Here is a 67930-nt window from a genome sequence, read left to right as displayed (position 1 = left end):
GTTTAGATTTTTTCAAGGTTGTGTCTGGTGTCAGATCTTCATATTTCATATCGTTAGCCTAATAGCATAATTGCGTAAGTCATTTTTTGGCCTAATTGTTATATCTGCCTAACTTTACCAATGTACTTGCTAAAAAATGGGTTTTTTCTTGTTTTCTGAAAATGTTCAAATATGACTTAGGCAACTATGCTATGAGGCTAACATACAATAATACAATACAACATACAACAATATGTCTTCTGTGGCGTATCATTGAATAAAAGAGTGCAGATCCAGAAAACAGTACAATTAGCCCTCTGTTTACACTCTCCTGCTCAAACCGAGTTTCAACGTGTTTGGATGGGACCACAAGCAGAAGGCAAAAGCCAACACCTGGCCAGGGCTGTTGTCACTTACCTGGATTTGCTGTCAGACCAGGTATCAGAGCCCTCTGTGACATCACAAGAGGCTGCGCGGGAAGGTGGCTCTGAATAAAGCCTTGTATTGTTCCAGAGGTTTAATAAATGAACTATGTTTATGATGTCATTCATGGAGGTCACTGCCCAGTAACCCCGAGTAAGCCTCCATCAAAAGTAGGAAAAGCCCCTTTGGCGAGGAGGGCTTGTGGCCGACAGGACAGAATAACATTCCAATGTTATGATTTTTAGATCCCAAACACGGAAAAATATGAGATCTGAACTCGAGGCAATATTTCTACACTGCAGGGCTCAAGGCAGAAGAAGCTGATAAACTCCACAGAAACAGCTCATGATCTCATCACTCATCACTTGACCACTGTCTTATTCACCATGCCCAGAAATGATGGGATCTGAAGTCATACAGCTGCGCTCTGATTGGACGGTGCTCAAAAATGAGAGGAAAAAAAAAAAAAGGGAGTGATGGGGGGAGAGTCAGTACAGGAAATGTGTTTCACATAGGAAACAGGTGTTTTCATTTTGAGATCTCTGTGTTTTGTGTGAGAAAGCGAAGTCATGCGGCCTCGCCCGACTTCACCAATTCTCCTAAAGTCGTAATTTTAAAAAAATGAAAAAGAAGAAGAAGAAAAAAAAACGCTGTTAATTATAGACTTCACCAGCCGGTGCTGCTGCTGTTTTGATCTGTTTTCAGTGGATGAGCACGTAGGCAGATGCCCCGCCGTCACTACCTGTTGAATTCTTCATGACGGCGGTAACGCAATGCTGTCCCGTCGTCACGAGTTTGGCCTTCGGCTCCGGTGGAAAGTCACGGCCGTGTAGGTTTTCACAGCGCTGCACCTCCGTAGCCAATGGGAATCCCTCTGAGGTGGCCTGAATCAAACATCCAGTGATCTGTTGCTGCTTTTCTGCCACGGCTGTCACGTCATCAAAACACCGTCCTTCTAGGAAGGTGGTGTCACACTTGTGTGTTTGTTTTTTGTTTTTTTTAAAGATTTGCAGGTACATTTTTGTTTTCGATCTAAACATTTTCGTAAAAGCAGTTTGACTGCGATGGACAATGTTTGCCTGTCACGTAGCAAGGAATGAGTTGCGTGGGACTTTGTGAAACGTGGCTCGTGACAATTTCAATGACCGCTTATGTCTGTGACTTTCTTGGTAATTCTATTTTGTTACTACTGTTGCTTATTTATTGTTTGTTTGCAGAGTGGCAACATCTTGTTTGCCTTAACTTCTGCTACGTCTCAGGTCCTTCCATCTCCTGGTGGCCGGCTGCAGTACTGTCACCAATTGTCAATGTCCCTTAGAAGTGATTTCTGGTCGGAAACGGACCAAGAATTTTAACTCAATTATTCACAATATTTTGCTGTTTTAGGCACTTCACAGTATTTTAATTCAAAACATTCAAATGTATATTACAAGATAAAATGGAATATTGGATGAGTATTGGACTGACGTTTACGGCCTTCTGCTCATTTTTAATGTGCTCAATAGAATGTTTTCAATCTTAAAAAGCAAAACGCATCAATCCTTTCAATCCAATGTCACCTTTAAATATCCTCCCACTCTTATTCTCACTCTCCAAAAATTTACCTGATCACACACGGGGATGTTTTAGATGTAACACACGTTATCACAGTGTTGACTTTCTGTTCGAGCTAGAAAGCAGCGGAGAACCTCTTCACCTTCTTTAACTTCCAGGACCGAAAATACAATCAGTCCCTTTGGTGTTTTGCTGTATTTACTCCCGCAAGACAGGATAAACATCCGCCGACTGTTACCCGATCCTATGATGTACTCATTCTTAGATTAAGTATTTATAACATGAAGGTGACATGCTCGGCTATTTAATGCACAAACTAATCATGTTAGCCCCATTGTCTTCCGAAGCTCGCCCGAGGGGGGCACGGCGTGGACTCGGTGTGCTGCCCTGAGAAAACAGACACGCCCGTGTGCGATGACGCGCCGACCGACTGAAACAAAAGAAAACAGTCTGCAGCTGCAGGGAGCCTCCAACCTATAGGCTGGATTCAGGCTCAGACCCGAGGCCGTGAGAAGTCACACTGGCCTGGACAGACAGAACGGATGCTGGCTGGGTGAAACAGGTTTTTTTTCTTCGTGTTTCTGCGTCGGGGAGGTGCAATTTTATAGGTGCAATTGGTGTTCCTGCAACTAGGATGGAAAATTGAACTCGCTCATTGAGGGAATTCACCTGTTGGGGGTGTTTTTGATTTTCTATTTCTGATGAATAAGCTTTTTTTTTTTCTGGTAGAAAGAAGCTGCTTCCTCAAAATGCTGTGTCAGTGCAGGACTCTTTTTGGGTGGCCAGGTTTGGTTGTGCCAAACCACTGGGGGACTACCAATGCAACAGGGGGACTACTAATGCAAATTAGCTTTACGCTAGAATTGAGTGCATTTACATTTTTTTGTGAAAATGTCAATGAATGTACGTTGTCCCTCTTAATCAAATAAAGTAATCCAATCTAATTTAAAACTGTGCACTGCTGTTTTGCACTTAGAGGAAGTGGCAGCAACACCGGCTTCGTTTTGGCAAATAACTGAACAAATCTGACGTCACATATATTTGTTTGACTGTTGAGGTGTCACTCCGTCACAAATCAAAAGCACATATTCCAAATTTTTAGTGCTTGATTTTAACATAAAAAGTGGACAAACTGAATTTTGTTAAATCATTGCGGCAAAAAAGACGAGTTGGCTGGATGTAAATGAAAAGTTTCCCTCCTAATTTCTTGTGTTTGTTGCACAATGGCAGAGCCAAGAAGAAGAAGGAGAAGGAGAAGAGGCCACAGATTGCCGTTAAGGTGCCACAGTGGGAATGTTGGCGGCGGCTGCGGGCTGCAGTTCATGCCGCCCAGACTCCTCTCTGGAAGGTGGAGATGCTTCTTCAAAGGGAGGATTAGCCGCACCAGGAACTGTCCTTTGACACGAGGCCAAGAACGAGTCATGGGACTCGGCAGAGAACATCGGGGCAGCAATAACAGCCAGTCCTGGGCCAAGTGCCTGGGCCTGTGTGTGGTTAGTTTCATCCCTCCTGCACACAGTGCCGGGGTGAGTGTTGCCATGCGTGACAAGGCGATGAATGTCAGAAAAGTCACAATCAATCATCACATGGCTGCATGTGAAAATGCTGAGTTTATGTTTTCAAAGAAGTCCTCCGTTCCCACTTGTGCTACTGTATGAGTGAAGTCGCCCGCGGTGGGGTGGCGCTCTTCGCGCTGGGCCAAATGCACCATAAGGCGCTGATTGGAGCACCAGTGCAGAACTGGTGTGTATCACTTGGGGATTGTTGCTTATAAACCAGGTGAAAATCACCAAAGCGGTTTTCCTTCATGCTGCTGTCTGCATTTTGTATGTTGTTGTATGACGTTTTTCCCAGTTAATATTACAAATACCATCAATGACGTTCAGCAAATTATTAATACATTTATTTAAAATTTCAAAAGAACATATATATTTTTTACTTTGTTATTTTCTACAAAGCATCAGGTTTAGTGGGAAGTTGGGCTAAACATGCTGTTTTCTGGTGTTTAAGGTATTTTTCATTATTATTTTCTGGATAATTAATCTCATGAGGCGGCTCCACTAAATATCTGAAAATGTGTTTATCATGGTTCCTCTCCATTTGTTGCACTAACTGTTAAGAAGCAAACTAAGTAATACAACTCCTAAACATTTCACTTTGTTTGCGGCTAACTAAACTTATTTTATAAGTTTATTATATTTTTAACTCTGTTTTCCATATTTTGAGCCTTAATCTATTCAACATTGATTTCTATTCACATAAAAGGTGCAAAATGATGTAGAAAGTGTAATAAAGTGGGCTAGTGTGATCGTAAATATAGGCATCTTCTCATGACTAATTGTGCAGAATTCAATTTCTTTGAAACAAAAAGATCTTCCGTTTCATTTTGCCCCCAGGTATCTTTCTCACTGCTCATTCCACTCACGTGCTGGCTTTACTAGCGACACGCACTCAACACGCTCATCCCATGTTTCACTGAAGGAGGCAGTGTGTGTGCTGGCAACTTTACAGCATTACTTCAGTGTGATAATAAATACGCTGGAAGACTGAAATAATTACTGGAACTGTTTCCGCTGCCAGTTGCCGGCTTGTCAAGAGGACTTGTGCTTACAGTAATCCCACGGTCATTTGAAACAGATTTAAGTGTGCTAAGGTCACACTGGCAGCATAATAATAACTTTGAAAGGCAATCCAAGTTTAAGTCCAGCTAATTCACCTCCGTTGTCATCCCACCGCACGGGAGATAATCTCGGTTAGGAGGTCGCTGAGGCTGAACCGGTTGAACTTCACTGGCAACGTACGGCTTCAGGACACGAGAGAGACGGTGAACATCAGATGTTTCTGTCAAGGCGTTGAATTCTGACTTGAAGGGTTTTGACGGCAGCTAAGAATGCAGGGCATGCGTTTCGCCGAGGATTAGCCCGGGGAAAATATTCCCCAAATCTCACATGCAAGTAATATGTTTGAGCCACCATCTCTCTCATCGCTCCCCCACCTCTCAGGGGCCCATAATCTGGCTCAGTGCATTGAGAAGATTCATCCTTTTTCCAGCAAAGTTCAAAGTGTGAGCTCCAGTTCACGCATGGGAAAAAAGTGGTATGTCAAGATACATTTTATATTCTCATGGGGCAAAAAGTCCATCAACGTTTGGGTAATTCATGCATTGATTATTTTATCATTAAAGTCTCCACCACTCAGAAATGAGGAAATTCGTCCTACAGACCTCCTACAATTCCTACAGACATTTCCGACGACAAACCCTTTGTGATGTCACTACGCTCTCCTGGAAGACAAGCTTGTTTCTGATCCCTTCCATACATGTGGAAGGTCCCGTCCCCTCTGAAAAAATGATCAGTTTAAATAGGAAGCTAAAACCCAGAGTTCCAGGCTGTAAACAGAGGGCTAAACATGCTGTTTTCTCGACATCAACACAGTCCTCTGCACGGAATTAAACATGCCAAGGCCTCCAAAAATTGCTTTGATAAAGTACCTTTAAGAGTCTAGACCTGCAACTTGCCACACAGCTGTTATGGGTCAGCAAGACGAAGCTGACATCCCTCTTGCCACCCCCGACCCCCTCCTAAGCCCCGGTTCCATCCATCCTCCGCCAATTCCCTCAGATGGAAGCGATAGGCTCGATCGGCACAGCGGCTGCCAAGATAATGGCTACAGACGAGTTACAGAAAAACCCTTGACAGAGAAAACACAGGGCCGCTGTTCAAATCGCCGTGGCGCTTGTGCCGACTCGGCCATTGAGGCCGCTAATCTGCTGTGTACATCTGCAGCTTGGCCCTGTCTGGCCGCTGTCTGGCCTCCGTGCACTCGGACAAAGGCGACGGACACCTTGCCCACTGACAAAAGGGCCGGGCCCTAATGGGAGCGGACAAGGCTTGCTGATGGAGCCTTTTTGAGCAATTGAACTTGGTGAATTAATCTTAGGGGAGCTAATGAAACACAAGGGACGGTTCAGTTTGACTCCTGACAGCCAGAGTGTCCTGTTCCTGCCAGTCACCCTCAGGACTGAAGCGGTGCTCTGACCCGCAATGACCCCGCTGAATGGGGGCTTCTGCGAAGACCCTCGGTGGCGCTGACGTCGCGGGGCCAACATAAGAGTTGTAGCTGAGGTGCCTTTCCATTGTCGCTGTGGAATTCAGTTTTGGGTGGGGGTACGGGTTGGGGGCGGGGGCGCTTTGAAGGAATAAGTCGTCTGATCGGCGCCATCCATTTGTTTTGTTTATGTCCCGGAACTTTGAGCACAGGCCTCTAGTGTGTCTCCGGAGCCAAGAGTTTGGGATGGAAGACCTGCTGTGTCTCCTTTGAAACTTTGAGGAAGGAGACTGGACTCCTCTATGTTTTTTTTTTTTTTTTTTTTTTAGAGAGCCCTCGGGAATGTGTATGGGAAAACCTGTGTGGGCCACTGGAATCTCCTCAAAGGGAAGGAGTACAGCATGAGCGCGGAACCGGTCTTTGTGATCACAAATGCCACGGAAAAAGTGTTTATTGTTCACAGCCTGACGCGTTTTTTTGTTCTTCTGGTCCTGTGATTCACCTACACGGTCGCAGGCTCACGACCCTGTGTAACCAGTGCGCCAAAATGCCCACACAGGTTCATGACACTATGTTTTGTTGTCCACTACGCACGGCAGATTTATTGTGCGCAGTGACTCGTATGAGAGTTGTGGAAAGATTTGAGTTTTTTTTTTTTTCCTTCGGCAGTCAAAGTGAATCATTTTCATGGAGATTTTGCTTCAAACTAACAGCACTTGAGGTTTTATTTTGTGTGTGTGAGTATGTGTGTGTGTCGTGTGTGTTCCCCATGAGACAGAAGGTAATAAAGGGAACAACTCCAACTAACTTAACACAAAAAACTGTTCATTTGAAAGCAATTTGTTTGATATTTGTTTAAAAAAAAAAAAAAAAAAAACATTACACTGAACCTCTCAATAATCTTTGTTTCGACACACTAGTTAAAGTTCCCTAATCTTCCCCCCTTTTCCAAATAAATCATGCCTTTGCCCATGAGGAAGTACCTAAGTAGACAGCGTTGCCTTCTCCGCAGTTTGTCCCTCGGCAGGTGTTGTAGTTTGGCCGTTGCCAAGGTAATGGTCTCTACGACGCTCAGGGCTGTCCCGTTCATTAGCATGCTAGCAGATAGTTAGCGTGGCGCTGACGTGCTTAACAGATGATGGACGACAATTAATGACAATCTAAAACAAACATGCTCACTCTCGAGCGGCACGGATGCAAAAGTCACCGCTACACCCGCCTAAGATTCGGGCCAATTATCCGTCAACGTTGTTTTTTTGTTGGTCCCGTCTCCCTTCCGTCACAATTCTGAGTTTACAGGCAGAAACGTGACTTTTTTCTTCAGTGGGATTCCAAGATTAAACCCCGTCAATGTTGATGGGGCTCACTGCTTGGAGAAAGTTTTGAAGTGGCTGCTGAAGGTGGCAACGTTTTAATTTTTTAGCAACTGCACCTGTGTGTCACAGGAGAAAGTTTGTTTGTTTTTTTTCCTTGATGGAGCATCCACAGGTATGACACACCTAAATATGTCTTAATTCAACATATCACATTGGTTTTGTTCCACTGTTATGTCACACGTCCGCACAACCAGTGTTTCTCTTTTTCCAGGATGTTTCTTTTGGCTTAGCTTTTGTCAAATAAAAACACAAAACTGACTGGAAACAAACTGTATAGATCTCCAGACAACAATTTATATGTTTAACCATCTGTCTACAACCGCATACCTTATATTACTATAATTTTACTTTTACACTAGAAAACATTAGTTAAAGTAACAAAAAATGTATAGAACACATCCAATGTACCAATTACTCAGCCTTGGTTCTAGTCGTCATCAGTGAATTGTTCTTTAAGTCATCCTCTGCAGTGTCCACCTGCTAACCCTGAATCACCAAACCTCTCTGACACAGGATTTCGAGGGCATGCCTCGGTCTCTGCTCAGCTACTTTACGGCCTCCAAAAGCAGAGCAGCCGCGTGTGAAAGGCTCCTCCTGGACAAACCGGAAGGTGTGGAAGGCAACACACTGTCCAATAATGCACGCACCACCACGGGATTGTCTCTTGAGATAATGGATCATTCAAATGTCCTATCAGATGATGTTGTGACGCCGTATGGAGATGACTTGGCGAACTGGCCCTTTACATGTGACGCTGACGTGATGAAATTGGACGAGCGGCTGAATGTCTTGTGTAAGCATCCTAACGCACTGCGAGTCCAATCTGACGCAGTTTACTGTCTGATGGAGGTCACGTCTGAGACAAAAATCTTGGAAAACAACACTTTCACTGACACCCGCCTCCTTCCTGCAGCGACACAGGGGCCCTATTGACTACGAATGTGCCAGTGTGGGAACAATAAGATGACAAAAAAAGAAAAAAGATTTTGCTAGCTTTATTTGATGGATATCTCACAGTTTTATAATACTTTTCCAATGAAAGGCTAAAGAGCACTAGAAAGAAATCAATTTATATTTAATTATTTTTAAAAACCCTCTGAAACCTTCTCACTTTAAGTTATTGAATATAAATGAAACAGCTTTTGCCATTATGGAAATTGGTGCTTAAAAGTTTCTTCCCTGCTCCTTTTTAAATGGTTCAGTGCAATAGCTTCTGCAATGAAACAACTATCCACCAGAGGACACTGTTGCACTCTATAGACAAACATAGTTATTAGAATATTCATGAATATTTTTAATATTTACTAAACTTTAATTTTTATATATTTTGTAGCTTTTTTGGCATCAGATTATTGATGAAACTTTTCTCTTAGTTTTATAATACTTTAACTGAAATATTATGCATTATTCTACAGAGGCAAGCAATAGATGCTGATCCTGAAATGTATTTTTTAATCTGTTTTTTTTTTTTTTTTTTTAACTCTTGCTTCAAATGAAGCCGGAAGACAAAAATGCATCAATGGTGAGAATGGTTTGCCGTCTGATGTGAGGACAACCGAGGCGTCCACGACTGAAGACGCTGAGCAAGAGAAAGACCCACTGAGGAAGAACATGAGGACAGACGATGAGAGGAGACGGCTTGAGGCTGACCTTCAGAATGAGTTGAAGAAATTAATGGAGACGGAGATGGTGAGTGCGCCCTCTATAGTCACTTCATGCAGTTGTTACTGACTACTGTGACACGTGTGTGCGTGATTTAATACAATACTGTTAGTATTTTAACATTGTGGTTCTTATTTACTCATTTGACCACATCAGCGTCATCAGAAAGAGGTTGAGATGATGGAGAAGAGAGCTCAGGAAAAACTGGAGCAGGAGTTCCAGTTTCAGAAGGTGAGCTCCCAATGAAATTCATCACTTGGCCTGACAGCGTGCTGTAAGAACTGTCTCCACTGTCCAGGAGCTGATCAGCAGCCTGCAGAGGCGAGTGGAGGAGGAGAGGAGGAAAAATGAAGAGGAGCAGAGGAGAATAAGGGATGAGCAGGAGAGGAGGAGGAAGGAGGAAGTGGAAATGAGGAAGAGAGCGGAAAGAAGGCGACTAGAGGAGGAGGTGAGGAGGAAGGAGCAGATGAGGAGACAGGAGGAGAGCAGGAGAGAGGAGGAGAGAAGGATGAGAGAGATGGAATGCAAAAGAGCAGAGGAGGAGCGGGCGGAGGAGACGAGGAAGATGGAGAGGAAGAGGGAAGAGGAGCGAGTATGGACGGATTGGAAAAAGAAAAGGCAGAAGGATGAGATGAGAAGGAAGGAAAGTGCAGCTGCGAGTAGGAGGGAGGAAGAGGAGTTCAGGAAAAGAAAAGAGAGTGGTGTAAAAAGTGAAAATATGCATGTAAAAGTGTGTGAAGAAATGATGAAGCATGAGAGAAAGAAGGAAAAACAAAATAAAGTAAAATCAGACAAGCGAAAGCCCCAGGGACAAAACGACTCGGAAGAGAGAGAGGAGAAAGAAGAAAGGGGTAAGGAGAGGAGAGGAAACACAGAGGACATGGAGGAGAATAGAATAAAGGATGGACAGGATTTGAGGAGGAATGAAGAAGAGTTGGTCATGATGGAAGCAGCAAGAGGAAGAAAAGAGGAAGAGACACCAAGAAAGGTAGAAAAAGACAGAATAACCAAAAAGGTGGGACTAGCAGAGGAAGAGGAGAAGGATGGAGGTAAAAGCAGCAGCCAACAGGGAGAGCAGCAGCTCCTGGAGGAAAGAAACAAAAGAAGGAGCACAGAAGAAGAAACTAACATGTTGATAAGAATGGAGGAGGGAAAGCAAAGTGGGGTGAATGTGATGGATGAGAAAAAAGAAGAGACAGAAATGATTGAGGAAGAAGCTGGAGAAAACAAAAGAGAAGACGAGATGGAAAAGGAGGAAAACGAACCAGGAAGGACGGCCAGGATGGAAGTGGACAGGATGGAGACAGAGACAACAGAGGTGGAAAGAGGGAAAAATGATGATGTTGAGATTTTAGATGAGAAGATGCAAACAGGGGTAAAATGCAAACAGGGAAAAATAAAAGGAGCTGTGGAAGTGATGGAAATGGAAGAAAGGGTGGAGGAAGCGGCGGATGTAGCAGAGATAAGTCAGGAAATAGTGAAGAAAAACACAGAGGTGGTGGATGAGAGAGAAGATGAAGGGATGATTAAGAAAGAACCAAATGACGGAGAAGGGGAGGAGGAGCAGACAAGTGAAAAGGAAGAACACAAAGCAGAGAAGGGGGAAGAAAAGAGGAGAAAAAAGGATGAAGAGGACAGACACAGGCAAGAAAAGGAGGACATTGAGAAAGCAACAAGAGAAAGAATCCAGGAGGATGCATACAGGAGTGAAGAAATGGAGAGAAAAAGAGAGGAAGAGAGAAAAATGAAATATATTGAGCTTGAAAAAGAAGGGCAGGAGGAGAAAGAGGAAATGAGGAGAGAAGAAGCACAGGAAATGAATACAGAAGAGGAACAAAGACAATCAGACTTGGAAAACTTGAGACTTGAAGATGAGATGAGAATAGCGGAGGAAGAAAATGAAAAGAGGAAAAAGGAAGCTGATGGACGGATGGAAGAAGAAGAGGAGGCAAGTAGACACGAAGTGGAGAGAGACCAGGTGGTTCTTCAAGGAGGACCCTTTGAAGAGGGGAAGATGGAGGATAAGAGGAAAAACGACAAGTTCAGTGAAGAAGCTGAACCCGACTGGAGGAACATAAAAGAGAAGAGTGATGAAAGAGAGGATGAAGAGGCATCTGAGGAAAACAAAAAGGAAGAGGGGAAGGAAAGACTGGGGGATGAAGAGGACAAGAGGAAGAGAGAGGAAGGGGAAGTCGAGATAAGAATGGAGGAAGAAATGAGGAGGGGGGATGAGAAGAGAAAGGATAAAATGATGAAGGAGGAAGAGATGAGGAAGGATGAAATGATGAGGAGGGAGGAAAAGAAGATAAAGGAAGAGAAGGAGGAAGAGACGAGGAAGGAAGAAATGATGAGGGAGGAAGAGAACGAGAAGGAAGAAATGAGGAGGGAGGAAGAGAAGATAAAGGAAGAGAAGAAGGAGGAAGAAATGATGAGAAGGGAGGAAGAGAAGCGGACGGAAGAAATGATGAGGAGGGAGGAAGAGAACGAGAAGGAAGAAATGTGGAGGCAGGAAGAGAAGATAAAGAAAGAGAAGGAGGAAGAAAAGAGGAAGGAAGAAATGATGAGGAAGGAAGAGAAGAGGAAGGAAGAAATGATGAGGAGGGAAGCAAGAAGGAAGGAAGAATTGAGAAAGGAAGAGATGTGGAAGAAGGAAGAGATGAGGAGGAAGGAAGAGCTGAGGAGAAGGGACGAAATTAAAAAAAAAGAGGAAGAGGAAGAGAGGAGGAGGAAAGAGAAGAAGGATGAGGAGAGAAGGAAGCTGGAAGTAGAAAACAAGAGGCTGGAAGATCAGATGAGGGTGATGCAAGAAGAAACCTGGAGGATGGAGAGAGAACTCCAGAGGCTGAAACAGGAAGAGGACGTGAGGAGGAGAAGAGAGACAGAGAGAGAGAAGAGCCCTCTGGGAAAGGTGCTGGAAGAGCCCAGGACGGTGGGCGAGCGAGGAAATGAAGAGACAAAACGTGACAAGAATAATGAAAAGAGGCAAAACGTCGAGAGGGGTGAGAGAGAGGAAAGCGAGGAGGAAGAGGAGAGCAAAACCAGGGAGGGAGACGAGGTGACTAAGAGGGAGAAGAAGGAGCTGGAGAGGCAGGAGGATGAAAGCAGAAGAGATGACTGCCGACCGCCGGAAGAGGACGAGAAGACAGGAGACGAGAGGAAGACGGAGAGCAGAGAAAACGTGAAGACGAGACATGAGGGTGGGAAACTCAGGAAGTCGAGTGAAGAGGAGAGAATGAAGGAGTGCAGAGAAATAAACACAGAGCACCAGACAGAGGAAGAAGAGAAAAGCTCAGTGGTGATGAGCAGTAATGAGGACGGTAATGAGAAAGCATCAGCGCTGAAAGGTTGCGGATTAAATCAGAACACAGAGGATTCGGATGGGAAAATCATTCAGACTCCAAACTCCAGCGCCACCTGGAGTTCGTCCCACCCCGATGCAGAACCCAGTGAGTCTCCAATCAGGCCGGTGCAGTTCCGACTCCTCCATCACCACCCGGGCAGGAGCTACCACCGGCCGCCAGGAGGCGCTTCCAGCGTGAGCTGCGGCCTGCCAGTCTGGCTGCCGGAGCGCAGCGAGCAGAAGCGGCTGTGCTGGATGCGGGACTGCGTCCCCTGGTCCAAACTGGCCCTGCACAGCAAGAGGAAGCAGGGCCAGGGCGGCGCCGTGCAGGGCCGCAGGGGGCCGAGGGCCGCCGCCGCTGCAGCCGCTCTGCCGCCTCTTTGCCCAGACACCCTGCTGCACTTCACCGGCTGGTCGTCACTGAGCGAGGTGAGCACACTCAACATGCACTCTCACAGAGTGGCCACCAGGGGGCGAAGCTGGCCAACAAAGCCAGAGTTGGATCTATCTATCTATCTATCTATCTCTGTCTGTCTGTCTGTCTTAAATAAAACACAAAAACAAGAGGAGAAAGCAAGAGAAAGTTGCAACAGTCCATGGTAGTAAAAGTATGAAAGAAAACAGATATCAAGTGAAAGAGTGAGTTCCCCTGCAGTGTTGTTGGGATTACTCCATAAAAGTTGTCCAACTACTGATTACTACTTTAAAAAGTAATCTAATTACTGCTTCAATTACTTTGTTTCACAAGTAATTCCTAATTACTTTAGTTAAAAAAAGATAAAGTAACAGTTGAGAACATCTTGTTTCCTGCACATAACGTACAGCGAACCACAATGTTCTTTGATTCAGACGAGATGAACTCAAAATGATGTTTGTATTTCCTGCTACAAACGCTTTTGCCGTTTTGTCTTTTGTCGCCGCCATGCTTGTTTTGGTGCGTCGCCGCATATCAATGACGTTGCATGCACAACTGCGTCAAGCAATCTGCACGTCATTGTTTTCGGTTGTTTTTCTAAATTGCAGACATTTTTGAAGACAGTAAAATATTTTTAGCTTGCAAAATATTTCAGAAAAGTAATTGAATTGTTACTTGATAAAGTGATTGTGATATAATTGCCAGTTTTGCCACGTAACCTTACTCTAAACGTAGTTTAATTACTGTTATTGGATTACTTAGTAATAGATGACTCGCCAACACTGACACACTAACTAGATGGAGTGATGTCCAAATCCAGCCGTCTCTTTCACGTATCCCCTCTGGCAGCAAACCTATGAAGAAAGAAAAGCATGCGTAAGTTGAGATGGAAGCACAGCTTTTGCCCTCTCATGCAAATTAAAATGAAAAATGGCGGTATTTCCTGCTGGATGAGAACAAATCCAAACTTGTGTAAGGAACGTCTGCTAAGAGCATGAGGTGTGTGTGTGACGTCACGTGGACGTGCTTCCCTCTGCTCCAGATGACCTCAGTGACCCTGGAGGACCTGCCCGGCTGCAGCCTGTCCACGCTGGCTGAGTGCGCTCAGCTCCGCTTCCTCAGCCTGCGGCGCTGCGGCCTCACAGCCCTGGAGAGCATCAACCAGCTGCAGCAGCTCGCCTACGTCGACGTGCAGGTGGACGGTGAAGTCATGTAGTTCATGGAGACGTGAAATTATTTAAAAAAAGATACATTTAGATACATAGTAGAAAGTGCATATGTATTTAGTTTTTTTGTTACACTGAGTCACAAGGTAACTCTTGTGTTTTTTCTTTTTATCAATAATGTGCATCTCATTTGTCCCGTTCAAGGAAAACGAGATCTCTTTTGTCGACTGTGAGAACATGCAGAGCTTGCGAGTTCTCAAGCTGAGCCGCAACAAGCTGACGTGCATCCACGGCCTGGCGGGGGCGGAGAATTTGGACGTTCTTGAGCTGTCTCACAACTCCATCACCCGCATTGGTGAGACCAGAACCAACGCATGGAAACGTGTCACATGACACATTAGTTTTTTTTTGTTTTTTTAATATATATTTCTGTATGTATATGCTTTTTTGTTACTATTGGGATCTCTCACAAACAGCCTAAGATTGCCTGAATTTCTGCGAGTCTTTATATCTCCACCAGAGGGCAGCCACTCTCCATTTTCCAGCCCTGACTTTCCTCTGCATTGGAAGGGTTATTTTTATAGTTACAAGTTCACACTGAAGCAAGAACAATTAAAAAAAAAAATGCATTGGTCATTGTAGAATTTGCACACATTAAAGGTCTGTTACATCAGTGATGTATATCCGTATCCTGACCTTTATGACCTTTCAACTGTATCTCAACCCCCCTCCGCCCCCACCTCCAGCTGGCCTGCAGTCGGCGAGGAAGCTGCAGCGGCTGGCGGTGGACCACAACGAGCTGATCAGCACCGGGGGGCTGCGGGACGTCTACACTCTGCTGCACCTGAGCTGCTCGCACAACCACCTGAGCAGCGTGGAGGGCGTGGAGAGCAGCGCCCTGCTGGCCACGCTGGACCTGCGGGCCAACAGCCTGATGGAGGTGACGACGGCACCCCCTGCAGCCTTAGCGCAGCCCGTAATGACCCGAGACGCGTTCATTCATTCATTCACTCATGAGTCGTTACATCAGTAAGTAGGAAACAGTGGGTGGGGGGTAAAGGTTTTGTTTTGATCGTGCGACAGCTCGACACCTCGCGCTGTAAACACAGCAGGACTAGAACGACCGACGTTGATGGACGGGGTGATTAAGGCGCCGCTGGAGCAGCAGCAGCAGCAGCAGCAGCAGCAGCAGCAGTTCAGTCACGTGACCTCTCAGTGTTGGCCCCTCACTCACAGCCCGGCCTTCCCTTCCTCCCCCCCAGCCGCCCCGGCTGGACAACCAGGTCCTCCTCCGAGAGCTGCGGCTGGACGACAACAGCATCTCCAGCCTGGACGGCCTGGCCGCCTGTTGGCTCCCCCTGCTGGAGCATCTGTCCGTGGCCCAGAACAGGTGACAACGGTGCTGCCAGCGAAAGCGTTTTGTCACTGAAACATGACCGTTTCGGTGTGATATCCAATCCAAGGTCTTTATTTAGCGACAAAAAAAAAAGAAAAAGAGCACAGTTAGCCCTCTGTTTGTAGCCTTCAGCTACAAAGCTGCTTTGTTGAGAGGACATAAGCAATGCAGACTTAGAGGGAGGAACCAACACCTGACTGGAGGTGTGGTCACGAATCTGTACTGAGTTATCGGCGCCCTTTGTGACATCATAAAGTGAAGATTGAGCCCTACAAAATGAAAGAATGGACTTTTTTAATGAATTGGTAATGATTGCAATCTGATGATCGTGTGGTCTGTGTGTCCCAGAATCACCCAGCTGCCTCCCATGAGTGATTTTGTGTCCCTGGCGAACCTGGACCTTCAGTTCAACTGCGTGTCAGGTAACAGTTTGTCTTGACTGAACTGTTTGTCATGCCTCTTTTTTTTCTTTCTTTGTTGTTCATGTTTTCATTTTCTTGGCCCCCGGCAGAGATCCAGAATGTGTGCGAGAGTCTGCAGGGCTGCCACCTACTTCAGGAGGTTCACCTGATGGGGAACCCCCTCCAGCAGGACACCAACTGGAGGTAGAGAGCTGATGGGTCTCCCGGGTGGAGGCCAGATTCTAAATTCTATGAGATTGTCCTTCAAGGTTTCCGCCACATTGTTCCGTCTTGTTGACAGTGTTTATGATCGACTCAAACAGCAGAAGTCTGGTTATCTGCTCAGGGTCGTCCAAACATTCCAGCAGGACTGAGGCCTTCCGCCCCACTTCCTGGGATTAGCACTCTGATCCGCTGCCAATATTAGATTACAGCAGCGTGACACTGACATAGGTGCGTGTGTGCGTGTGCGTGTGTGTGTGTGTGTGTGTGTGTGTGTGTGTGTGTGTGTGTGTGTGTGTGTGTGTGTGTGTGTGTCCAGTACGAGTCCTTTCAATTGATGAAATAATTGCTACAAGAGAAAATTCAATGACCTTTCCTGTGTCAATTTGCTACCGCATGTCCCATGATGCTCGACTGCTGTCACTTTAGTGGCTGAGAGTTTTTGTTCTCAGTGTTTGATCATTAAGTTAGTTGTCTTTTCACTCAACAACCACTCTCTTCAGAGCTTAACATATACTAATGATATACGGTATATTAGTATATCATTTTATGTTTTGTTTTTTTATTTATATTGGATACAAAAATGTTCAGTTTATCGAAAAAAGTGCTCATGTTTCTGGGGGAGGTTAAGACGTTTTGCTTTTGCGCTCTGATATTCAGGGAAGTTTAAAAATTGCTTTTATATTTATGGTTTAAATGTTTGGTCTAACATTGTTTTGTTGCCAGTTTCACACGCAAAACGGAGGTTTTATTTTGTGATTTTGACTATAATGAGTTAAATTTAGCCACTCCAAAGCCGCCTTGCCTCAACTTTACCTCACCTCCAGCGCCCAGACTGGCATTAACCCTCCGAGCTTCCACCCTCAAGCCCCCCTGGCCCTTTGATCCACAGCCAGCGATAACACTGGCTAAATTAAAGCACCAAGAGGAAGAGGCGTGGAGTTGCAACCCCCCCACCTCCCTCCCCCCCGACATGCTAGCAGTGCCCGAATCCCGCAGAACCCGAGAAAGCGCCGCGCTAGGCTAATCTCCAACGCTTTAGCGGCAGGAAGTCTTCACTGAGTGGAACACAGACATGCAGCCGCTGGAGGAGCCGGCGGCTGATCGTTCAAGGGTGAGCCAGGTGCTGAGCATCAGCAGTGGAAAGGGAGGAGTTCTTCTGAAACAGGGAGGCAGGGATGGTTGCGTGTTGTGCAGAGGAGAGTGTTGAGAAAAGCAGCACAACTCAATTAACAAATAAGAATTTGTCTCCATAAACATCTCTGAGAGGAAGCCACTGACTCTTTACGGGCCTGTTTCTTTTCCTACTTTCTTTATACTTCTTCTTCTTCTGCTTCTCCCCCTTACGAGTGCGTCTTAGTGGCGTCCATCCCCGAATTGAATTACTCTCCCCACCTCAATGAGCTCATGCAGCCATCAAAAGGTCGCTTTTTTGCACTGCTCTTACAGACGAGGGGCGGTGGGGTTGGGGGAGGGGTTCAGACAGCGACAGCCCCGAAGGCCTGGAATCCAATCCCGCACTGTGTGGGAGAGACGGAGCGGGCCACATCAAAACCGCATCCCTCTGACAGTCCACAGATCCCGTCGGCTGCGGTTGTGTTCCCGTCTCGGGGTGGCAGCGGGCCGGTTCCACTCAGGGCCGTGCGTGCCGTTCGGCTGGGCTGCAGCTAGCCGCATGTGCTCGGCGCTAGCTCCACGTCGCGAAAAGGCCTGGTGGAGGAACAGCTACACTCTATAAGCTGCACCAGTTGTAGTCTTGCCTTATAATAATAATAGTAACTCATTATTCATTCACACCACAGTCACACTGGTGGTGGTAAGCTACATGTAGCCACGGCTGTCCGCCAAACGGCCCCTTCGACCACCACCCAACATCCACTCACATTCATAGGAGGCGATGTGGGTTAAGTGTCTTGCCAAGGATACAACGACAGACTGGGATGGCGCGGGATTTGAACTGCCAACCTTTCTGTCATTGGACAACCCGCTCTACCTCTTGAGCAACAGTCGCCCCTATGGACGTTTAAGTTTGGACGGAATTGTTGTGTGAAGAGAGAAAAAAAAAAAAAATCCAGCAGATTTACCCTTTAAAGCCCTTGGCCACTAAAATTCAAAAACATATAATTAAAACAATTAAAAAAAAAAAGTATTTCTTTTCTTTTGCTGGATTCTCTCTCTCGCAGGACCCGACCCTGGTGCGCTGCCTTGGTGCATCTTTACCAACTTTATTCTGAGCGGCTCTATGTTTAAAAGACGAGACGTCTGCCTTCTATCAAGTGTAATTCAATCGGATTGCACTCTGCTTGTGGTGGCAACGCCGAGCCAAGAAGAAGAAGAAAAAAAATCAATTCAAAGAAGTCGACGGCGACGTCTCTTTCCAGAAAAGCGTGAACCCCCCTCCCCCCCCTCCCCCCACCCGTTTTCGGGAGAGAATCTGCAGGCCCCCTGTTGGAGGGACGTCCCTCCGCCGGTCGAGACTCCTCCCCTTTGCTTCAGCTGAGGATCTCGACGCCTCTCATCGATGCCTGGATCTGCTTTGGCGGCCGTGTGATGATTTAAACTCGATTAATCCAAGCGCTGACAGCCGAGGCTTTATGGCGACGACTCACCTGTTTGCGTTTTCTGCAAACTTGTGTTTCGCATCGCTTCTTTGGCAGCGGCTCCGCCCTGCCTAGCGCCATCTAGCTCCATCACAGTGGATAGATGGCAGGCATCCTCCAAATACGGGCGACTCGAAACTCAGAACAACTGGGTTTGATCGGGAGTCTCGATTTGAACACTCCCTTGAATCCCCCCCCCCCCCCAAACTACAGAACTACTGACTGTGAAGCAGGTTGAGAAATATTAACAATGATGCAGTAAAGTAAAAGTTGCACCCTCTGTTGATCTAAAGCACACAGATTCTTAATTATCCTCTATTTCTGTGACGGTTTGAGAGGATGTTTGTGATGCTCGGCATCCAAATCCCCCCCCCCCCCCCCCTCCCGTTGAAACCCACTTTGAAGGCTTGCATGTTTTTTTCTTTCTCTCCTACTCTTTCCTAAACCTATTTTTTATTTGCTGCTCCCCAGCGTCCGGTTGGGTTTCAGGCTGCACATTTTCCCACTGAACACGCAGCACATTTGGCCTTGGCTGGCGGCGGCCGTCGCCGCTCTGTTTCCCTGGCAGATAGTTGGGATTCCTCGGCTTCGTACATCCTTCGCCTCAGGCAGCGCGGAGAAACTTCAGCCGACTCGCAGCCAGTCGGGGCTCCCCGGCGCTGCACCAGTGACGCCGCTAAACATATGAGACCCCCTCTCAACCCCCCCCCCCCCCCGAGAGCATCCAAAAGATTCTATTAACCTACCAACAAATGAATTTAGGATGAAGTTAACTTTTTTTTTTCTGTGAAGGGAGACCACAGAACTGTTTTCTCTGAAGTGTTTCTACTTCAAAGGTCAATGTATAGTTATGGAAAGCAGAATGTTGGTTTGTCATGTGATATTTATATTATATATATATTTTTTTTTTTCATTTGCTTCTACACAGATGCATACATCACCAAAACAATCCCTAATACATCTGATAAGGAACAAAATATATATAGAACAAAAAAAGAGGAGTTGCTCAAGAGTAGCAGGAAGCTGCAACATGTGCAGACCTGCAGTCTTTGTGTCACTGTGAAATGTTTTGCTGCAGTTTAGTGCCAATTCCCACACATCTCACATTCTCCTTTTATTCTTTTCATAATTTTTTTTTTTATTATGCTTTTTACTAAAGTTGGGCATGTAATTAATATCGATACCAGGAATAATATTTCTAAAAGTGGCAAAATATGATAACTGCTGTCTTGGTAGATGCTCTACAATGTACCACTAATCAGGTTATTCTGGTGCCGCTCCTCCCATCAGGTCCAGGCTACAGGGAGCAGCGCTCAACCTGAGGACCATCGACGATCAGAACGCACGCTCCTCTCCGTCGCCCCCTGCTGGTCGCCAGTTCAGCGTGGCCCCCGGCAGCTTCGCGGCCCTCTGCCAGGCTCAGCTTCATCAGACTCGCCAGCTGCAGCAGCGGCACAGCCGGAGGCTCAGGTAGGAGGCGGCGACTCGAGGTTCCACACGCTGAACTGTTGATAAGTGGAACAATTCATCTGAGAACTGCCGTCACAAAATATTTTTCTGGGTAGTTTCAATGACGACCTTTTCATTGATCTTTACACGTGTCACCCGCTGTCATTCCTTTTTTTTTTTCTTTTTTTTGTGTCAATTTGACTGGCATTCTCAAGGAGAAAAAAATATTGATATATTTTGTGCTTTTACTTTAGCGTCAAAACCATTTAATAGGCACAACTTGAAAACATTTTTAAAAATTTCTGATAGTCCCTCCAAAGATTTGATCCCAAAAATAAATCCAGACTTTACTGAATATTTGTTAGAGCGGCAATAAATGTAATTAATAGAAATACATAGTTATGGCAATAACATTATTTGTATTGTACTTTTTGCTCGAGGAATACTGTTCAAAATATGCCACAATATGGTCATAGATTTATTTTGTTTGATTCCAAATAAGTGGGAAATTTGAGTGTAGAAGCAAAGAAAATGGTAAACAGGTTTGCAGCATCAAAGTACTGCAAACCTGTTTTTCCCCCCCGTGTCTTTCCTCTGTTGCCTCTGTCTTGGGACGGGCTTGGAGCGGCCAGGAATGCCGGCCGTCCTGGTGTTATGTCTAATACGTGGGGCGCAGCGAGCCTAAAGACAACGTCCCGACTATTTTCACAAGTCCTTGGATGTCGGCGGGCGGCGGCGGCGGCGGCACTCCGACGCTGCTGCACTCGCCGGACCACCAGCACTCGGAGCACCGGTCAACTCTCTGCTTATCTTGGTGACCCCGTCCAAATTACGCTGCACAAGAGATGAAACGTGGCCGCCGCTCCCTGCCCGGGTCACGGCGGGGACTCCGGTGGCTCGGGGGGGTCTGCGGTGGCGACCATTCCCCCTCCGACCCCCACCCGGCATCACCTCGCTCTCCCTGGGTGCCCTCCAGCCCTCTGGCCCCTGGACAATGAGCCATTCTGGGGTCTTTGGAGGGCCCAGTGCAGCCATTTAACCCCTGGCCTGACCTCCTGTCTGAGGGGGGAGAGTGGGGGAGGGAGGTAGGGGGGTTCAGGGGAGGTGGGAGGAGCGGCACACGTCTGCTGACTGTATGGTGGCAGCCTGAGGAACGGCTTGGTAACCTTTACCTCTGTGATGAATATCTTTGATTTTGATTTAACTACAGGAAATTGTTTTTTCTACTTTTCTTTTTTATCCATTTTTTTTTTCTTTTTATCTTTCAGAAGTCAACTCTGATCATCCTGCCAACCACTGGTAGAAAGCAGATTTGATAATGAAAGAACTGCCTTATTGGTGCTTCGAAACCAAAGGCAAAACTGCATGCTGCAGATGAGAAGATAAAGCAGATAAACAGGAAGTGACTGTGAACCTAGCTAATGCTAGATGAGCTAGTGTAGATGCTGCAGGAGCAAAGTATCAGGAATCTGCTTTTCAGCATAATTTCTTTGCATGATCCCAATTTAGACGCCTGCTAAACACTGGAGGTGTTTGGAAGGGGCTGGGTGATATCAGTTCCCTTTGTGACATCACAGAGGACTGACATCCAGAATTGCTGGTCCTAGCAAGACACGAGGGGACAAGAGGAGGAAGTCTTTCATTTCTTCTGGTTCACTGACAGGACGTATTATTGCAGGGAAAATACTTCTAAAGTGAAGTTTGCATAATAAGGGAGCTTTGAAAAGAGATCAAAGCACCGGAGGCTTTTTCAACATGTTTTCTGTTTTAGTGGCTTTGGCAAGACTTTTAACACCACAGCGCTCAACCCCTCGCTTCAGGAGGCCTCGAGGCCAGCGGCGACAAATGTGATTGGTGCACTTTTTATTGTAACTGCGCGTCGGTTCCATCGGCCACCTTGCAGGTTTTGGCCTCGTCTTTCCAAACACTTCATGTGAGCTTTTTAACCACATGGGTACGTGAGGTAAAGCTAAACATTTTAGGGAACAATTACTTGCATTATCAGCGCTAAGAATAAAAAAAAAAAAAACTAAACTAAAGATCTCTGCCTTCCCTCAGATATAATGGAAGCAGACTGAACCCCACTTGTGGTGAGCAAAGCATCCATAAAAGAGTTTAAAAGAGTCTATAAAGTCACCCGCAGTGCAGTGTTTGCGTAATCTCGTCCAGATCTCTCCAGATGATAGTCAGAGCTTGCGGCCAGAACGAGGCAACCTCCTCTCCTTCTGTGCGCGATGAGAGCGGCGCCCGGGAAACATTTGGCAGCAAGCTGCTAACACCCAGCACGCGTCTCTTTGAGTTACTGCTTTCACCGCGGTGTCGGCGCGCGGCTGGCGACCCTGCGGTGAACCAGCAGGTACAGGGGCGAGGGGTCACGTGGGTCGGCGTCCCCCTCGAACCCCGTCCTGCTGGGGCGAAGAGCCCGGTCTTTGTGGGGAGAAGAGCCGCTCTACCTGAGGCTACAACCGCCGCAGCTGCCCGGAGAGTCTGACACCGCTAATAGATTCATTAAGTCGCCTTTGCTGCAGCTTTGTAGTCACTTTATCCCTCCATGAAAGATGCATTATACGGGATTGGTGCCACAAAGAGCGACATGAACACACGCAGTCATTCACCTTGGGTGAACTTAATCTGTACTTTGTTGTTTCTAATGTGTGAATTTTAAATTTTTAGATTTATTTTAGACAATATGGTGTTTTTCCTCCTTTTCATTCTTTATATTTTTGCTTAGGTTTGTTTTTTCTTCGTTTGTCCTTCCTTTACACAGATGATTGCAAATCTATGTAGAAGCGTAGCTACCATTCAGCACAAAAGGACTCAGATTCCCAATAATCGCGGCATGATTCCCCTAAATGTGTCTGATGGTTTGCTGGGATCACAGGCGCCAGATGGTGGGATGCAGCTAATCTCCAATTTTTACAAATCTCCTTTGTGTTATTTATTGCGTTGTGTTGTGTGTGTTCTGGCAGTGACGCCTTCACTTCCATGGACGTCGTGAAGACCTGCTGCCAAAGCTTCTCCGAGGCTCTGCAGCTGGCCACGGACCAGAGATACGCCCACGAGTACGGCGACACGGCCGTGGCCCAGGAGCTCCAGACTCGGGGAGAGAATGCGCTCGGCCCGGCCATTGAAAAACTCATCGACTGCCAGGAGGTGTTTGCAGGGAGGGCGGCACCTCGCGCTCGGAGCAGGAACGGCGTCCGAGGCAGCGGGCGGGCGTCTGAGCCGAAGGCCGTCATCGCCGAGGAAGAGAAGGAGAGCCGCAGTCAGGACGCTCCTGGTGGAACTGACTTTGGCGACTCTCTGTTCTCAGCCAAGAAGAGGAAAAGTTTGTCCTCTGCTCTCAGAAGGACACCTGTGATTGACTATGAAGACCTCCAAGGGTAAGTCACCGGACGTCATGTCTTCACAGATTGGACAGTTTCCTCATATCAACCTGAACCCTCTGGGAAAGAGGCTGTTCCCACTGGGACAAAAATCCAGTCAACATTCAAAGATGATGATGAATGAAAGATGATTTACACTGTTGTGAAATCAAGTGCCAAAATGTGCTATCTAGCGCCACCTGGACACACTACAATGGCCATGGCAACGTTATTAACGCTAAATCATGTTGTTTTTTCCCGACCATCTGCACAGACCAGACAGTCGCATGTGGTTTTAATGTTTTTCTTCGGGCACAATCGTGGGAGTTCATGCGGTTTATTTGTAAACAGTGTCACAGACACACAAACAGACACACAAATCAACAGACATGATTTTTTTCCCCTCTTACATGGTGAGTAAGCGCCAGTAGAGGGCGTAGAGAGCGAGGTGCCGGCCATCCCTTCCTGCAAGGCATCCTGGGAAACATCGTACAACCCTTTGCTTGACGCATGGCCCTGGAGAATCCAGAGAGTCGGGGGCTGTTTCCTCCAGGCGCTTGTCCAATGGGAACCATGCAGGGGAGGGGCCAAGTGTTGACGTCTGCTCTTCCTCTCATGAGCCAGCGTCCAGTTCTGACTGTAGCTGCCGTTGTTTACGTTGTTTAGCAGCTTCCTGTTTTTTGAATTGACGGCTGCAGGTCCCGCCTCTTTGTCCCCGAGAGGCCGCTGATTGGTCCGCTCACACAGCGACCTGCTGAGAACACTGGCAGCTTTTGACGATTGATTGAATTTCTGCTGAATTCCCAGCGATTGGAAGCTTTTTATCTCTGACCAGTGTGGTCAGTTCGATGTGATCGGTGAGATCAGCTGACTCGTGTCCAATGAAAACCCTTCAGCTCTGCCTAATAGCGTTCGAGTGGACCCAGTTGGCTTCAAGCGAAAAACAAAATGGGAAAAAAAACCCATTTTATCGCCGCCCGCCGTTTTATTAGTTTCTGTTACAGGGCGTTTGTCATCATTGGAGGCTGCTCGGCGGGATTTACCGCCGCCGACGTCGAACGTCTTATTCATTTTAACGCGCGGCTCCGTCATTAACACCGGGCTATCTGTGAGAGGTTCTATATATCTCCGGCCTGATGGGTGACTCTGGACAGGCCCGCAACTCCCCGGAGGCCTGCTCTCCAGATGTCTGCTCGCAAATGAAGCTGAGCTCTGCAAGACAAATGTGCTGTGACATCATCCCTCTCTGTTATGTCTGTGTGTGTGTGTGTGTGTGTGTGTGTGTGTGTGTGTGTGTGTGTGTGTGTGTGTGTGTTATCTGGAGCAGCGCAGCATCGGTTGTTGTTCTGCAGCCGCGAAGAGAACGTGGCGGGAAAAGCGGGAACGTCGTGAGATCCCTCGCTGCAGAGAAAGGAGACCACGTGGATTCAGGGCCCGGGGAGCGCAGCGCACGAGAGCGAGCGGCCACCGTCATCCAGGTACCACCGTCCTCTCAGTGGAGGATGTTGTTCAAAGAGCTCCAGTGTTCAAACTGTTGTGATCCTGATCCCAAACCCCTCCGGAGCTCAGGAGTGTTCTTCGTCCTGCAACGTCCTGCTGAGAGCTCGTCTTTCAAAGGAAACCACTCCACAGGTCCTTACACACCGGGAAATAGGCGAAGCGACGCGAATAAGCGACGTGAAAATCCAAATTTTCACGCGACGTGAATATGCGTATAAAATTTGTGAAGTGAATAAAGTTTGGGGCTCTTTCTTTCACGCCGAAGGAGAAACAGTGGAGTCGACTACAGTACATCCTCAAGTGATGATGTCCTGGTGATGGTCGAAACTCAAGTGAAATTACTTTACAATGTCTGTTGGACAATTTCAAGAACTGCATCGTCAACTGGCTCCACGTTTGCAGAGGGAGAAAACAAATTACCAAAGTTTTAATGTGACCTTTTCACCACCGCAAAATTTAAAAAAATAACTAAGTCGCTCTTTCGCTCCATGAAAATTTGCTCCCGGTGTGTAAGGACTTCAGGACTAGGAAGATAGACAGTGTTTACAGCCATGAGCATCCAATGAAGAGCGAGCTAGCCAGCTCACGCTAGCCAGCTCACGCTAGCCAGCTCATGCTAGCCAGCTCACGATAACGTGCAACGAGAACAACAGATCAAAGCGACTGGACAGCAGGGTTGTTGTAAGAAGGTGCTTGACAGGCGACCAAAGCTGCACAGTGCCACACCTGGCCAGTAGAGGGCAGTGGTCTCAATGCAAACATAAAAATAGAATGGAACTAGAATGGCAGAGTTCCTGCCAAACACAAGGAACAAAGTTTTTGTGCACTGTTGAATAAGTCAGCTGGACTTCTTTATATCGCGACTTTCTTCTGCTGGACATTTCATCACATTTGCTGCGACTGAACAGATTACCAGCCTGTCACTCGGCCACTTCTTCACCTACAGTAATCCACACCTTGGTCAAGTTTAAAAACCATGCTCAACTCTGAACCTGTCGTGTATAATTAAGAATTATCCCCAAGTTTGGCTCAACGCTGGACCCTGCCTCGTTTTGCCCTCGTCCCCTTCGCCAACACCCACCCGGGGGGCTTCACGCGTGCCGCTGAGGCTAATTCGGCTAATCCTCAGCCTGCGCTACTCCGCTCTCTCTCGCCCTTCCTGCCTCCACACCGCACAAAGTGTTTGATGAGTCCTTCAGGGCCCTCCGAGGCTGGAGGTGGCGGCGAGAGAGGTGGTCGACAGCGCGATTAATCAGATTCCAGAGAAAGTGAAATTCTAGGATTCCCGCTCGGCTCGCCTCGTAGCGTGCCGCCTCTGCTCCCCCGCTCCTCCCGAACCGTCCCGCTGGGAATCGGAGGATTTAGAGGCACGCTGGAGTTCCATTTGTCTCCGAGCAGCCGGGGGAGTCACGCAGAGTTCAGAGCGGCAGAACGTTTGGCAATTAAAAAGCGGAGAGCTCGGCGTGTTTTACTCCCCTCCCCTCCCCCCCGGCCTCCCCCCCGGCCTCCCCCCCCCCCCCCGCCCTGCAGATGCGCAATATTTTTTGGGGCATTTTCTGACGCGATTGATGGCGGATGTTCCTCTCTGGGCACCTTTCAGGCTCGCTGGAGGGGCGTGTCCCTGCGCAGGAGGCTGGTGGCCGCCCTGGCCGCCGTCACGTGGCCCGACCTGGAGGAGGAGGAGGAGGAGGAGCTGCTGGAGGAGCTGGACACGGACGGCTTCACCTTCGATGAGGTGTGTGCACGCACGACTTCACGTGTGTTGTGCAAACAACACTTTGACATCCTTCACACCACACCTGCACTGCTGCAGGGATAAAATGCAAAAAAAATAACACGCAAACTCAAAAGCAGTCAAATGCTATGACTGTGTTATACAATGTTATATATTTTCCTAACAGGTCACTTCCTTGTTGTTTCACCTGTTGCTGCACAGGAAAATACAGATACAGCTTGTCGTCGTGCAAAATTCATCATTTGTCATTTGTGCCTCAAAGAAATTAAGCTCATTGCTTTCTTCGCTTGCTCAATTCTTCGTAAAACACACTTCTGGACCCTGGCATCATTAACGCATGTATATTTTTTCCCGCCCTGAAGGACGAGCTGGAGAGACAGTGGATGCTGCCCGTGGCCGAGGACTCGTCTCCCGGACGCAGCCCGACGTCGGAGCAGGGCGGCTCCCTGAAGGTGAAAACTTTAAAAAAACAAACAAAAAAAAACCACAAACCTGCTTCCAAGTGAGTGGAAGTGGCAGCAGCAGAACGCTGTTGCGACTCTCGGCCGGCCCGTCAGCGGAAGACTGATCACCTCGGCCTCCTCCTCCCTTGACTTGCTGGCCTCCGCAGGATTCGTCTCCCTCTCCCCTGATTGATCTTTGAATTTATTCCCTGGAAAAACACCAGTGTTTCCTGCAGGGCCGTGGGGCACTCGGCGCAGGCAGATGTCGTTTTTCAGTTGGTCCCCGTCTTTCCTTTGCATTTTCCCCCCCCCCGTGCTTATCCTTTCACTTACCTCTGCTTGGATCTTTTCTTTGGAGCGCGCCGCCGAGCGCCGCCGTACATCACGGCCCGGCCGCCGCGAGGCTCCGGCTGAAGCTCCGCAGCTGCTGTCGCGGCTCGCTGCAGCCGACGTTGACGCCCCCGCCGCCGCCTCCTCACATCAAGATGAACAATTTAGTGCTTCCACGGCGAGGAGAAGCGGGACCTGGAGAGTCATGAAGCTGTTACTTTGACTTACATATGAGCATTCCAGCAGCGTGGTAACTCACCGCGGCCACTATCCTCCAAAGAAAACAGCGCGCTGGACCTTTTTTTTTTTTTTGTTCTCCCCGCATGCCGTATTTCACTTGCCTACTTGAAGCCGAAGCCTGTGTGTTTGCGTACAGACTCTTCCCCCCCCCCACCCCCACCATCAAGCATCACAGCCGTTAAAGCCTTAAACCATGAGTGTTCAGACTTTGAGGATGAAGCTCTCGCTTCACCAGCTTGTCTCGTGCACCCCCAGGCCGGCCGCACCTCCCCCGAGCAGCAGCAGCAGCAGAGGTTCTTGCCACCGCCTCCCTGGAGCTCCAAGCAGGCCTGGATGAATGCAGGAGAGTCGGACTCGGCCGAGCAGACAGACCCCCTGCTGATCTCCCACAGGTTGGATTTTAGTGGCGTAAACTCTCTGCGTTTACACAACAGCGGATTTCTCCGGCGAAATCTTTTCTTTCAGTTCTTGGATGTCTGAAGGTCTCTGATTACACTGATTTTTTCCATCCTGGATTCCATAGTTACTGCCTTGCACTCTAGTTCTCCAGAAGACAGCACGTTTAACCCTCTGTTTGCAGCCTCCTGCTGAAAACTGACGCTTTGCTGGAGCTTCCATGTGCTTGGAAAGGAGATAGAAGCAAGAATGGGGTCTCAGTGGGCGGAGTCAAAACCTTCCAGAGGCGAGGTTGCCCCCTTTGTGACATCACAAAAGGCTGATTTACAGACCCGTCACCGGGCAGAGACACACATTGTAAGCACATTTTGCACAGCGTGGCTGCAGGAACAGCGGCTAGCGTTGCTAAAAAGCGATAATTTCACGCACCGGCCGTCGAGTTACACAGGTGGAATTTCTTTGTCGACACAGAGTGTCATTCACTGCGAGTTTGCACTCATTCTGCAGTGACAACTGTCTCCACACACACACACACACACACACACACACACAGACACACAGACACACAGACACACAGACACACACTGCCTTGCTGTTGCTCTCGGCCTTTGCCGCTAATCTCTTCCTGTCCTCCAGGAGTAAATCTCCGGCCTCGGCGTCGGTGATGAGCGGCTTCTCCAAACATTCGGAAAGGATTCTGGAGGAATGGTAAATCAATGTGTCATCGTGCGAAGCCGACCTCCGCCTGCGTGTTTTCTGTTTAGTTGTTGTTGTTTTTTTTCTCTTCCCCCTCTCTCTCTCTTCTACTTTTCCTTGTTTTGCGAGACTGTGTCCGTGTTGTCCGCAGGGGTTTTACTCAGAGACACACAGCTCTGCTGATGCTCAAGAGGGCCAGGAAGATGAAGTCCAAGAAGCAACAGAAGAAGAAGAAAGGTGAGTCGCAATCATTGGACAGTGTAGGAATAATGTGAACAGCCATTTGGATGAAAACAGCTTCTGCGTCCTGTAAATTACCAACCAACCGCTGCAGAAAGAGCCGTGGAAACACAAATCGTTCCAAAAAAGGAGGGGGGGGGGCACAGTTTTCTCGTTCCTGTCGCTCTTCATTTGATCCAAAACTCCAGCAGCGGCGGCGGCGGCGAACCTTTCCACCTCGTGTACGTTAACGAGCCGTAACAGACGGCAGAAGCCAGAACCCGGCGCCTCTGATCGGAGCTCGTAGTGAAGCTTGCAGGAGGGGAAAGAAAAAAAAATCTGCTCACGGCAAGTGGCCCCGCAGTGATTTCCAGGAGGCTGCAGCCAGAGGTGACCTCAGCCTGCCACCGCTCCGACAGACGCTGCTCTCGTCACGTTTGCCGTCGACGGGCCGGACCGCCGCTCTTTGATCGTGGTCGCACGAACGCACGCGATTCCAGGAAAGGCCGGGCGGGTGAGGGCGGGTGAGGGCGGGTGAGGGCGGCGGTGTCACGGCGCGCAGCTCTGCGTCTGCGCTAACTACTCCTGGCATCCCGGCCAGCGTGGAGCCGCAGCGCTGCTCTTTAATACTTTCCCAATGTTCGGTTTCGCCTTTCTGCTTCTGCTTCTGTTTTTTTTTTTTTTTTTTTTCTGAGTGGCTCACCTTGTCCTGCCGTGACCCGCCGGTTTCTTGCTCTCCTCCCGCAGAGTTCGTCGCTCCCGCTCTCCCGGTGGAAAGCTGCGGCACTCAGCTGAGCCGCGTGAAAGCGCCTCGGAGGCAGAAGCAGTGCAACATGAATTACATCACAGGTAGGACTTCACGTCCCTCCAGTCTGGGAAATAACACTGTGGTCTCCAGCCAAGGTCCCGCTTCTCTGTGAAGGCCCAATGTGCAACATTAGCAGGGATCTACTGACCTTTTTTTCCCTTCTTTTTGTGCAAATAATAACATTTTTGTATTTTATTTTACACTTTTTATTTGAATTATTTTTTGCTAATTAGTCAACACTTGTACTTTAAAAGGATATGACCTGAATCTCAAGAGTGTGAATCTTCTGAGCATTTTGTCATTTTTACCCTGACATCACCGCAGAGAAAAAGAAAAGAAAAGAATGTAGGTCCAGTGGGAACAATGTAATACCATTTCTAACCACTAGTTGCTACAAGTTCTCACACAGTCGGTCTTTAAATTGCATGTGGCCCGAACAAAACTTTGTCTTACTTATGTATATGTATATGTATATGTATATGTACATACATATAACATATATGCATGCATATACATACATACATACATATATGTATGCATAGACTTATATATGTATGTACATTTATATATATGTATATGTATATATATATATATATATATATATATATATATATATACATGTATATATATATATAAATGTATATGTGTATATATATATATATATATATATATATATATGTATGTATGTATACACACACACACACATGATTTGAATACTTTCCTGCTCAGATTGGTTCCAGGCCGCTGGTATAAAGAAAGCTAATTAGCTTGATGGACAGAGGCCTGATTTGTCCCTGTGTGTGTGTGTGTGTGTGTGTGTGTGTGTGTGTGTGTGTGCCGTGGCTCGGTGGCCTGCCCCGGGGTGGCCACATGATTCGCCACTCTTGACGGCCGCCGGCGGACTTGAAAGGAAGAGCTGAGGAGGAGGACGGCGGTCAGGAGGAAGGAGGGGGCTGCGGGGGAGTAGAGTAGCTTTTATCACAACAGCGCCCCCTCTCCCCTATGCACCCCCCCACCCTCGCCCGTGCCCCTCCCCACTGGGGTCAAGGCCTCAGATCCAGAGAGTGGGACGACTCCGGTGACGACGACCCGGCAGTCTGAGCGGCGGCGGGTTGCAGCGTCGCTCGCTCGGGTCCAAGTCCAAAGTTGCCGTCAGCATTGAAAATTAGATTATTATTATTTTTTTTAAATGCATATTTTTTGTGCAGGGGAAAAAAAGACAAACAAATGGAACAAATTTGTTTTGCATCACTCTGGGGTGTGTTTGCAGCCCGGTTATCTCCTCTTGGGTGGACGGAGCGCCTTTGTAATTTGTTTGCAGGCGGTTGCGAAGGAGTTCCCTCCTTATTCATCGGGAAAATGATCCTGCGCAGAGCAGCGGCCACGATATAGAGGAATTCCTCTCAAATCTCTCTCAGCTGCTGCGAGATGACGGACAGCGTCGTTGTCAAAAGTTGTTTTTGTTTTGCGACTCAGCCAACTGGCTGGCGCACCGGCTGCAACTCTGACCAGATGGTTTTTAAGGAAACTATATGGAACTTTTTAACATATCTGGCAAACGCAGCCACAGGCCATTTAAACAAATAAACAAACCAGAAAAAGGTTGGAAATTCCTGACAGCGCGAGCGGCGACTCTGGAGCTGCAACCCACTGTTGCCTCATCCAGTCAAGACTGAAGACACAACATCTTTTCTTTAGTGCTGATCTTCTTTAACTGGAGAAATGAGATGAAAAGTTTAGCATCTTTGCTAATGTCCTTAGCTGCAGCTCGGCTCGTAATGGCTTCCTGTTTTTCTTTGTCTTCTGCTTCTGTTGCTTTCAGAGCAGTTTGAAGCGATGGCTTCCAAAACAAAGGGAGCCTCACTGACTCCAGTTGAAAACACTGTCAGTGGGAGGTCGGCAACATGGATGTGCCAGAATTCAGGATGGAACGTTTCACCATCCAGCTGCAAGCCGTAGAAATGCATTTGCAAAATCCCAAGACTGGGTTTTGTTTAAAGGCAGAAATATGTGTTCTTTTCTCTCTCTTTTTTTGTTGTTGTTTTTTTCTTTCTGAAAGGCGTCACGACTCCAGAACTGCTGTGGAGGGTCGTGGATAAGCGCTGAGCCAACAGGCAGTCCAGAGTCTTTCCTAAATGAGCCATTATATTGCAATAATATTTCTCCCCCTGTGTTTTTTCTACCGTCCTTATCTCGGCACTCTGCCTTGGTCTTTTGTTCATTCATCACACTGAGAGCGGCGCTGCGGAGCGGCCGGCGAACCCGGCGGGGTCACAGCTCGGAGCGTGGCCTCGTTCCCTTTCTCTCGGCGGGCTGCGCCGTCAGTTTTTCGATTCCCACTGAGAAGGATCCCGTGAAAGCGCGTAACCAAAACCAGCTCCAAGCCTGGAGGTTGGAACTCCTGCTGGCTGCTGCAGCAGCAAGGCAACGGTGCAAGGACAAGCCTGGTGGTGCTGCGATCGCCGGCCTGGTCTGTTTGCATGTGGGTGTTTTCTTTTTTGTTTTGTTTTTTGAAGATGCATTTTACCGGGTTTCTGGTTGAAGTAATTTCACTGTGACTGATGTAAACCAATCCTAGTCAGCCGTGAGACAGAGCAGAAGTTAACGGAACTGGTCCAACGGAGCGACAGCGCCGAGGGCTGACGGTGAAGTTGAGCTACTTCGGAACGTCATGCTGAAAAGCAAAGTTGATAAAATGTCGTATGATGTCCTCGCTGTGTGGCTAGAATAAAAAACAAACTCCTTTATTGGCTGGAGTTGCTGTTGCATTAGGAGGTCGAGTTGCACGGAAGACAGAATGAATGAGACCCAACAGCTCCACTTCTCTCCACTTGGCGGCCGTAAAAAGTGAAAAGCCTCCAGCCGAGGGGGTGGACGCCCCCAAACCCCCCCGCCCCCATGCCCGTCCCGCTCGCCCGGCCCTGACCTGTGCAATGGCGGCCCCCTCCTCCGGATCCAGCGCCAGTGCCCGGGGCCCGGGCGGCCCGGCCCGGCCCAGCCGGCGCTCCCCGGCAGCGGCTAACGTTTCAGCCTTTTGACTGGAGCTCCTTCTGGAGGTGATTAGGCCCCCAAACCCATGACAGATTCTTTCCAAGATATCCGACGCGGCGTGTTTATTTTATCCCGACTCTGTGCGTGGATGTGCTGGACATGAGTAACCCACTTGAAATGGGTATCGGCTTACATGCCCGGGGAGAGGAGAGAGATAGGAGAGGGAGAGAGGACGGACGGACGGACGGACGGACGGACGGACGGACGGACGGACGGACGGAGAGCCCCGGAGATATTCCTCCAGACGGCGACAGACACCCAAACACACTCGGCATCATCTGGGTCGGGTGTGTGTGCGTGTGTGCGTTTCGGCCTGTTGTTGTTGTCAAGTGTCTTGTGCGCTGCAGATGTTGAACCCTCGGAGCGTTTCTTCTTGTTTTTCCTCTCGCTTTCCGAAAACTCTTTCAACCCCCCAACACCCGTCCATCCAGAGCGGGATCGGCGCCCACCAAACATCCGTCCTCATGTAAGAGGGGGGTGACACGCGTGGCTGTGTGTTTTCAACCCCCTCCCCCTCCGCTTCACCTACAGAGCACTTAACTCGATTTCACACTTCGGCTCGTCCACAAAGTCCGCCTGAAACCCGACCGTCCTGTTTACCCTCTGTCGTTCAAACCGACTCAGGTTTTACCTCCCGTTCATGTGCGTTCGCTTACCTCGCTGCCCTCCAGCTCCTCTCCCGGACGCCGGTGGAAGCCCCGTCCGCTTCCTGTTAACCTCCAGAGTGGGAAAACACGGCCGGTCGGCAGCGAGCGAGCTAACGAGCTGCTGCTGGAAAACGTCGCCGTTGTTGTTGTTCGGCGCAAAGTGCAAATCCCTTGAAAAGCCCTCAAAAAAAAGAAAGAAATTAGCAACACCAAAGAAGGCGAGACTCGGCGCAGCTGCCTTGAAGTCGTGCGGAAAGAGTCTCCGGCAGATTTATTTCTGAGCGCCATGCAGCTTTTCCGTGAATTCCATGAAGTTGGACAGCAGTGAGGGTTAAAAAAAAAAGAAAAAAGAATGCTGTGTGACTGCTGCATCAGTTTTCAGGTCATGTTTGTGTTTTTGTGTTGATTGATTTGACATTTTCGAGAAAAAAAAAAGTCTAGTAGAGAAAAATAGCAGATGCACTGAAGCGCCCACAAGATCTTTGTGTGGTTTTGGTTTATTGAATTGGAAAACTTTATTCCCAGATTCGGTGAATCCTTTGCTCTAATCGCACGGATCCATTTTGGTAAAGGGTTTGACGTCTCGCCCTCACTGAAGTGGACCAATCAGATTTGTTACCGCGCAACATTATTTGGGTGCCCCCACTCTGTGGTTGGCTGCGTGGCATTCTGGTCAAATCTAAAGTGGATGAAATTGAAGCAATAAAACCCTTCAGCGGTGGTGGGAAAATTTGATATTCCTGCTTTTTCTTCTTTCTGTCTTTTCATCCTGGTGTTGTTTGGTTTTTTTCGTGCCATCACTTTCTCCTCCATTTGCTCTACTTGCCGTCTCTTCATCCCATACAGAAAGCTGATTGGCTGTTGTCTATTGGAGGCTGGCAAGATGGTTTAGTCTGATTTCAGAGTTGAAATCTGTTGCAGTGGATTCCTCAGCATCATAAACCTTCCTGAAGCGTCTACACGCTGCGGGATGCTATCAGAGGTCGCGCCGCGACTTTGTTTCCTGCTTCCACTTTTCCGCCTGCTGTAAAAATGTCCGAGGAGCCGATTGGAGGGTCGAACCGCGCCGGCTGATTTACCGTCGGCGGCCGTGGCTGCAGTTTCGCTCTGCGCCTCAGAGTTATCGCCACCATTAAACGTGCTCTATGACCTCCTCGGTCCCGCCCCTTCCTGTTCCTGCGGGTCGTATTGTGAAGTGAGGCGGCGGCGTCGTCGTTGGTCCGCTGCGCCTTCGACCCCTGATCAGACTCCCCAACTCCCCAACTTGCAGCTGGCTCGAGCCCCGCCCCCAACCACCCTACAAACTCTCTGATATTAGTCCTGAACTCTTGTTTCTCCTCTCGGTCGAGGCGAGAGCCCTTAATGTGCTTAAGAGGCTCTGGTAACAGGCGTGACTCCTGCAGGCCCCCCTCCTGACCTCCTGGGGGAGTCCTGCGGGGGAGTTCAGGGGGTGATGCGGGGGTGGGGTCTCCCTCAGACTTACAGGAGCAGCATCGTGCATGAGTTGATGGAGGTTTACTCCATGTTACTGCAGGCAACGTCCACCACAAATCCTCTCCGCGTTGATATCGTGTCAGAATTTTACAGGCTGTTAAAAACAAATGACACGCATAAAAAGTGTCAAACGGTCGTTGCGAAAGCCATAAAGTGTTTGCAAAGCTGTAAATATTTTTAAAATGTGTTTTCGTAAGGGTTCAGTCAAGAATTCAGTCAGTGTTTGCTTCTGCCAGGAATTAGGAAAATCCATCACTGCTCTTGGTAGCTTCGCTTTTGTGCAAAAAAAAAAAAGACACTCAGATCAGTTCTTTGCAAATAAATTGACCTTGAATTGAACAAAATTGCCGCCATGGGATTCTCACGCTTGAATCAGTTGTTTTTTTTGAGCTGAGAATCTTGGATACATGTTTTTTTTGTCACGCAAATCACAGAACGCTCAAGCGGAGGCAGCTCGTCTGTGACCGTGAGTGCAGTTCCCATCAAAATTCACCGCTTTGATGTGTGGAATTTGTTGCAAATTGGTTGTAGGTTGACACAACTGAGCAGAAGCTCAGTCATTTCAGTTGTGTTTCATCAACGCACTGATTTTTGTTTTTTGTTTTTGTTTTTACGTAAAATTTGGGGAGTTTTCTGGTTCCTTGCGAGTCCGAGGATCTGAACGTGGCTCAAACAAAGACGCGGGGGCTCGTGGGGGTCGTGTTGGACTGCGTGCGCTCTCGCCCCCTCTTGGCGCGTGCACGGCGCCCGCCCCGAGGGGAATCATCCATCACTCGACACTTTTAGTGGCTCCTCTCAATTAAAGCATGAAAGCTGTGATGGCTGTTGGTTTTCCCCCTCCGGTTCTCCTTTACAGCGCGGCCGGGCCGATGCAAACGAAAAAGCCCTGGACGGACGCGTCATTAGTTCCAGCGGCGGCCTGTCAGGACTCATTATCAGTTTACACCCGTCTGCTGCATTACTGTCAGCGGAGCGTAAATGTTTACCTTGAATTATGACCTTATTGTGTTTTTTTTTTTTTTTGTTTTTTTAGCATCGCCCTCTAAATCTGCAGCCTCCTCTTGCAGGAGAAAGAGAAAAATAAAGATCCACAGGCCACAACAATCAGTGCGAAACGGCAGCTTTCAACAGCTTGCAGCGGTGATTCCTCTGACTCATCCAAACAAATACGCCACCTTAAGCCTCGAACATAAACACTGAGCGATTTGACCGCTGAGCTCCGGGAGCTGCTGAACATCAGGGCAGAACAGGCCTCGGATCAGATCGGAGCCCCAGGCTGTTTATTTGCACCTTGTTCACACGGCAGCAGCAGCAGCAGCAGCAGCAGCAGCAGCGTTGATCACTGCTGCCACTCAGGAGGAGACGGGAGTGTGGGGTGGCGGTGGTGGGGGTGCTAGAAGGCGACAACGGCTTCAACAACTTAATGTTTTTTTGTTTGTGTGTTTGTGGTCCCGTGCGGAGAGCAGTGGGCGAGGCCGCGCTGGGCCTGCAGCAGGCGGAGGGGACGGAGCAGCGAGCCAAGCAGGAGCGAACTCGACAGTGGCTGCACAGCCAGGCGGCTCAGACCGACAGCGACTCAGAGAGGCAAGTCTACCGCCCGACTCATTTAATATATACTGTTAAGACACACACACACACACACACACACACACACTCTGTCTCTTTCTCTCTCTCTATGTGTATATGTTAGGGCTGTCAAAAGATTAATTATTTTAACTGCGATTAATCACAGAATATTCATACAACATTCAACTGCGATTAATCATGCTTTGAATTGCATGTGTAAAATTCTGTTATTTTGCATATCAAGGCAGTTTTAACCCCATAATAGGAAGTATTTCTTTCCAGAAATCGCTCAGAGGGGCCGAATACGGGTTAGCGAAAGGGACGAAAAGCCGGGTTCACGCCGGACCTACGCCACATCCCTCCTGTTCACACCAGACGCACATTTCTCCATTACAGTCAACAGGCGCTTCTGCTCAGCTGTTGTTTGCTTCTATTCAGAGCTGTTTTTTTTCATCAAGATCAATTTCACATCGTCCATCTTGACTTGATAACAACTCCTCTCTGCCCCTTTGTTTGTTTGTGTGTTTAGACACTCAAAACCCCACCCCCGACCCCATAACCAGCCCACTCTGTTGCTCTTTTTCACATGTGTGCAGGCGTGCGCGCGCGCGTGTGTGTGTATGTGTTTGTTTGTTTTCATCTCACTCGCACTCTTTTAGATACTGAAAAATACAACGTACAGAATTTGTCAATCATGGTATTTTATTTCGAAAATTGCTTTTATTTTGAAGACTTACCAGATTTCCGTGTTTCTTTGAGTGACTGGTGACATATATATATATATATATGTATATATATATATATATATATATATTATATGTATATTATATATGTGTGTATATATATATATATATATATATATATATATATATATATATATATATATATATATATATATATATATATATATAATATGTATTATATGTATATATATATGTATGTATGTATGCATGTTTGTGTCCATATTAGTGTATATTAGTATATTTTATGAATGTGTATATACTAAAAAAAAAAACTTTCAATTCAGGGTCAGATTAATTAGATTAATAAGATATTATTCTTTCCTGGTGTGGCCACATGTAAAGTGCTAACTAACTGCTGAGACACGAGAGTGACCTCACATCATCACACACACACACACACACACACACACACACACACACACACACACACACACACACAGACAGAGCTGATCGAACATAGCGTGTGTTTAGGTCTGCGACTGAGGTGCAGACAGGAAGCTGCTGGCTTGATTGGAACTCTAAGCGCTCCCACGGGCTCTGATGTTTTTGCCGTGTCCCCCTCCTCAGCGCGCCGTTCCTGCCCGAGATCGACTCCCAGATCCTGAACGGCGGCCCGGTGCAGCTGGTGGTGAGTCTTTCTGCGCCGGCGAGCTACAAATCAGGAGTTCCGAGTCCCTGACCGGGGCTGCAGCGGCTCGTACGTTGAGGTCGGCAGTATTTACATTCACCAGTCATGTCCCATTCAGCGCTGGAGGCTCCTTCCCGCTGGAGCCAGGGCTGATTTCTGTTTTTTCTGAGGCCTCGGGGGAGCTGGAGGCTTTCTGCTCCAGCTCCACGGTGACACTTTCAATCGCATCAGCCGGCTGCAGTTCCTCCATTTGACTTGCAGAACTGGCCGTGTCACTGGGCGGCAGCCTGCTGGGAGCCCTAATCGACGGCGACGCCCCGGAGCTCTTTGAAGTCAGAGGCCGCGGCTCCCGCTGCCATTACAGAGCAGTTTGAGTCACGACTGCTGGCACCGGGAGGCCTCGCCATCCTCCCTCCTCCTCCTCCCCCTCCTCCCCCTCCTTCGCTTGCACATGTCCAGAGTCCAGAGCTGCTGCTGCTGCTGCTGCTGCTGCTGCTGCTGCAGAGCCCCGGAATGTTTTCCAAATCTCTGCTTGCGTGAGAGCCGCCGCGTCGGGCCTCACCACCGTGTCTTTCTGTGTGTTCCTGTGCGTGCAGGCGGGCCGAGGCCACGCAGAGCGCCCTAATCAGGCCGGCGGATCGTCGTGGGCCAGCGGCAGCGGTGGAGCCGTCCCGCCTACAAAAAGAAACGCTCGGCCTCAAAGAGACTCGCCGGCTCGCACGAGTGAGTCTTCACAGGCGTTTTGTTCGTTCCTCTGGTCCCCCCCAAATCTGATTTGAGAGCGGTTTCTTAACGTTCCACCGCCCTGCACAAGGGAAATTAATTGTTTACGTCAGGGAATGTTTTCAGCGATGCTTCCCATTAGCATATATACCTGTGTTTGCATTTTTTTTTAATTCCCTTGAAGTATTCTTGCCTTGTTTTTTTTTTTAGTTCAAAGGAACAAAATTATTATTTTTTTGTTAACTGTTGTTTTCCTCACAGAGAACAACACATTAAAATAAAACTTAGAATAAAACATTTCCACTATTTCAAGCAAACCAGTTAAAAGCTCAGTGAATTGATAAGATGACATTAATCACAATGTTAATAATCCTGCATATATATATATATGTATGTATATATATATGTATATATATATAAATATATATATACATATGTGTGTGTACATATACATATATATATATACATACATACATATACATGTATATTATTATTTACTTCATATAAATAAATGTTAGCTTAAATGCCAAATGTAAATGCATCTCCATTGAAACATTAACAGAAAATTCATTTCAACGTGTAAATCCTAAAACAAAATATCTGCCCCAACTTCATCCGTTGTGTTCGCACCTGAACAAAAATACAGTATATATTCTAATTTTGTATGTATCTAGTACAGATTTTGTGTATGTTTGTACGTACCTGCATGTGCAGAGAGGTTTCTCAGGTCACATGATCCCAAAGCAGGGGGAGTTTGGGGGTGTCGGGAGGGGCAAAAGGTTGGTCCGAGGACAGAGCGCAGTCAATTTCTGCCCCTGACAGGAAACGAAGGGAAGAGGGGGGAAGAAAAAAAAAAAAAAGTCTTTCAGCAGGAAGAATGAGTGGCCTCTGTGTCAGGCCTGTCTGAGGCAGGACTCAGGAGGCAGCGTGACAAAGGTGCCACAGAGCAGATGACCACTTTAAACAGGCTCAGGAGTCCCGGAGAAGGGACGGCACTGTCCGCCGCTAACGAACACAAATTGGATTCCGATGATGATTCCGAAATGATATTCACGAGGTGCAGCAAGAGGAGGTGGTGGAGGAGGAGGCGGAGGTGAGGGAGGAGGGGGCAGCAGGAGCGGGGGCGTCCCCGTGCTCGACCCACTGGCGGCTGTGACCGTCGGGAGGAAAGAAGGAGTCTTTGTCCCGTCGGATGAAAACAGCACTTAGCGAAACTGTCCGGGGCCAAATTGAAATATGACTGTGTGTGTAAAGAAAGATCATCTCTTGACGGGGGGATTGAAAACACTCATGAACTTGGAAAGGGCTTCAGAAACTGTCAACTGTCAGGCCAGTTGGGTGAATCCAAGGGAGGAAATTCACGTGAACTGCAGTCATCCAACTGCAATCAGCCCCTCTGAACTCCCAGAAAACAAACTTAGCCTAAGCTTTAAATAACAAGTTTATCTCCTCCGCTTGCCTCATTCTTCAGAACACGTATGATAAAATAAATCATTCATTCTGGGAATCAGCCCTTTGTGATGTCATAACGTGCCGTAATACCTCTCACAGGTTAGTGACCTCATCGCCAGCAAGGTCTGAGACCCCCCTTCTTTTTGTCCCCCCATTCTAAACTTGTGGAAGGTTTGACAAATGGTCAGCTTTAGCAGAAGGCTGTAAACACAGGGCTAATAAGCTGTTTCATATAGAGCACTGGTGAGTTCTAGTGTAGTTCTCGTTACGAAGCGTCTTCTTCCCTTCTTGGGTGTCGGATGAAAAATATTAATGAATTGGGACAAGGTGGGACCTTTAAGGAAAGATAAAACCAGGGCTTTAGCAGGAAGCTGTAAACACAGGGCTAGAAATGAAGTTTTGTGGAATGTGTAGAAATTCTAGGCTAATAAATCACCCACAGATGCTACTCCTGGCTACCCGGAATGATGAGTAACGCTCTGGAAAGCAGTACTCTATGGCGCCTTCTTTTTTCAAACTTTGTTTATTGGGTTTTTCCAGAAGAGTGCATAGCATAAAGTAAAAAATTCAATTACATTGAATCAGACTATGTCGGGCACAGATGGAAGATTGGTGTACACGTGTTAAGATCTCTTCCCAGACCCCTTCTGAAACTGCCACCCCCAGATCCTCCTCCCAACAGGTCTTTATAGAGTTTGGTGATTCTAGATGTAAAAGGTTCATAATATAAGCGAAATGAAGCCTTTTAGAGTTGAGATAGGTGTGAAGAAGCCATCTAAAACTGTGGCATTTGCAGTGTTGCCGAGTAATCTATTACTAAGTAATCCACTACTGTAATTAAGTAATTAAACTACTTTTTTTTTTTAGTTACGGAGCAATGTAACAGGATTACTGTGGCAAAACTGGTAATTATATCATAATTACTTTATCAAGTAGTGATTACTTTTCTGGAATATTTTGCAAGCTAAAAATGTCTTACCATCCACAAAATGTCTGAAATTTAGAAAAACAGCCGAAAGCAATGATGTCGCAGATTGATGATGCAGCCATCATGCAACGTCATTGATATGCGACGACGCACCAAAACAAGCATGGTCACGGCAAAAGAAAAACCAGCGATTGTGTTTGACAACTGGAAATACAAACATTATTTTCAGTTCATCTCGTCTAAATGAAAGAATATTGTGCTTCGTTGTACATTATGTGCAGGAAACAACTGTCGACTTCTCAACTGTAATCTTTTTTTTTTTCTTAAAGTAATTAGTAATTGATTACTTATGAAACAATGCAGTTAAAGTAGTAATTAGATTACTTTTTTTTAAAGGAGTAATCAGTAATCAGTAGTTGGGCTACCTTTATGGAGGAATCCCAACAACACTGGACATCAGGTGCCCTGGGAAACATGGGGAATGTATTACGGGCAAAGAACCTAAAATAATCCACTTTGGGAATTGAGAATTTGTCCGAAAAGTTGTTGAAAGGAAGCAAAAGTAATGGCAATATAAAAGTCTTTAAACTTCCTAATGCCGAGATTAGAACATTTTGCAAAGGCATTGGCCACGAAAGGAGGCAGGAAAACACGATTGGCCACTAGAGGAGCGCTGGCTGAGAATGACTGTAATCCAAAATAAGGCCTAAACTGAACCCTGATCCTGAGGGAGGTTTTGGCCATCCTGTTCTTAGAATATGGACGAGTGGAGGAGTGAATGTACAAGTTGTTGGCTTCCATGATCCACCATGTGAGGGGAGGATCAAACGCCTCATATTGAAGCCACACACAGGACCTTTGGCATTTTTCTCAGCGATGGACAGAAGAAGCGTCTTCAAACTGGAACTTGTCAATCCCTCCAGTAGCCGAACACTCGTTCACACTCAATATGCCATTTTTAAGGACATTCATATTGATATGTGGACAACCTGCACCACGTGATGCGGCTCCACTGGGGTCCAGGACGGTGGAGCCGCATCTGAAAATGGCTACGAAAGAGACGTCGGAGACCAAAATAATCTTTCCGCGTTCAGCCCACGTCGACAGAGAGAGAATTCCAACTTTATCGATCAAACAGTTTGACACCCTCTCTTGTTCTAAAGGCGGCGATCCTACATCAAAGCCAGACTTCCATGCGGGGGAAGGTTCCCTCAAGCTCTGTAGCGCAGGAGCGACGACGCAGAGCGCCGCGCAGCCTTCTGATGCAACGCGATACTCGCCGCGTCTGCTGGCTCTCCTAATATTTCCAAGGCTCGCGCAGAGGAAACCACTTAAGCCCGCGGACCCCCTCCCCACAACTCCACCCCCCCCAAACTCCCCGACCATCCTCCCGATTTTCTCCGCCGTGCTGCTCTAATGGGTGCAAAAAAACGCTGGAAAACAATTTGTTTGGCTGGCGGTGGGCGTGGCCAGGCGGATCGTCTGACACGGCCGGACTTGTGCGTCACGTGCTTGGTGGTGGCTGGCTGGTTTTCATTTTGGGGACAGATGATCGGTCACTGGAACCTGGCCTGCAGGCTGCGAAAATAAACACTTGAAAACTGCTTTATTTTATTTTACTATTGCCGTTTTTACTCAGGCGACGAGGAGAGTGACTTGAAACCAAACCTTGGCTTGCTCACGATGGATAGTCTAGATTACAGCGTGCAGTAATGGCAGTGCAGAAACGGCTCTGCAGCAGCAGCAGCAGTGGGACCTGGCATGGCTCGGCTCGGCTCGGCTCGGCAGCCTCTCCTGCTGCTTGGCTCCCTGTGTGGGGTGACGGCGGCGGTGGCGGCAGGGCCGGCCGCTACACGTGGAAGACATCAGGCCGCCTTTGTTCTGCCTGTTTGAAAAGCTTTGCGCTGATCCCCCCAGGTGAAGTGGCAGGACCCCCACCCCCCTGTTCTCTCCAGGGGCCCCTGAAGCCCCCCCGCCCCCCAGCAGCTCTCCTGTTTGCTCAGATTTGTTTTCCTGCAGCCACGATGGAGAGGTTGTCATTCAAAGAATCATTCCACCATTCACACACTCACAAACGTCACCCTGCAGCTCTCAACCATTTACAATTTGCCCTCCAGTCTCACGCAGTGTCTGTTCATGTTTATGACTGTTGGTTTTTTTGTTTTTTTTTAAGTCATAGCTCATTTCCACTTTTTTTGGGGGGGGCATTTTGTATACAGGTGCCAAGTGTTGCGTCCATGGAGCTGACAAAGCACTTGCACCTGTATGATTGTTCTTCTAATTTATCATACAAGGAGAAAACCATTGAGTGACTAATAAGGTTTCAGTGTTCTTTAAAGAACAGTACAGGTTTTTAGAAAAAAAAAAAAAGCAAAAGACTAAAACCTTTAGAGCCTTTAGGTTAAAAAACAAAAACCCACGTCTTTAATTGTTAACAGGATGGCATTTTTTTTATTGTCTGGTTCACAAATAATAAGTGTTAAACTGTGTGTTCCGTGTACCCATAGAGCTATACATCTTTCATAACCTGTATGAGCTTCAATCTTTGAAACCGTAATACTGTTCAAAGGAAATAAAACTAACTCAGTTTGAAAATAATGATTTTCCATTAAACAGCTTTACACAAACAGTTTTTTTTCCCCTCTGCGTTGTCACTCAGGAGAAAACCTTCCGTCTCCGAAGCAAACCACGTCCTCCCCGTCCTCCAGGAGCGAGCGCATCTCCTTCCGGGACAAGCCGGTGCTGTGGAGCGGCGGCTGGGGAGGAGGCAAGAAGAGGGGAAAGGTCCACAAGTAGGAGAGCGGCGGCGGCGGTGGTGGTGGCGGTGGTGGCGGCCGCGGCTTCTTCCCTCTGGATCCCACCGTAGAGCTGCTCCGCGACGCGTCCGCCTTGAAAGAAAATCCCTGTGACCTGCCGCCGTGTCACAGCCGCTTCCCTCCATGACGAGACGCCTCTTTGATTTGAAGTGACGACACGTCTCCCCTGCAGCTGCTCAGCTGAAACCCAGCCCCGCACCAATCAAGTCAAGTCCCAAAACATCTCCAATCGGTCCCGCCGACGCCGAGGAGCACGGAGCAGCATCGCCGGCCTGCACGTTGATATCTGCTGCGAGGAGGCGGAGCTGCAGCGTGCACGAGGAAACGCAGCGACGTTCCCATCCTCCAATTCTTTTTGCTTGTTCCTGAAAGTGGATGGATGCACTTTTCTGCTCGGTATGTGGGGAGAAAAGAAAATCTGCCTTTCTATGATGTCACAAAGGGCCCAATAGCTCAACGCCGTCATAGCCGGATGCAGAAGATGAAAGTGACTGTTCGCACGTGGTGGAAAAATGGGAACCAATGGGACTGGACCAAAGCCTCAGCCAGGTGTTGGCCCTGACCTCTGTGACCTCTGTGACCTCTGTGACCTCGGCCTTGTTCTCGTTCTCTTCCAAACGTGTGCAAGGTCCAAGCCAGTTTCAGCAGGATGCCAAAGATCTGAAATTTCTTTCCGCGGCTGCCGCTCACGGAACTCCGTCTTGACTCTCGTCCACAAACATTGTCGCTGGAATTAGAGCTTTGTTATTTTTCTCCCCGCCCCTGATCACCGCGGCCTCGTCTGTGTATTTGAGTTTGGAACAGACGGCCGAGGCGTCGCCGGAGCTGCAGAAGCGTTTCTGAGGTTCCCTCGCCCGCGAGTGACGACCTCATTAAGGCCCAAAACAAACAAGCGGCGGCCGCGGAGCCGCCTCCAGTCAGCCCAGCGCAACTCCTGCCCTCTCTGGCTGCACCCGTCCGCAGGGGAGGAGGTGTTTGGACTGTGCACCGGCTAATGGAGGAGGGCGGCTGAAGTGGTGGTGGAGCTGGTCTGGAACTGGTGGAGGTGGTGGGTTGGAATTGATGGCGTATGGTGGAGATGCGGTGGTCCAGGACGCTCTGGGGGGGTTTGTTGTGAAACCTAAGAGCAGCGCGAGGGCTCTCTGCAGGACGCCGGGCCTTTATTGCACGCAGAGAGAGGAGAACCTTGCCACACACACACACACACACACGCAGCCCTTTCCTGCCTGGCCCAGCAACAGGCTTGACTGAGAGCCCAAACACTCGCTACTCTGTGACCGGGAGCATCGGATTAAACAAGCTGCTCCTTTGTTGGTACCAAGAATTTATTTTCTTGAGTGTTCGTTGTAAACCTGTTCTTCTGTTCTGTTCTTCTGCTTTCAAACCCCCGCAAATCTGTAGTTTGTAGCACAGATTTAAAAAAAAAAAAAAAAAACTGGTTTGCAAGATTTTCGAAAACACGATGCAAAAAATCTCAAGTGAGATGAATTCTGGAACTGAAAGGAGACAAATTGACCGCCTCTCCTCACAGTCCCATAAATTCACTCCTGCCTTTGACCCTTTTTTCCTTTTCCAGTGGAAGGGACAGTTTTCTTGCTGCAGCCACAGCGAAACTTTTACTCTCCTCCTCCTCCTCCTCCTCCTCTCTCCAGGTCCATCGACCCTCTTTAAAGCCGAGCTGGTTAACGATGCTGCAGCTCTCTGCCTCGACACCTTGTTTGGCTCCCCGCCCGTGATCAGACTGACGTTCACGGCTCCTGAAGCTGTGCTGTAAAGTCGTCATCCAGCAGGCCAAGTCGGCTCTGTTTACCTTTTGGATTACGGCTAAATTTAATGTAAACCAAGACGTGCAGCATTGCGCTGCTGCCCTGCTGCAGTCAGAGCTCCACTGCACGTTCAGGCAGGGTGAGGAAGGTCCCGGTCAGAGCGGCTCGGCGCTAGCTGGGCTCCAGTCAGCTGGGTGATGGTTTGGCCCGTTTCGCTGTCTCTCAACAAAAGTTGTAAAGGCTTAGAAGGAGTTCATATTTGGTTCCTGAAACTGCTGGTGCTGTTTCATTAAATCCACTTCATTCATCAGAGGAATAAAGACGTTTTTATAACAAGACAGTTTGGGCCTTGAAATAAAGAATTTGCAAAATTCTGCTTCTTTGTTCATCAACATGTCAAGATGCTTATTGCAGTAATTGTGGTGTTTGTGTCCGTGCAATTATTATTATTATTATTATTATTATCAAGTTAATAAATATTTAAATGTAAATAAAATATTTTATTTTTCAGTGAAATTCTGTACAATAAATTACAAAAAAAACAGTAAATAATAAATCGTACAGCTGGACTGTTAAAAAGCAACAAAAACGTTTTTTCTTTGCACCACAACATGCACGGGAAAAATGCTGGCATGAATGTGCATTTGCTGAATGATTATGATAATTTAATAGGTTTGAAATAGTCATACAATTAGAAACAAAATAATACATGTTTAGATACCTAAATATATATATAACTCGCATGAGCAGAAATGATTTAGCTCTTGGTAAAGATCTGCATTATTCTCAGAAATGATTGAGGAGGACATTGTTATTAAAATGTTTCAATTTGAACTGTGGAAACTGTATTTCTGAACGAACACACGAGACGTTTCCCGGTAGCCATTCTTATAGTCATCATATTTTATACGATAAATATATATATATAAAAAAACAATATCCTCGTTATATAATTATTAATTTGTTCACGGAAGGGCTGCTCTCTAAATCTGAGGGAAATAATACATGCGCATTGAATTGTTTAATTGCTGTAAATATAAAGATTTTCAATATGTAAATAATAAGTAAATACTACAAATTAGCAGAAGATTCCTTATCATTATTCCACTCTGATCTCGTCTTATAATTTTAGAGACAAAAAAAAAAAAAAGTACAAAATGTCTTGGAACTCCAGCAAGGCTACGGGATTTTTCTCCCTGCAGTTGTAATAAATAAGAACGAGCTCGGAATGAAGAGACGAACGTTTGTTTGCGACCTGCATCGCTTCGCTGCGGCGGAAGCGTTGTGGCGCGGATCTGAAGTCTTGTCAGGGAAACACGAATGCCTGAGAAATCAACAACAAACAAACAAAAGGTGGGAGATGAAAAGAGAAACCGCGGAGCGAGGCGCGGCTTTCCCTGCGCCGCCGCTGTGTTGCTGTGCCCGCTGCGACAGTCCGCTGCTCGGAGCATCACTCCAGTGTTTGGGTGCCGTTCGGAGAGCAGAGCCGCTTTGGAGAAGTGGACTGGAAGGAGTGAAGCCGCTTCGGCCAGGAGCCGAGGGAGGTGACGTGCTGCCACTCCTGCGTCTCTGACGGCTCCTCGGAGTTTATTTCATTTCATTTCATTTTGCTGAAAGGTGAAGCTGAGTGCATGCTGCAGGCCTGAGGAGGAGGAGGGGGTGGAGGAAGAGGAGGAGGTGGAGGTGGCCGAGCCCTACGACCACCGCTGCCTCCAGCGTGGCAGGAATTTCCATCCCGCCGCTGTGAACTTTTCACATTTTCTCCTCAGTGTGCGAGCTGATCTTAGAAGGGCGCTGCACAGCGACCCTGTTTATTTTCTATCTTTGCTCCCGCGGCTCAAGGTAACTGCCACTGACCCCAGTCAAAGCCGCGCCGGCCCCGGCGCGCATGGCAGGTGGTTGGTGGAAGGTGGAAGGTGGAGGCTGGAGGCCGCTGGGTGGTAACACAACTCCTCCAGCGAGGAGACACCGGAGAAACTTCTCCTGCTCCCTCTGTTTGTCCAGCGCCGCGTGTCTGCTGTCTGCCGGCGCTCTTTCTACTCTTCAAAATAGTCAAAATATTGCATTTCTTAGGTTATACACATATTTTTACAGCGTATATGTAATTTTTGGCACTCCGGAGATTGTCATAGTTTTAGCAGTAATTTAGCAAAAAAAGTCAAAAGATTTAACTCCATGTAAAATTCCTGAGAAGACAAATATCGCACTTATATTAGAATGACAATTGTATTATTATTATTATTATTATTATTATTATTATTATTATTATTATTATTATTTGGAAGCTAGGTCTTCAGCGCAACCCAGAAATGACTGTATTGATTATTGGTCGTTACAAGTTTTCTTTTCAAACTAAAAGTATTTGCCTTCAATTGATTTTTATAATTTTTTTCTCTCAATTTAAATTTTTTAAAAGGTACCCTCACCAAAAATCACTTTATTTCTTTATACATATTGTTATCCAAAATTCACAGGTCATAAAAAATAAAACTGAATTTTGCATAATTGACCACAATTATCTAACTTCAGACGACCAATCAAAGGAATCAAAACAACGTTTGAACTTAATTTACGCCAACGCCAGATTTTTATACACCATTTTCCAATTTGCAAAAACAAAACGCATTCTTACTTTTTTACCACCAGACAGCCTTGGTCTGAATTATCTTAAAGGTTCAACAAACTTGGGCTTCACCATTTGTTTCTGAATCGGTTTGCAAAAAAAAAAAAAAAAAAGTCTAACTATGTAAAAAGTGAAAGGAAAAAGAAGAAAATGAAGACAGAAAGAAAGAAAGAAAGAAAGAAAGAAAGAAAGAAAAAGAAAGAAAGAAAGAAAGAAAGAAAGAAAGAAAGAAAGGAATCCGCTGGTCTGCTTTGGGCCATTTATTCACTGTAATGAGACGGTGATTTTACTCCCCCGGATTAAAGTGACACGACTGAGCTGCAGCCGCCAGCCTCCTCCAGGATCCCGGCAGTCACATCTAATCCCGCTCTGATTTAATCCGGAGATAAACGACGGACTCATCGCGGCCGTTGCAAACATGTTTCGAATTAAAATCCGTCGTGAGTGTTTCCTCTGCGGGTCGAGTCTCTCCTGGCTTTGGACCCGGGACCCGGGACGTGGGAGGAGTTGCGAGGGGAGGGTCTGAGCGCGCCGACCTCGGTGCCTTGTGGGCGTCTTATAAAGACGCTGCGAGACTCTCCACCGGCGAATTACTACTGCGTGACGAGTCGTCGCTGGCCTCGGTGCGTTTCGTAGCTGCCTCAGCCTCCCATCTTTCACTCGTCGTCTCTCAATGTTGGAAGCGGTTTAGCAAAAAAAAAAAAAAAAAAAAAAGAATAAAAGAAAGCAAACGCGCTCACGATGATGGAGTACATGGAGGAGAAGTTCGCGCTGAAGGGCCAGGTCATGAAGAGCAGCGACTACTACATGGACCAGGTCATGGAGAGCCTGGACGGCGGGCAGTACTTCACCAAGTCCTCCCCGAAATGCGCGCAGGCCTTCGGGCTGCAGAGCTCCGAGCCTCGCTCCTCCCCGTGCGGAGAGCAGAACGGTGCGTAAAATCTGCCTTTGTGTTTGTTTGTTTGTTTCGTTTATTGTTTGTGTCGACGAGGTTAGCCGGAATGCGTTTGTCATCACGTGATCTATTTTACCCCCAAAACTTGTCTGAGGTTCTGTTTATGAAATTCTGACATGTTTAAATGTCCATTCTGACGTACAGACATTTTTTAGTGCTCACCAAACATCCTTAGCGAGTTTATGAGAACAGTGACATAAAAAGTGACCAGACAATTTTCAGAGTTTTCATTATGAATGCGTCAAGCTGCACTTCGCTGTAACGACACGCAGCTATAACTCTCTCCATCCCGCCCGCTCCTGATCCTTCCAGCCGGCTACGGCGCGCCCAGCAAGGCGGACGAGGACGCGCTGCACACGGAGCTGTCCCGGTCCATGGACGGCAGCTGCTGCCCGCTGCGCGCCTCGCCGGTGACCAGCGGGCCCGACAAGACGGAGCTGGACGACATGGGCGACAAGTGCGACAGCAACGTGTCGAGCAGCAAGAAGCGGCGGCACCGCACCACCTTCACCAGCGCGCAGCTGGAGGAGCTGGAGAAAGTCTTCCAGAAGACCCACTACCCGGATGTTTACGTGAGGGAGCAGCTGGCCATGAGGACGGAGCTGACGGAGGCCAGAGTGCAGGTAGGAGACGAGACCACATTTGTATTATTTATTAGTATTTTTTCTGTTCAAGTTGAGGAGAAAGCGGAGTGGAGCCGTGCGTAAACCGCAGCCTTGTCACATCTGCTATTTAAAAACTAGCAAAAATACGCAAGATTGAAAAATTGTTTTTATTTTATTTCCTATTTTTAATTAAAGCACTGCACAATTATTTATTTTGTCTTCAGCACCTGCAGCTACTTTCTATCTGTTTAATTTTATTTTTTTTACTGCGGGCAAAGTTTGCGCTAACTTCCTGCAGCACAATAGTCACTTTAAAAACACTAAGATTATTTTTGGCTAACCTTAGTGTTTATCATTTAAATAACCGCAGTAATTAAAGTAATGTGTTATTGATGCTTTTATTTTTTTCAGAATTTCCATTGCTCTACTGAGTGCTGTTGTTTATTGAAAGACAGATTCTTTTTCTTTTTTTTTTTTTTTAATGTTGTTAATGTATTTTTGTCACAAAAAAAAACAACTTTTATAATTCGCTGATGTTTGCAGCAGCGCCTCTGAGCTCAAGACAAATTCCCTCACGGGACAACAACACAGTATTCTCCCCATTGTCTCTGTTTGTGTTTGCGTTGCTGCGTTGCTCCTACCCACCCCGACGTGGCCGGTCTGACCCCTGCGTGTCGACCCTGGCAGGTGTGGTTCCAGAACCGAAGGGCCAAGTGGAGGAAGCGGGAGCGCTACGGCCAGATCCAGCAAGCCAAAACTCACTTTGCGGCCACGTACGATTTGTCGGTGATACCGCGGACCGACAGCTACACGCAGGCAAGTTGGCGTCTCCCTGATCGCTGCAAAGTGTTTCTGCGGGAGTTTGAGGGACATCTGGTGGGAATTAAGATCGATCGCCCGGCGCTCGCGGCGACCTCTCGTCTCCTTCCTTCCCTCTGAAAAAAGTATTTTTCCCCCTTTTTTTCCCCCTTTGCCGCTTTTATCTGCGTGAATCAGCGCCGCTCAATTCATCACCTGTTATGAAAGCCGTCCTCAGATAAGAGGCGCAGCGCTGATGAGCGCCTCGGCGAGGTGACGCGGCCGGATTAATGGGCCTTATATCAGATTTCACGCATCCGTCTCGGCCCGTTGCGGACCAAAGGTCGAGTCCAAGATGAGGTGAGAAGAGACGCCCGGTGTCAGCGCTCTCTAGCCGAGCCGACGTCGGGCCTCCGCGAGAGCTTTCCGGGATTTGGGTCGCAAAATACTCTGAGGGCAGCTTCTCACTGGGGCGTCTGTTCAGGGTTTTTTTTTTTCTCTTCTTCCTCGAGCTTCCACAGAGCACAACTTGTCTTTTACCAAAGATTGGGGGAGAAAACAGTCGTGGACGGATGGATGGATGTTGTCTCCTCGCACATGGTTCTGATAGATCGGGCCCTGGACGCCGGGCCGTGCCCTTCCTCACAGCGACGTGGGATTAGGGTGTCGCTGAAGGTCCGCTGGCAGCGGCTGGGCGGGGTCCGCCGCATTCTTCTAGCTTTCGGAAGTCTTGCTTTTGGGTTTGTCGCCGTCACTCGACTCGTGGCGGTGTCGATGCGCGGCGCCTGCGTCTTGTGCTGCAAGGGGTCAAAGGTCAACGTGGCTCTGTGGCTCCGAGCTCAGATCTTGTCATTCCAAGATCCTGTCTGTGGGCCAAAATGTGAATTAAGGAAATATTTTGCAATCGGTAGTTGTTTTTTTTGCAGAGGTAAAGAAAAACTTAGGTAACAGCACAAAAAAAAATCCCCTCCCGAAAGAACCCCAAAACGTTGTGGACGGTTGCGTTCCTCTGGACCGGTGAGTCAGAGTCACAGCGAGCGAAGCTGAGCCGATTCGGCAGCAGAGCTCCGGACAAACACACGGCAGCCACTGTTTTCCTCTCTGCCGACTCTCTGACCGAGATGTCACGTGTTTCCATTCCTCCGAGGGTTGGAGTTAGTTGAAGACCGGCCATTCTGAGGATTTGGGTCGCAAACATTAACAGTCTTGGTTTTAGCGTAAGTAAAGTCAACACAAAACATAAACCTTAAAAAAATGATTATGCCCGAGGAGCAATTCTGTGTTCTTGTTTCAGGAAAATTTTCTCGCAACTCGGACGGAATTCTATTTGAACCGATTCAGTCGCTAAATCAAACACATGTTTTTTAAATGCCACTTGCGTAATTTCTGTTACCATTTTTGTCCCCGAATTTGCTGTTTATGCAACGGAGCCCGTAAGGCTGATGTGTGCAAATGTTATTTTTATTTAAAGCTCCCGTGTTGTCAAAACTCCTGCGTCTTTTTCTTCTCAGCCTCTCAGACTTGACAAGGGAGCATCGCATTGAGTTCATGTTTGTCGTGACCTCTGTGCCTACAAAGGTCACCTCACAGGGACCTTTCTCTGCTGCGGGTTCGTACCCAGTGTGCAGATATCAAAGGTCCCACATTCTGCAGAACAACCTGTTGCTTTGCCTGAAAATGATCTGTGCATGATCGGCAATTTGAGACATCCGAAAGGGCACCGATGTCTCTCCTGGATCAATAACCTCAGCCGGCTGTTGGCTCCGCCCCAATGAGAAAGGACTTTTATTGTTCCCTTCTAAGCATGTGCAAAGTCCAGGAGAGCGTCAGTCTTAGCAGGAGGCTGTAAACAGAGGGCTAAATGTGCAGTTTTGTGGGGATCTGTAGAGTTTCTTGCTTGTAGGACGGACAAAAAAATATGGAACCTTATATAGCTAGCTAGAGCTAGCTAGAGCTAGCTAGAGCTAGCTAGAGCTAGTTTATTTCAAGCTAAAGTTTGAGACTAAAACAATGAACGAATGTGAAAATACAGGACTCCTACTAATGTTAAAGATCCTGTCAGTGGGCCGAAATGACTCTGGTGTTATTATGTGAATTGTTGTGCAACTTTCCAGACACTGAAAGTGTGACTTAATCAACTCTCTCCTCCTTCCTGCCACCAGCTCCCCAACAACCTGTGGCCCAGCCCAACTCCCGGCGCCCCCGTGGTCTCCTCCTGCATGCTGCCCCGGGGCTCGCCCCCCTGCGTCACCTCCTACTCCCACTCGCCCCGTTCGGCCGCCGGCGCCGGCGCCGACCACGGCTACGTGGGCTTCCCCAACCAGCAGAGCCAGTTTGGCCACGTCTCCCTCAACAACTTCTTCAGCGCCGACTCCCTGCTGACGCCGGCCGCCAACGGCCACCACCACGCCTTCGAGAGCAAGCCGGAGTTCGAGCGCCGCACGTCCAGCATCGCTGTGCTGCGCATGAAGGCCAAGGAGCACGCCGCCAACATCTCCTGGGCCATGTGATCGCGGCGGAGGAGGCGGAGGAGACGGGAGTCTGAAATCTCGACCCGGTAGTTTTCTTTTCTTTTTGGTTTTTGTCGCCCGCAGTTCGACTGGAACTGAGGACTTTCATGGGGACGGCAACAACAGCAACAGCAACAGCAAAAAAGAAAATGGAAACATGCATCAGGAGTTGATTCTTTGCATTTTCTAAAATGTCAAGATGACCCAAAAAAAGGGCCGATGATGCAGAGAGTGTTGCAGAGGGCGAACTGAACCCATCACGCCGGTGGTCAAAAAACACTTTCCAACCTCCCCAGAACTCCAGTCACGTCCCCCGGGCTTCCCGACTGATGATGAGTCTTTTTCTCTTTGCGGTCCTCTCTGCTGGGGAGCTCAAAGGACCGAGGAACGTGACGCGAGCCGTGTTGTTGCTCTGGAAAAACGCGGGGAAGTGTCTCTGAACTGTCCCAGAGCCCATTCCCAACCACTACAGCTTCCTGTCAGCACTGTGAAAACGCTCTGGTTCCACACCTCTTCCTCGCCGTCCATGGTGCTCAGGATGAAGATGAGCAGCATGATGGCAAAACGTGTGTACGCGTGTGTGTGTGTGTTTGTGTGTGTGTGTGTGTGTGTGTGTGTGTGTGTGTGTGTGTGTGTGTGTGTGTGTGTGTTTGCGCGTGCGTGCTTAGCCTCAAAGCTCCGCGACCCGTCGCCTGCTCTGCTCTGTACCTCGGGTACAAGGACGCCTGCAGAGGAAGCGACTGGCACTTTGTTTTAAGTTTAACTGACAGAATCATAATAAATAAATTTAACTTGATACCGGCGCAGCGCTTCTATTCCTTTCTTTTTTTTGTCTTTTCTGAAAGAAGTTCTGAAAGGACAAGTCCATTGGACAAATTGTATATTTGTCACGGAAAACAAAGAGAAAGAAAACAAGCCGCTGAAACATCCGCTCAGTCATCCTAGGAAAAAAAAAAAAAGAATGACACTGTGGTTTATTTAGTATTAGCTGAACATAGACAGTTTAATAGGCCAGTGAAGTAACAGCAGCAACAAATGTGTGTTAATCTGCAGCTGGAAGTGTTTTTCGGTGTGATGGATTGCAGCTCAGCTGTTCCCTGAACTGAGCAGATTAGTATTCAGCTGACAGTCAAGAAGAGGAAAAAAAAATACTATTAGTTTTTTATACATGAAGCAAAACAAAAGAAAACCAAACAAAAAACCTGATTCCAATATACAACCTAAAATGAATGTTTTTTTCATGATTATTCTTGCAGTTTGGTTTAATGCTTTTATTAAAAGCTAGTTCACTTATACCATAATGTTATCATATTGAAAAACAAATATTGAAAAGAAGGTGAAATCTCTCCGCTTTAGCCATTCCTAAATTTGATAAGCGAATGAAAGTTATCATGCGGGGACGTGTCACCAGAACCTCCATCGACATAGCTGCGGGTAGAACATGGTGGAAGTTTTGATTTTTAGATGCTGGATAAACAATTAACTTTCACTAATACGGTTTGAGGAATGACAGGAGAACGAAAATGCCATAATCTGACAGCTTGAAAGTGTTGAAATTATATATTTATTTTATTTTGAAAATTGGTAAAAGTTGTGCGCCAAGGTTTCGATTCTCCCACAGACGATACGTTAGCAAACAGGTATGAAAGCTTTCCCGGGGACTATTTGCAGCTTCGACTAATATTAAATGAACTCCCCTCTTTAAAGGACGTGGTCATGAAACTGCGCAGTCGGTTACACAGAGTGTGTCTGAAGTTCTGGGCCGCACATTGTCTGGGAGGCTCATTAGAGCCAATCTCCTCTCTGACGTCATCGCTCTGAGATCACGGCGGAATGGACAGCGTGCCGGTACGAGGAGCAGCCGCCCGCCACGGTAGGCTTGATTCCATTAAGCCCTAACTTGTGTCAGATGCCGCGGCGCTGGGCTCCACCTGAGGCGACTTCCTGGTCTCCGCCGTCCAGGAGCGCACAGTCCCTGTCTGCAGCAGCGGACCTCTCTCCACCGTCCCCCCTGAAGTTTGTCTCATTCAACACAACAAAGCTACCGAGAGAAAGTCTGTTCTAAGCAGCGGCTAATCGCTAGCTCGGTAGCAACATAATGTTTTGATGGTCAGTCGCGTTGGTTTTTAGGTGGATTTAGGAGGCACAAATGGAAGGAAACGGGCCTCGTTACCCACATTTCCTGATTCAATAAATTAAATTTAGTCGGTCCGCTTCCAACAAAAGCCGAGGTTATTTAAACTCTCACTGCATAGCGCTAGCTAGTGGGGAAGACGGCTACTAGCTCTCATGTCTGCAGAGGCATTCGACTTTTGATGTAGAAAGTCGATCTAGAAACGCGCAGGTTGTCATTTTTCGTACTTGGTGTGTTTATTGGTGTGCCAGTAACACAAAACTCAAGTAACTCATGACCTCCTCCCCCCCCCCCCCCTCCCTCTGTTTTACATGCTGGTGTGTTGGGATTAGTTTCAGTTTTAGACGGCAGCTTTCAGACGACTGAAATGACTGAAATGTTCATCAAATCAATAAGTGACCGGGCCAATTTGAATTGTCTAAGAGCGAGGACGCGGAGCTGTGGGGCTAAGCTTTAGTTTAAAAAAACAAAAAAAAGAACATTAAAAGTCTGATTTGTCAGAGCTGGAAAACGTTGCCTAACTGGCCAGCTGTAAGGACCATTTTTGGATTATTTTTTTTAATTATAATTTTTTTCTTTCTTTATTTTTAAGAGTCTAAGGTGGGGAAACTAAATGACTCATTGTCATTCAGTTTCCCACCTTCTCAGCATCCTCGCTCTCTCTCCCCTCCACCCGGAGAGTCAAGCTCTCTGAGATCATCACGATCCAGCGACTGGAAACTGATGTGAAAGCCAAAGTGTGTGTGTGTGTGTGTGTGTGTGTGTGTGTGTGTGTGTGTGTGTGTGTGTGTGTGTGTGTGTGTGTGTGTGTGTGTGTGTGTGTGTGTGTGTGTGTGTGTGGAGAAGCGGAGAAAGCTCCTGCAGACCAGATCCATCAGCAGCTTGGATGGATTTGACCCCCTCAGGTTAACCGCACCCATTAATATAAGAGCTCCTCAAGCCTCCACCTCCCTCCCCCGGCTGCCCCCCTTCGTCCAACTTCCCGCACTCCCTCCTTGCATTGGGGGAGGACATGCCTGTGTGTGTGTGTGTGTGTGTGTGTACTGGGCTGTTGACAGTGGAGGAATCGCGGCCGGATCAAATGCTCTGCCAGCAGGCGGCTGAAAAATGGAGGCGGCGGTCACGTCTGTTCCCCGGCACAACTTGTGCGCTCGCTGTCTGCCGGCTGTTGACGTTCTAATCCCTCAACGCCGATGTCCTACGACTTCTTCTCATGTGGAATAGATAGCTGAGCTCAGCGTCCATCCGTCTTGTCTGTCTTGTCCCCCCCCCCCCCCTCCCCCTGCCGTCTAGCGAACGAGGTGCTTTCTCACACGCCCTCGGGGTCCTCGGGCCGGACCTGATTCAGTGTGGACGACCTGCAGGCTGTTGCAAAACAGCTGAGGGATTCTGTTTTCTGTTTTCTGTTCAAACGAAGGGAATAAAAACCATAGCGCTCGGTTGGTGGAGAATTGTGAAGCAATAAATTGCGAGACGGACGCACACAACGGCGGACGTGAGTCGATCTGGCACTTGATGCGACTGCGGCCCAAAGTCAAGACGTCTTGTGTTGCGACATGCTGACGATCTGCAGACTCTCCAAACTGGCAGGAGGAAGAGCTTGTGCAACTTGTCCGCCCCCCAGTCAACTACCAAGAAAGCCAGCGGTCATAATAAAAGAGCCCACGTAAAGAAAAAGAAAACCTTTGCTTTACAAAGGAACCAGACAATGCAAAAATACCTTTACACCAGTGTTTTCTTAGTCTGTGTCTATTAGTTCTTGTATTTGCCTCAAAAAACAAACTGAAAAATCTTCCCTTTGTGGCGTCACCAATGGCACTGATACCCTCTGGTGTCAGTGACAACACCCCCTTGTCCGGTCTTGGCTCCGCCCTCTGAGACCGGCTTGTTTTTGTCCCCTTCCAAACATGTGTGATGTCCCTCAAAGGATCAGATTTAACGGGAGGCTGTAAACACAGGGATAAATATTCTGATATGTGGCGGTCGACAGAGGGACCCAGCAGAGCAGGTGAGGAGAGCAGCAGGTGTCCGGATCTTCTCTTCCTCACCGCTGGAATCCCGCAGCGAAGGTTTGATTGAATAGAGTCCATTCAATAGACGGCCGTGTACATTTTGCTCCGGAGCCCTCTAGTGGTGAGCCGAGGTACAGGCGCAAAGTAGGACCACATTGTACGAAAACGCTATTGTTTCATTACATCATCATATTTACATAATAAGATGATGAGTTTTTTTCAACATTGTTGTTCATTTTAAACTTAATTATATAAAAAAAAGACTAAAGTAATGCTTTGCCTGTAAAGTTCCCCTGAAAATGACACCTTGTAAAGAAGATGTAATTAGGGGGGGGCGGGGAAGAGATTTTGAAATTCTGCAGACCAGACGACATGTTTATCTAAAACTCAAGCAGAATTGTTGATCATTGATGAAATCCCTCACTGGGCCCCTGGCAGGGCGAAAACACAATTTCCTAAAGTCTGTCCTGAAAGCCAAACACCAGCTTGTCCAACAAATGAGGCGCAGAAATTTCCTGAAATTGCCTTTCTGCTTGCTCAACCCTGTATCCCCCCCCCCCCCCCCCCTTTCTTATCTTATTTCATATGTCCCGTCGCTCTGACATTGTTGTCAGAGTCCCTAAAAATCTACACGAGCGGGGATATCTCAGGAGGAATCGGGGGGGTCGTGCAGCCAAAAAGGCCTTTCAGGAGGTCCCTTATCCTCAGGCCGGGGAGGAAGTGGTGCGCAGCTCGCCTGAAGTGGTTTACAAGAGACTATTAGAGGCCTGCGGCAGGATGCCTCGCAAATCCAATTAGGAAGAGCCGAGTCTGGGTCCAGGGCCGGCTGTCAGTCAGAGCGGCGGAGAGAGCAGGTGTCTAGTTACCAGGGATGGCGAGGGAGGGTTTGTGTCTGGAGCCCATTAGAAAGTGTGTGTGTGTGTGTGTGTGTGTGTGTGTGTGTGTGTGTGTGTGTGTGTGTGTGTGTGTGTGTGTGTGTGTGTGTGTGTGTGTGTGTGTGTGTGAGACAGTGCGGCATGTGTGAAGAGGGCACGAGCGTCACTGTGGGAACGCCGCTCGGCCGCCTCCCTCGCTCGGAGGGCCAATCCACCGTGACCAATGGAGAGTCGATTAGCGTGTCGCTGATGTCACCTCCCCGCTGACATCATCAGGCCTGCCGCTGGCGCTTCTCATTAGGTCGGAGGTCGACGCGCTGGAGTATCACGTCGTTCCGTTTTCAGGAGTGATTGCCGTCGTTATCGTTTTTGATTATTTCTGTTTTCGCTCGTCCGTCTAAACATTTTTGCTGCAGTTCAACCAACTGCCAATCAATCCGTGTTCTTTATTTAACCAGAGAGAAACTTGTTGAGATGAAAGAACGAAGAAAAAGTTGACCTGAGCATTAAGACATAATTAGAACAAAACATACACGCATATGGAGCATGGTTTAGCCCTCTGTTTGCTGCCTCCTGCTAAAAAAAAACTGATGCTCTGTTCGAGCTTTCGGAAGGAGTCAAAGACAAGGTTGCAGTGAAGTGTCAAGGGAAGAAGAGGAGGAGGAAGAAGAGGAGGAGGAAGAAGAGGAGGAGGAAGAACAGGAAGAGGAAGAACAGGAAGAGGAGGAGGAAGAACAGGAAGCCATAAATATGAGTGGCTGCAGGTGTGTCTTCCTCTCACTACACCTGCAGCCGTCCACCTTGCGGCTGTGCTATGGCACTGTGCTATTTGTATGTTCTTGCTTCATACACTTGCTTGTGTTAATGTTGTGGCATTCTGGTTAATTTAGTTTGTCATATTTGTATTGTTTGGAATTGAATTTAACCATGCTGAGTTAAGCCTAATATATCTGCGTGTGCTTTTTCTAGAAGAAAAAAGAACAGTGCAACAGCATAACCAAAGTAAAATGTAACCAAGGTGGTCTGAGGGGGCGGAGCCAGCACCTGGCTGGGAGTGTTGACACCCGGCAGAAGAACTCTCTGAAAGTAGAGTGAGGGAATTGTCTATGTGTAGTGCATATGTAGATATGTATTGGACATGAAACAAAGATTTTGATTTAAAAAAAAAAAAAAAAAAAAAAAAAAAAATCCCAGATTTGCATGAAGAATCCCCAGAATGTATCACTAATTTATATTCAAAGTATCAGAAAACCCTGACCAAAGAGAGAAGAGAGGCCCTGCCACTAGAGGGCAGTGCAGTTCTCATCATGGGGCACCAAGGTGAGGAGCAGATAAAAGCAGGAATTCCTGGAGAGCTTCCACACCAGCACACAGTTTTTTTTCCGTTTTTTTTTTAATCGACGATCAATTCCAGCGGCTCCATCGTCAGGCTTTCTGAGTCAAACATTACTAAAAGCTGAAATGATATCAAGAGGTCGGAACGCTTATTTAGTATTTAGGGTGACTTTATCACACTAACCCTGATAGATCGCACTGTTATCTATTCCAGTGCGGACCAAAGGTAATGATTTCTGTTTCTTTATGATTCAGACGGCTGTGCTCACGGCTGATGCAGGTCAGCGACCCCAACAGTGTTTATCTGAGCTGCATGCTAATATTTCCAGTCAACCTTCTTCTCATTACACGTCGGACCTTTAAGCCGTCGAGGCTTCAGCCCATTCTTGTGTTTTCCACCGCTGCTCAAGTAGATGTGCAATCAAGTCTGGGGCGCCAGGAGCGTCGTCACGGGTCCAGGAGCAGCGTTCCGAGGCCGGATGCTTGAGGACGGAGCGATTTGCTGGAGTGGCACCGAGTGACTTTCTTAGCACCTATATTACCTGTGGACTGCCGGTAGCTGCTGACCCTCCAGTGAGACTCTCCCTGCTGACCAGACACCGGCTCCACATCACAGATAAAGTCTCTCATTATACAAAAGCCACTTTATCGACGTCAGTGTTCTAGATCTGTGTTCGTGCATCTGACTGAACCCGTCATGGACCCAAACATCAGTAAGAGCACAGGTACTTTTACTGAAGTAGAAATGGAAGGATTCTTTAAGCTCCACGCCCAATTAGCTGTATTACCGTATTCAATATTTTTGTGCTCAAGTATTATTTAAAGATTCAATACTATTGAAACTAAAAGTATGATTGTTCAGTTTTACTACACTTTGATGCCGAGAGGCCGAGCCACAGCTAGCATAGCATGGTGTTGCGATCAGCTAATGAGGAGCCCGCTTGACCAGTTTCATTAAGAATATGTAGAGTGATGATCCGAGGCCCCGGCTCTTCTTCTTCTGTTACCCTGACGCGTGCCCGTCTAACCGACTCACAGTGCCGGACGATCGTCCGTCTGATCCTCTTAATGCTCCGTCTGGGAAGACGTTGCTCGTTCCCGCTCCAAAACAATAGTTGGTGTTTTCTCCTGAGCAATTACAGAGCTGGCGGGGTAGATCCTTTAATTCCCAGCAGTGAAGACTCAGCAGGGTTGTTGTTTTCCTGCAGACTGTCACACTGCTGATGGATAGACAGCAGAAGAAACCGAGGGAGGATAGGAGTGTTTTACCTTTGGACCTACCAACACTGCAAAGTTATTATGATTAATAATATTGTCATTTCTGTTTAAATATATCAATTTTAAAACAATAGGGGTGATCAAGGTGCCACACGGTCAAACTTAATCAACCTTAGATCAACAGATAATCCAAAGATGGAGCAGACACAAAAACCAAGAAAAACGTTTTAGTCTGGCGCCACCTGCGCGTGCACGTGCACTCATAAACCCCCAGTTTGAAAGCTGCTTCATGTTGGCGACTGCCCAACAATAGTACCGCCAGTGTCCACTCGATGGCAGCACACTTACAGGAATATTTTCCCAAGCCCTCGTGCCGAAGGCCAATTTGAAACTGCGCCGCCTGATGCTGAACCTCAAACCTCGGACCCAAAGTCCTACAAAAAGGCATTCATTTCTTATGTAAATGCACGCATGCACACAAATTTTCCTTTGGAACAGGTGCTTTCATTTTGTTGTTGTTGTTGAGATGTATTACTAAAAAAAAAGCCTTGCGTTGGTGTGGGAATGATATTTCCCCAATCACGCTGCAGGAAAGCACAAAACCTCCCGAATCCAAAGCGGGGTGGTGTGTTCCCGACAAATCTGTGGGAGTACGAGCTGAGATATTTTTTCCTCCCCTGAGGCTCCTTTTGAAGCCGCTGTGGGTTGAGTCATACAGCTGCCCTCCTTCCTCGTGTGTCTGTGGACTGATGCTCCCATGAAAGCAGGGCACAGGTGGCGCTGAGGCCACTTACGGACGGGGAGCTGCACTCTCTCACCTGTTTCATCAGCCAGGATGGAAGAGGGCCGACGTCATGATGGAAAGCATAAAAGGAATTTGAACGCACTACAATAGATGGACGGGAAGTGAGAGAAGGAGAGTGAGAGAGACGTGGTGGTGATTGGTTGGCAGAGCGACACAAGAGGGGAGCATCCCCCCCCCCCCCCCAATATTATTTGCATGCATCAAGTGGATGATGTTGAAACACAGTGTGGTTGAAGATGAGACCATGCTGAGGGGGTTTTGGGAGGACATGCTACAGAATGAGTCCAGATTTATTTATTTATTTTTGATGATGAATGATGTTCAGTCGTTCTATAATGTTCAAGCCCATTTTTGCACACAGCTCGTGCAGTGTTAGCACGGCGAACCCTGTGGTCTGCTATTTGGTTGGAGATGCCTGTATGTGTTGTTGCTCCAAGTGGCCAAGTGTGCTACTGTTTCACCACTAGGTGTCGTAGTTTTGTGCCTGCGCAGCCATCACAGCGAAGCAGGCCTCCGTGGCAGAACAAATACAAGGGGACCATCAGTGTTACATTATACACACTGTCAAGTGATCAACGATGAGCATGGCACTAAAGCCAGAAGAGGGCGCTTTTGGTGTTTGAGGCTATACTATTCTCGCGCGCTACGCTATTGTTAGCGTCCAGCTGTGAGCGTTAGTTGCTATTCAGTGCTGACTGCATTCTCGCACGCTACGCTATTGTTAGCGTCCAGCGGTGAGCGTTAGCTGCTATTCAGTGCTGACTGACGCACCATGAGTAAACAAGTTGCAAAAACTTTTTCCGCAGCCTTGATATCAGTCAGGCAACCAGCTGGCCGCCGTGCACCGTCCTGTTTCCCTTTTATAAATAAAGTTCTCACTCTGGGACTGCTCACCTCCCTTCGAGGGCGCTGGGGGAATCCATTCTTCCAAAACATTAACTGAGCATCGGGTGGTAAATTTCCTCGACATTCACCACCTAAACACCCGACTCTGATGTGTGGGACGGTTACGTAAGATGAGCCATCAAGGAAAAACGACAAACAGAGTGCTGAGATGGATTCTTTATGACGTGGTGCGTTCAAGCGAGTCACGCAGACGCCGCCGCCGCTAACCGCCCTACATTGCCTCTCTCTTCTTGAGGAAACTCAGTCTTAATGCCTGCCACTGATGTACAGCAAGAAGTAAGTTTGGATGAATCATCTATTTACGTCTCTCAGATGAGCGACTCCTTCCAGATGCACTTTCAGGCCCGGATGAGCTAAGAGAGGGAGAGGGAGAGAAGGAGGCGGGATGGACCTTATCGAGGAAGATAAATAACTCTGGGGATAAGATAAAACACATACACAAAAACACACACACACACACACACACACGAGTCCTCGCATTAAAAGTTTGACTTGCCATGCATTAGCGGGATAACACAGTTAGCAGCATCACAACTTTGACTAGCTTGCTAGCTTAGGTTTTGTCCACGGTGGACAGGATGGCCTGGAAACCAACACAAGTCGCAACAACACACCTCCTCAGGGCTCTAGTGTGTGTCACACAACAACAGTCTGTGCCGTACACAAAATTTCCCTGCATCCGCAACAGATTGTGTTACAAAACAGTAGACAAAGGTTTCGGCCGTGGTGTCGCTGTTGGTCGTTTTTAACCACTTCCTGAAAGGATGTCAATTTAACACAAGTAGGCACGCATCCACACTGTTGGTGATTCGTTAATGAATCAAATACCAAATGTCAAAGCCTAACGAGTAGCATTGCAGCAATTTGTCTCATGTAACTGCTGAATGCGGCAGTGTGAAGGCACCGTCTTCTGTTCCGAGTCAGAGCGGGAGGACGGATCCGTCTCCAAGGAGGCTGAAAACAAAACCACACAACGCACGACAACACAACGCAACGAGCAGGTCGCTGCTGCTTAAATTACAGCTTGCAGCACGAACGACAGATGGACGGGCGCAGCACACACATCACGTCATCAAAATACTGTAAGTACAGTTGTCAGTTGGACAGCAACTCTTCTCTTCACTGTGTCGGATTAAATGCAGGTCCATTTTCTTCTGAAATAGTAATTATATTTACCAGGTTTCATTTCAAATCCTTTGCTGTATCTCAGAATTTTCCATTTTTTTTTTTTTTTTTGTTCAATGTCAAGAATGTGTGCAGATTGCAAAAAAACACCAGCCGCCCTGAAGAGTAAAAACAATCATTTTTTAAACTGTTGTTTTGTCCTTAAGTCATTATTCTTTGTCTTGAACGTGGGCTACTGCTGCTGCTGCTGCTGCTGCTGCTGCTGATTGCCTAAAAAAAAAAAAGACATTGTTAAAAGTGCCTAAAACCTCCCTTGAAATGCAGCCGTCATTCTCACAGGAGGTTCTGATCCTCGCCCGGCCTGCCGGGGGCCTCAGCTGGAGCTCCGCTCTCCTGAGGCCTCCGCCGGACTCGCAGCCTTAAAGCAGCGCATTAAGATTCAACAGGAGGTGCGCAGATGAGGCGCCGACCCCTGCGGTAGCGCTGACGCATCACATCAGCGCTGCCGCAGCCCCTGAAGTCACGAAAAATTATTCATTTTCTGTTCCCCCCCCCCTCTCTTTCTTGTGCGCTCATTAGATTCAATGATGAGACTTTGAATAAATAAATGGATGAATGCATCTCTGTATCTTGCGGCCATGGCTGCAAACTCTGGCGGAAGACTCACTCAGCCAGTCAGTTTTTTTTTCAAGATTTGAAGCTGTTTTTTCAGGAAATAAACTCAAAACAATTGCTGTTAAGACAAGAGTGACTGCTGAGGGGTCGTTTTGAGTCGTGTCACCCTAGCAGGATGAGTTAACGTCGGGTTAAACATTGTCGAGAACATTGTCGTCGACATCAATGCGTTTACGATGCACACGGGCAAATTGTCTTGCGTACATGAGCTGATGGCCTCGAGTGTGCGAGATCATTATCTGGAATGAACAAGAGTTCTCATTTTTTTTTCCCAGTATTCCAGGGGCTCCGCATTCAAAATGTTTGCTTGGAATCAATCTGAGGTGAATTTGAGTCTTCTTCATTATGATTTTGGCAAAAGGCGAGCATTCGCCTCTCAGGATTACGCAGACGTTCACATTCTGAGCATTGAGCTAATTTGCCCGCACGTGTAAGCAAATGACGGGAGGGAATTTGGGAAATTTGGCAGTTAAGCGGCGTAATTCATCTTTGCAAACTTTCATTTCTCTTCTCTTTCTCTCTCTCTCTCGGCGGAGCAACTGCCGCCACGGCTTTTTTATTTCATTTTTCTAAGTCAACGACGCGGAGCGATGCAGTGTCTGACCTCTGACCTCTGATATTACAGCTCCTTTGTAGAAATGCGTCAGCGCCGTTTCCAACACAATAAAACAAATGGTTTCGCCTGCTTGGCATTAAGCCCCCAGATTAGGCCTCGGTCCGTGTGGCTTTGTTGTGGTGGGGGAGCAGCGGGAGGAGATGGTCAGGTGACCTTCATGGTTTCTAACCAGATTTAACAGTTTTGCTCCCCGAGGGAATTGGAATCTAAAACATACATTAAAAAAAAAAAAGACACAGTCGAATGCAATTTTCTCTCCGGATGGGAAGAGCCTCAAACAAAAGAAAGAAATGTCAGACGGAATTTCTCGGTTTGATTCGCTGAAGACAAGACGACCAGCAGCCAATGACATTATCAAATGGCAGGTTCACAATGTCTCTGTAGCTCAGTGACCTCATCCAGCAGAGGCATCCCACATCCATCCATCCATCCATCCATCCATCCATCCATCCATCCATCCATCCATCCATCGAACAATCAATCCATCCACTGGACAATAAATGCATCCATCCATCCAATCCATTCATCCTTCCATCCATTCAACCATACATCATCCCTACATCCATCCGTCAATCCATCCATCCATCCATCCATCATTCAACCATTCATCATCCCTCCATCCATCCCTCCATCCATTGAACAATCAATCAATCCATCCATCCATCCATCCATCGATCAATCATTCAACCATTCATCATCCCTACATCCATCAATCTCACCATCCATCTTTCCATCCATCTGTCCGTCCATCCATCAATCCATTCATCCATCCACTTTCTATCATTTCATCCAATCCCGATGTGACTATTTAAAGCTCTAAAACACTAATTTGACTGAGTTAATATAAAAAAAAACAAAAATACATGTAGATAAAACACATTAAGGGCGCTAGCAGACAGCAAAACACATGGGATTTTTCTGGTTTTGGCATCAGACTCAGGCTCAGAGAAGCTTCTGTGTGTCTGTGTTTTATGTGCCTACATGTCGTGGTCAGGAGTCGGGCTAATAAACAACCGCGTGTCGGTTAAATTGTTTCCAGCTGCCACACTGATCAGCAGCGGCTCGTTGACTCTGATTTTCACACCTCAACCTGCTCAACCCCAGCAAATCTTGCCGCTATCGCCAGTATCGGTGCATGTTTCCCTTCAAAGCAGCTGCATATAAAGTCGCTGCTGTGACGCCGCCAGTGGCGCGCCGCAGCCAAAAGTCCTGCCAACGTCAAAAATAAATATAAAAATACCAAATGCTTCAGCAGCCAAATGAACCGGCGGCGGCGGGATGGATACGGGTAGCAGTCAATGGGCTATTATGCGGCTCTGAGATAAGGTTAATGCAGCGCCAAGCCGGGGAGGCGGACCTTCGGCGTGCGCCTCGCAAAAAGGTCAAACAAATTCACCGTCGCCGCTCTTAAATCTCACTCAGCTGCTCCGCTGGCTCACTGGCACTCAGCCGCCCTCGTGCTTACGCAAGCCTCTGAAATAGATCAGTGAGAAGAAGAAGAGGAAGAAGAGGAAGAGGAAGAGGAAGAAGGCGGCCCAGGGACAGTGTGTGGGTAAGAACTCTTGAACGACAGCCCACCGCCGCTCCCAGGGCTTCTTCTCAGCTCCACGCTGAGGAACGAGCTTTGCCGCCACCGGAAGAGACGGACGAGCCCCTCCAACCCCAACTGACTGCTCTCAAAATCAACAGAATGCTCCGTCACAGACGGAGGAGGCGGCAGAGCCGGGGCTGTGAGAGCAGGAGACGAGTAATGTTTAGCCAGGAAGGTGGTCAAAGGTAGAAACTCCGCGGCCATATGGAATGTCAGGCACGCACGAAACCTCGAGCGATGAGTGAGGGAGAGGTCAGAGGTCACCTTGAAATAGTTGACTTGTCACGGAATGTTCAAGCAAAGTCTTGAAAGTGGCATTAATAATAAATGAAAATGCCATTGCCGAGCTGTGATAATTCCGACAGGTCGGCCGGCGCCGGCCAATAGCACCGCTGCTCTTAGACCAGCACACACGCTCATAGATATCTAACACTGTTTGCATGTTCACGGTTTATTTCACAAACTGGTTTCCATTGTTTCTTTAGGCCTGGCAGAGAAGTTGTTTCAAGCCTCGACGACATCAGTCGCTCTCAGTTTCTCCCTGACTTACCCGTCGTCCGACTAAATCTCCCTGCTGGCTGCTGTCAAGGAACCCACTCCGACAATTAACCACGACCGCTGTGATCCACCGCAAAGCTCCGCCTGCGTCTGGAGGGAACCTTCTCGACCGACGAGCTGCCGGTGGTCAGGATGTGTCTGGACGCCACTGAAGCAGCTGGCAAGACCGAAGCCTCGGATTCCAGCCTGATGATAAAGGTGCCGCTTTTAAAGTCTGGACAAAAAAAAGATAAAACAAAGGGGAAATAAGAGCGAGATTGGTTGTTGAAGAGACACGACAAATCAGGGAAAGAAAAAAGAGAAATCTTGCAGCTGCAACAAGAACATCCTGAGACCAGCTGGATGTTGTGTTCGTGCTCAGATTTGACTTTTTCAGGAACCAGAATGCATTGCAGGCCGGTCTGACCCACAGCGCTGAACTCTTCTGGGCTGATGACGATCCCGTCTCTGCACTCGACTCGACCACGGCAGCGTGAGGTTGATGGAGATGACGACAACCACTCGTTGTAAAGACGGTGTGCGTGTTTGGTGGTGCAGGTGACACTATGACCTGCGGCCGGAGTGACGGACTGCTGGACGGAGCTGGAGACCTGCCGGACGTCACTGCTTGCCGTGATTCATGGAGCTGGTGAGGCTGCGTCACGCTGAGCGCAGCGGAGGGGAGGAGTCAGACAGAGGAGAGGAAGCTGACGTAGGGGGGAGGAGTCTAACGGGGGGAGTATGCCTCTCCCTGGTTTAGTGGCCCCGCCCCCAGCCAGGCGTTTATGAGACCAACTTGCTTTTGTCTCCTCGGCAAACATGTGGAAGGTCCACCAGAGCAGTGTTTCTCAACTGGTGGGTCGCAACACAAAAGTGGGTTGCGGTGCTGTTTTGATTGGGTTTTGTGGGCAGTTTCCCTTAAAAAAATATATATATATATTATTTTTTGGAGGACACAATTCAATTCAGTAATTTACTAGACATGATAGAAAGTGGGCTAGTGTTTTTATTTTGAAGGCATAACTTTAGGTTGG

The 67930-nt window shown here is 47.7% G+C and overlaps 2 protein-coding genes across 3 annotated transcripts; both read left to right on the top strand.

Annotated features, from left to right (window-relative positions):
- The first annotated feature begins 7204 nt into the window (after positions 1 to 7204).
- Positions 7205 to 45222, top strand: lrriq1 (leucine-rich repeats and IQ motif containing 1). 2 transcript variants are annotated; one of them, XM_076027234.1, is made up of 25 exons: positions 7205 to 7491; positions 7893 to 7989; positions 8077 to 8172; positions 8878 to 9068; positions 9198 to 9272; positions 9340 to 12810; positions 13839 to 13991; positions 14167 to 14317; positions 14709 to 14902; positions 15225 to 15352; positions 15707 to 15780; positions 15870 to 15963; positions 19872 to 20051; positions 23000 to 23413; positions 24723 to 24873; positions 26496 to 26630; positions 26993 to 27082; positions 27899 to 28035; positions 28676 to 28747; positions 28887 to 28972; positions 29702 to 29803; positions 36421 to 36538; positions 37831 to 37891; positions 38488 to 38614; positions 43654 to 45222. In XM_076027234.1, the coding sequence occupies exons 1-25, from the start codon at positions 7477 to 7479 to the stop codon at positions 43788 to 43790; spliced, it is 6549 nt and encodes a 2182-aa protein (XP_075883349.1). In that variant the 5' UTR covers positions 7205 to 7476; the 3' UTR covers positions 43791 to 45222. The 2 variants fall into 2 exon arrangements, with proteins under 2 accessions (XP_075883349.1, XP_075883350.1); XM_076027235.1 differs by having other exon boundaries at positions 7837 to 7989.
- A 3634-nt stretch (positions 45223 to 48856) lies between these two features.
- On the top strand, positions 48857 to 53632 carry alx1 (ALX homeobox 1). The gene is made up of 4 exons (XM_076027146.1): positions 48857 to 49130; positions 49467 to 49777; positions 50447 to 50575; positions 52720 to 53632. Exons 1-4 carry the CDS (start codon positions 48941 to 48943, stop codon positions 53065 to 53067), a joined length of 978 nt encoding a protein of 325 aa, XP_075883261.1. The 5' UTR covers positions 48857 to 48940; the 3' UTR covers positions 53068 to 53632.
- Positions 53633 to 67930: the final 14298 nt, after the last annotated feature.

Source organism: Nelusetta ayraudi, unplaced genomic scaffold (assembly GCF_046127955.1).
Source record: "Nelusetta ayraudi isolate G7.1 ecotype Tasmania unplaced genomic scaffold, CSIRO-AGI_Nayr_v1 ptg000020l, whole genome shotgun sequence".
Taxonomy (NCBI): Eukaryota; Metazoa; Chordata; class Actinopteri; order Tetraodontiformes; family Monacanthidae; genus Nelusetta; species Nelusetta ayraudi.
Note: the sequence above shows the minus strand (reverse complement) of the source record. Positions and strands in the feature narration are given on the sequence as shown.

Bases quoted from the DNA above. Each gene is read 5' to 3' on its own strand.
- alx1 (XM_076027146.1), top strand. From the start codon at position 48,941: ATGATGGAGTACATGGAGGAGAAGTTCGCGCTGAAGGGCCAGGTCATG. The intron at 49,131-49,466 runs GTGCGTAAAATC...TGATCCTTCCAG, and splicing joins CCCGTGCGGAGAGCAGAACG to CCGGCTACGGCGCGCCCAGC. The intron at 49,778-50,446 runs GTAGGAGACGAG...CGACCCTGGCAG, and splicing joins TGACGGAGGCCAGAGTGCAG to GTGTGGTTCCAGAACCGAAG.
- lrriq1 (XM_076027234.1), top strand. The intron at 8,173-8,877 runs GTAAGCATCCTA...CTTCAAATGAAG, and splicing joins CGAGCGGCTGAATGTCTTGT to CCGGAAGACAAAAATGCATC. The intron at 15,781-15,869 runs GTAACAGTTTGT...GGCCCCCGGCAG, and splicing joins TCAGTTCAACTGCGTGTCAG to AGATCCAGAATGTGTGCGAG.